The sequence below is a fragment of the Stegostoma tigrinum genome, chromosome 4, assembly GCF_030684315.1.
Source record: "Stegostoma tigrinum isolate sSteTig4 chromosome 4, sSteTig4.hap1, whole genome shotgun sequence".
In the NCBI taxonomy this organism is placed as follows: domain Eukaryota; kingdom Metazoa; phylum Chordata; class Chondrichthyes; order Orectolobiformes; family Stegostomatidae; genus Stegostoma; species Stegostoma tigrinum.
Window position 1 is genome coordinate 7,878,885 of NC_081357.1, and position 72,089 is coordinate 7,950,973.

The window sequence follows — 72,089 nt, forward strand, 5'->3', positions numbered from 1 at the left end:
CATTGTGACATGGGAGGAGGCCCAGAATGGACATGTCACCCGGGGGGGGGGGGGGGGGGGGGGGAGACCTGAAGTGGTTCACAACCAGAAGATTGTGACAACAAATGACAAACAGAGCACACAGTGCTCTACAAAACTGTCCAAGCCCCAACTTGGTCTCACTATGTATAAAAATAGACCACATTGACAGGTGTGCAGGTGAGCCTCTGATGTGAAAGGCTTGTTTGGTGCCTTGGAGGGAGGTGAGAAAGGTAGTGTCAGGGCAGATAGCAATTCCTGCAGCTGCAGGAATTGCTGTGAGTGCATGAGTGTTGCAGTCCTTGATGTAGGACATCTGGGATGTTCAGGAATGAAACGCTCCATCCTGGGAGCAGATGTGGAGGAATTGAGAGAGAGAGCAGGTGTAGTCTAGGTAGCTGGGCTTGAAATAAGTATCAATTCTGAGGCAGACACCAGAAATGGAGACAGAGGTCCAGGAAGGAGGGGTATCAGATGGTTCAGGTGATATTGAAGGTTGGGTTGATAGATGTTAGTAAAGTTGACAAACTGTTCAAGCTCATAGGAGGATGAGGCAACACCAATACAGGTGTTAATGTAGCAGAAGAAGAGTTGAAAGCTAATGCCAGGTGTAGCTGTGGAAGAGGGACTGTTCCACATATCCTATAAAGAAGCAGGCAAAGCTCTAGTTCAAATTCAAAACCTGATGGGATTTAAACACATACTTAAAGAGGTTGGACTGCTACTCCAAGATAATAAAATGTGAGGCTGGATGAACACAGCAGGCCAAGCAGCATCTCAGGAGCACAAAAGCTGACGTTTCGGGCCTAGACCCTTCATCAGAGAGCTCTGATGAAGGGTCTAGGCCCGAAACGTCAGCTTTTGTGCTCCTGAGATGCTGCTTGGCCTGCTGTGTTCATCCAGCCTCACATTTTATTATCTTGGAATCTCCAGCATCTGCAGTTCCCATTATCTCTGGACTGCTACTCCAATGACATTGCATTTGTCACGATAGTATTTGAATCTGACTGGAGATGCCTATCCCTGGTCAAGACCATAGCTTACCTCCAATAGGGCTTAATACTTCAGGTTAATAAGACAAACTACAAACTTCTCATCTATACTATAAATTTTACTTGACCAGTTTTTAACATCAATTTGAAGTCACCATTATTGCTATCCCTTCAGCACTAACACTTCCTGAAGGATCTAGGCCCAAAATGTCAACTTTCTTGCTCGGCCTGCTGTGTTCATGCAGATCTACTGATTCTCCAGCACCTGCAGTTCCTATTATTGTTCTCCAATACTACTATGTTTGTTTCACATTGTGGTTGTTAGTCTGTAGACAATTCCCACCCCACATTTCTTTGGTTCAAGAGATTGGCATGTATAGGTGAACATATGTCATCTGTTACACAAATAACATCGTCAATTGATAATACCATTACTCCACTTTTACTTAAGCTTCCTAATCTCAGAATTCCTACAGTGTAGATGCATGCCATTCAGCCCGTTGAGGCTGCACCAACCCCCTTTACCCACCAACAAGAGCATCCCACCAAGAGCCATCCTATCCCTGTAACCTTCATTTCCCACAACTAATCCATCTAGCCTGCACACCCCCAGACACAATGGCAATTTAGCATGGCCAATCCACCTAACTTACACACCTTTGGATTTCCTGAAGTCAACATTCAGGGCCCTGTACTCATCATCCTACAGCTATGTCTCCATAATAGCCATCAGATCATATTTAGTTAATGCATGTTATTCCTTTGTTCACAAATCCTATTCTGATAGAAAAATAACCAAAGCTCAGGGCTCTTGAGATCTAGAATTGGCAGTTAGCATGTTAAGATTTTTTGCTTTATCCCTTCCTGCTATCCTCTAACCCTAATTTTTCCATATTACTATTTTCCTTTCACTGACTATGATATACCACATTCAATCCACCGCCTTCATCACTGAGGATAAAACCCTCTACATCCACTATTAAGCTGGAACATGGCCTCAGCATAGTTCAGGTGCAGACTGTCCCAACAGCACAGCCCCTGCTTGATGAAAAGAATGAGAGCTGTGTAGCACTTTGGTAATGACATACCGTGCATAAAAGGCACTGAATTCTTGACACAAGATTAATATTCTTTTAAAGTAGTTTCAAACCAAGTCTGACATGGATCAGTGACATTCACAATTACCAGCAAAAGAAAACAAACAGCCAGGATTCCTGTGATCAGAGATAATGGGAACTGCAGATGCTGGAGAATCCAAGATAACAAAATGTGAGGCTGATGAACACAGCAGGCCAAGCAGCATCTCAGGAGCACAAAAGCTGACATTTCAGGCCTAGACCCTTCAGAGAGGGGGATGGGGTGAGGGTTCTGAAATAAATAGAGAGCGAGGGGGATTGGACTGAGGAAGATAGAGGGGGATAGGTGAGGGAAGGAGAGCATAGGTGGGGAAGTAGGGAGGGGGTAGGTCAGTCTGGGGAGGATGGACAGGTCAAGGGGGTTAGGAAATGGAGGTGCAGCTTGGAGGTGGTGGGGGGGAGAAGATAGGTGAGGGGAAGAACAGGTTAGCAAGGCTGGGATGAGCTGGACTGGTTTTGGGATGTGGTGGGGGTGGGTTTTGAAGCTGGTGAAATCCACATTGATACCGTTGGGCTGCAGGGTTCCCAAGCAGAATGAGTTGCTGTTCCTGCAACCTACAGGTGGCACTGCAGGAGGCCCAGGATGGACATGTTGACTAAGGAATGCAAGGGGGAGTTGAAATGGTTTGCAACTGGGAAGTGAACTCCATCTACCATTTATCTGCCTAAATCTCTAGTCTATATTCTGCTGTAATCGAGTCCCCCTCACTATCCATTACGCCAATCATCATGTCATCTGCAAACCTGCTCAGACCACCTATACCTTCCTCCAAAATCATTTTCACATCACAAACAGGGGTCCCAGCACAGATGTGTGGACACCACAGACATCAGGCTCACTGGTCAGTAATTACCTTGATTATCCTTGCAACCCTTCTTAAACAAGGGACATTAGCCATTCTCCAGTCCTCCAGGACCTCAGCGTGACTGAGGATGCTGCAAACATCTGTTAAGGCCCCAGCTATTTCATCTCATGCTTCCCTCAACCTGGAATAGATCCCATCTGCACCTGGGGACTTGTCTACCTTAACACCATTTAGGATACCCAACACTTCTTCCTTCTGCCCACTTGACCTAGAGTAATCAAACACTTATCTATAGCCTCAACAGCCATCACATCCCTCTCCTTGATGAATACTGATGCAAAGTTGTCAAGAATGTCACCCATCTGACTCAACACATGCTTTCCTTTGTCCAAAAGTGGGCCAATCCTTGCTCTTTATATATAAAGACAAGACCATGTTCACTAAAGATCTCATGTTCCCTTTTAACCCTCAACTCCTTTCAGATTCAGCATACATTCGATATTCTTCTAGAGCTTTATCTGTCTTCAGTCACTTAAGCCTTACATATGCTTCCTTTTTCCTCTTGGAGTCTCAAATTCACCTGTCATCCATGGTTCCCTAATCTATCCCTCATTTCACAGGAAAATCTCTCCTGGACACTAATCAACCTCTTTAAAAGCCTCCCACATATCAAGTGTGGATTTACCTTCAGTTTCTCCCAATCTACATTCCCTAGATCCTGCCAATTTTTGGTACAGTTGGCCTTCCCCCGGTTTACAACTCTCCCTTCAGGACCACTCATCTTTATCCATAATATTCTAAAACTTAAGAAATTGTGGTCACTATTTCCAAAGTAGTCCCCTACAGTAATTTCAGCCACCTGGCCAGGCTCATTCCCAACACCAGGTCCAGTATGGCTCCATCCAGAGTTCAATGAAAAACATACTGCTCTAGAAAACCCTCCTGGATGCTCTGTATAAATTTGGCTCCATCTTGACCCCTAACACTAAGTGAATCCCAGTCAATGTTGGGAAAATTAAAGTCTCCATCACCACCACCTTGTTTCTCCTACACCTTTCCATTATCTGTTTACATATTTATACCTCTCTCTTATGCTTGCTGTTGGGAGGAATCATACAGTCCCAACATTTGAGTTCTGCCCATATTGCCTCACTAATCAAGTCCTCCATTGAGCCCTCCTTCAGTACAGCTATGATATTGTCTGACTAGTAATACAACTCTTCCACCCTTTTATCTCCCTCTATCCCACCTGAGGCATTGACATCCTGGAACATCTAGTTGCCAATTGTGCCCTTCCTTCAACCAAGTCTCAGTAATAGCAAATAACATTCTCCCAAGTACCAATCAAAGTTAGTTCCAGAAATTTGGATAGTTTTGATAAGTTGGGTAAAGCCTCTAGTTCCATGCATGACGACTATCAGGCTTTGAAAAAACTTTATACACTGCTTAAAAACAACTGGCATTTTATCAAAGCATGAAGAAATACATTCAATTTAATCACCTGCATCAGTATAGCAACATCTTATAACCACACCTTTGGCAAAAACAAATTCAGCAATAAATTCCCTCACTTGCCATCTCTAGTCCAGGAGAATGAACACCTGGATTGCTAGTCAATAATGCAAACTTTTGCTATAGCAAAATTATATCTAGCAACTTCAACTCCAAAAACCCCATTTAAAGAAATCAAAACTAAAACCCTAGGTCTGAGCTTGACTCCACCTACTCATGGAGTAGAAGTTAAAATGCAAAGTTGTTCATTGCTTTCCATGGAGCAGATGCTTTAGCACCACGTTTACAACAACCCCCTTCAGGTGGGCAAAATCCTTAAGGTGTTTATCTCATGCCCACCCCAACTTTAAAAAGGGCAATGAATTGGCAAAGAGCTTCACTTTCAAGTTAGTTTATTCTCATGTTGTTAATAGAATAACACATTTTATACATACATACAAAACCAAGCATGAAAACATTCTATTTTAGTGCATCACAATCTGTTTCTTCACCAAATACCTGTCAAGCATTTAAACTTTGTTCATTTGAAAGCAAAACATGGGAACATTGATTGTGGCCCCTGAATACTGCTCCAGTTGTACCAATGTTACAACAACAAGTCTCAATCTTAAAACCAGAGGGAAGCTGCAAAGAATAAATACTGAACACCTGGCCAAGCAGCAAATGTGCCCTGAGGAAGTGGGACAAGACAAAAGTTTTATCCAAACTGGGTGGCAAAATATTGGGGAAGTCAGTAAAGAGGGTATCTGAAAATTAATGCTACAAAGCATGGGAAACAACTTCACTGAAGAAACATTGGTCAAGGAGCAGGTAAGTAACATTTTAAAAAATCAAGCATTCAGTTCCTCAGTCCTGGTGAGGAAGATCATTCTGTATTCAGTTACCTTTTTGGTTCCATAACAAAAGTACAACAGCTCAGCCCATCAAATCTGTACACATTCGCTTGCACCTACACTAGCCCCACATCCCCACACTAGGTTCATAGCCTTGAAAGGAAACAAGCTGCTCATCCAAACAATTAAGTGTTTGCTGTTACCTCAACTCTAGATAGTACATTCTAAGTTTCCCACCATGGTCTGGGAGCAACAGGTTTTCTTTAAATCCCTTTTCATTGAGGTACAGCCCTTGTTATTGACAATTGAGGGGAACAGCTACTATTCAACCACCTTGCCCATGCCCTTCTCATATCTGTGGTCACTTCACCTACTCCAGCCCCTTTAAGAATAGGTTGCACTCCATGCTTAGATCCAACTTAGTAGACAGGCCTATTGACAAAGCATGGTGCTGTTGTGGGCACCACACCTCAGGAAGGACATACTAGCCCTGGACCATGAGCAGAGATTCACACAGATGATCCCTGGAATGGTAGGTTTAACATGAACAGCTAAGGATCCTGGGATTGTAGTCATTAGAGTTCAGAAGGTTATGGGGAGATCTAATAGAAACAAGATCATGTATGGCTTAGAAGGGGTGGATGCTAGGAAGTTGTTTCCATTAGGCAGGGAGACTAGGACCCATGGGCACAGCCTTAAAATTAGAGGGGGTAAATTTAAAACTGAAATGAGATGACATTTCAGCCAGAGAGTGGTGGGCTTGTGGAATTCATTGCCACAGAGCACAGGGAAGGCTGGGACATTAGATGCCTTCAGGCAGAGAAATTCTTGATCAAGGAATCAAGGACTATGGGGAGGGCACAGAAAAGTGGAGTTGAAAATGCCCAGTCATGATTTAAATGGCAGAGTGGACTTGATGGGCTGAATGGCCTTACTTCCATTCTTATGTCTTATGGTCTAACATACTGACCTCTATCATTGAGGCTGTGCCACTCAAGATACCAATTTGCCTGACCACAAAACATTAGGCCATTGTGTCCATAATGGTCACTAGTGTCATTTCATCCAGTGATCTGCCTGTGCACAATCCCTCAAACCTAGTCAGACCACTCTTGCCTCAGCACATTTCTGCCTCCCTTCAGCAGTTGTCTTCTGTTTTACATGGGGTTTAAGGATTTCCAGTTTACAGGCTCTAACTGCTGCATCTTTGCCATAGACACATCCATTGACATATCCATCCCCCATCATGATGTTCAGGGATTAGAATGGGAATTTGTAGTATGAAAGCAGGCCAGTCAGCCCATCAAGTCCACAACCTTTTGAATAGTATCCCACCCATAACCACCCCAAACTTCACTCCCTGTAGTATGCATTTCCCCCACAACTAATCCATCTGGGGCACTATGGAAAAAAATTAGCAAAGATATAAGTTAGGTAGTTTTGGTTATGTGGAAAGAAGCTAGCAAACACTGGGACAATGTTTAAACCACATGTCCAACTCAGTTTTCCCCTCACTCCTACCAGAGGTCATCCATCCTTGCCTTACTCCCTTGAGACAAGACAGAGCTATGCCTTGGCTCCACTTCCAAGTTATGCTGTGTCAATGAATTAACTGTCTCTTGCCCTAGACTACTTGACCTTCTGCAGATTTAACCCTCCAGAGACATTTAGCAATTCTTGCTTAGGTGGAGACAATCTTAAGTACTATTTCCCTAGAAGGAATCCTAATGATATCATTAGATTCCTAGTGTGGAAACAGGCCCTTCAGTCCAACAAGTCCACACTGCCCCTTGAAACATCCCACCCAGACCCATCCCCCTATAACCCACAACCCTGAACACTACAGGCAATTTAGCATGGCCAATCCACCTAGCCTGCACATCTTTGGACTGTGGGAGGAAACCAGAGTACCCAAAGGAAACCCACAGACATGGGGAGACCTAGTTCTTTAGATATCCATTATGCTTTAACACTTGTAAAATGTATTCCTCCTCTGGCATGCTTCTATGCTGCAGCAGTTTTGTTGCCCTGGTGTTCACATGCAGCTGTGTGCATGCTGGGATGGTTACTATTGAGCTTCAATACCTGGTCTGAAGGGCTTAGTGTTTGTTTACAGTTCCCCATTTGTCTTTCACTGACATCCAGGAATAAGTTTTGTTCTCAATTTTATTCTGAGGGTGTTGTTGGAGTTTGTCAAATGACAAAGGTGTCATCTCCATAGCATATCCAGTTTCGGTTGGATTTGTGGAAGGGCAGTCCTTTCCAGTCTTTGTATCACTGTTTGAGTCTGGAGATGGGTGATCCCATGTGTCCTGTTGATTTGCTCATATGTTTGAGCATTGAAGTTGAAGTGGAGATGGTTTCACTGGGGTTGTGTTCTTGTTCCAGTAGTGTTGTCATTCTTTCCCTTGCTAGTGGTATGCCTATTGATATCACTGCCTTATTCACAAATGAGAATAATGGTCTCTGTCATGTCTTTGGAGTTGAAGAATTCCTGGGTTGAGTGGATGGAGTGAGGCAATTTGACAACTAGGTGCTTCAGTCTTCCTTAAAGTTCTCTGGCTAATCTGTGTGATGAAGTGCCAGGTAGGGAGACCACAGGTCTAAGGGGGGCTTTTGGCTTGTGCACTAGAGAGGCCTACAAATTGTAGTGAGTTGGTTCCTTTGGCATTCATTAAGGCTGCTTTGTTGATCTGTCCTTAAGTCTTTGTAGCACAGTATTTTGTTGCCTAGTTAGTGTCAGGTGAGTTTGTATTGGCCAGTGTTCTTGTTGGCAAGCAGTGATTGTGCTTTAGAGATGTAGTCCTTTGTTATCACTGTGCCCTTTGTTTGCAGGTAGTGTAGTGATGTTCTTGCCTTTCTTCAATCTGTCCAGGGCTTCTCTAGTGTCGAGTTCCCTCTTTCTAGGAAGTGTCAGGACTGTCTGTCCTAGTTTGTTTTGTTGGTATTGTTGGTCTTGTGACTTCCTGTGTAGTTAGCCATTGTTTTGTTGGCATCCCTGTAGGTGTAGCTCAGTGCCCAGGTGAGAACAACTTTCCTGTACATCTGTCAGTTTCATGTCAGAGGCTTCTTATCCATGGTGTCAGTTCTGTTGTTTGTGGGTAAGTGTGGTTAGCTTGTCATGCAGGATCTGTCTTTGCTCTTGTAGTCTCAGCTGATGTTAATTGCTTGTTCCACATCAATTGTCCAAACAACTCCCATTCCTGGACATCATGGTAGAGTGCAAGACAAATGGGGAACTGCAAACAAAAAGCCACAGACCAGGTGTTGAACTTCAATTAGTAACCATCCCAGCACATAAAATGAAGCTGCATACAAACACTTAAGGGCAACAGCACACTGCAGCAACATGGAACTACACCAAGACAAGAAATAACTCAAGTGTTCAAGGATAATTGGTTTCCAAAGAACTGAGTCAGAAGATGCCCACATGAACAGCATGAGAAAGATTCTACATGTGCCAATACACTTCACACTACCCTACATCAAGAACATGTCAGAACTCACTATAAGACTATGACCAATGGGTAGAGTGACAAGCCCAAATCAACCCTATGACAAGTGCTCACCTGAACTAAAGACCCACTCCCGCCATGGACAGGACCAATATCATCTACAAGATCCCCTGCAGAAATTGCAAGAAACACAACAGACAGGAAGGAAAAATAAGAGTGAACACAACCAGCTACAAAACACCAACCAATACTCAATCCACATGGCCAAGGAGAACCATGACTTTGACTGGGACAACACCAAGATCCTAGGACAGGCTAGGCAGAGACAAGCACGAGAATTCCTGGAATCATGGCACTCTACAAAGCATGCTATTAATAAACACTGAACTCAACCCCATATACATTCCACGACAGAAGAAACCCAGAACTGAAGCAATCCATTGCAACAGACTGGGGTCGGGGGGGGGGGGGGGGGGGGGGGGGGGCGGGGGGCGGAGGCGGAGGCGGAGGGAGGAAACACACCAATGCTTCAGAGATGCATTAAGGATGTTACCAAACACAGTAACAAAACATCTGCAGAACAAGCTAGCTGGCAAGCCAACCAACCTCAACAGCTGACCGTGACACCAAACTAGTTTTGGGTGAAAGTTCAGAAGACTCCGTTGCCTAGTGGCAGGGTTCAGGCCATCACCTCTAGGCTGGAAAGAAACTTGGCAGGTGATGGTCTAGTTGTCATGGCAACATGGGCACATCACGGACAGGACTAGGAAACTAGTTACAAATGGGTAGCGAGCAGCAAGATTAAGAGGCAGAACTTCAATGGTAATTGGTTACTGTAGACAAGCAAATTTGAACAGGGTAAATTAGATCAAAAAATACAGCTCAATGTCAGTGGGTTTCAACATGCAAGTACATTACACCTAATCTAGCTTTTAACCTCATTCCCACTTCACTTTGGTAGGTCTTCCATCCCTTTTGACAGCTTTTAGCTTTTAAGCAAAGCCTGAAGCTTCTTCCATTCAAGGAAGAAAAAAGAGTTCTATTAAGCCCCCCCTTTTCTGAGGAAGGGTCTAAGCCCAAAGTGTCAGCTTTTGTGCTCATCAGCCTGCTGTGTTCATCCAGGGATGAAAGCAATTAGCCAGGTCTGCCAAAGCAGGGGTGGAGGCTACAAATGCTTTGACACTTGATAAAAGTTGGATGCTCCATTGCCATAAAGGACAATAATTGCCCTGTAGAAGAAAAGTTTAGGGTGGACAGGAAAGCAGTATCTTTAGACAGTTATGCCCTAAATGGAACAAAAAACTACCCTTAATGAGGCAACAAGCAGCAGACTTGCAGTACTTTTAACAAAACTTGAATCAATTATCTGGAGACAAATTTGTACAAACTGGATCTCTACTTTAGCAGCACTTGAGGAAAACACTGCAAAAGACTGAACCCTGGACACTTGAGACAGTTAGAACACAGTAGTACAGCACAGGCTGTCTGGCTCAATGTTGTGCTGAATGTTTACCTTAAATGTAAAATCTAACCTTCACCCCTACCTTATAGCTGCTTAATGCCCCAAATGAGTCCTACTCCACTACCCTCTCCAGCAATGCATTCCACACCCCTACCACTAAGTAAACAAACTAGCTCTGAATTCTCCCCCTATATCTACCTCCACTCACTCCAGAACTATGTCCCTTGTAATGACTACCCCCATCTTCAAAGTCTGGCTGTCCACTATCTATACCTGATCATTTTGTATGGCCTTATCAAGTCACCTCATCATTCCAAGGAGAAAGCCCTAGCTCAACTGTTGAGTTGGTGGGATCTTGGCCAAGTTCCATCATTAATTGGATACTGCAAGCAAGCTTGCCAAGCCAACTCAGCTTCAGTCTTATTTTGGTTGCTACAAACAAAGCTCAAAAATCACAGTAAGAAATCTCAACTGTTTCAGAATTTCACTAATTATAGAAATTAAAGGGGCAACTTGTATCTTATCCACACAAGGAAAGAAGTGCAATCATGGGCAGATTGGGCAAACTGGAGTGACTGAGCCTAGAAAACAGTGAAGCTGGATGAACACAGCAGCCCAAAAGCTTAAGTTTTGGACCTAGACCCTTCTCTGATGAGGAGCCTAGGCCCAAAACATCAGCTTTTGTGCTGAGATGCTGCTTGGCCTGCAGTGTTCATCCAGCTTCACACTTGTGTTATCTTGGATTCTCCAGCATCTGCAGTTCCCATTATCTGAGCCTAGATAGTTCTTGAACTTGGGTAATTTATGACAGTAGTATGTTCACAAGCCAACTATGGAGCACACTGTCCCAGGCTTGGCATGGAGATTAAAACCAAGCTTAGTGGATAACTGTCATCTTAACATAGCTTGAAAGGACAATGTAAAATTCCACACTGAGGTCTCAGACTAATATTTTAACTAAACACAAGAGGTTAAAATAGTCAGGCAGCACTAGCTGCAATAAACTAGGGAAACCAAGTTAAAACAATTATAGCAATGCAGGGACAGACTAAAGGTATTAAGCAAACACCAAATCCAGAGAGACTGAGGATGGCTAAAATCAGATTAAAGAAAACCAAACCAACAAGATTGTTTTCTTGGGTTCTTAATCTGAACATTTAGATTTTGCTCAAAGTTTTTAAATCAGTGCAAATTGAACAAATGGTAGGACATTTTGCCTTAGGTACATTGGGGAAATTAAGTACCAAGTTCCAAAACTTAAGCAAAGAGGAAAAAAAACTTAAGATAATCATTGGTAAAGTTGCTGGAACACTAAATGGAAAAAAGGTTGGCAAAGCCCAACACATGCATTTAAGGTCTTAAACAGTTGCAAGAACAGTCACAGTTGTTAGTTGAGATTTTTCTGCGAATGATTGCACAATCAGCCATTTAGCAGTGTCACAACTCCTTCCTAGATGAAAATATCCTATGGAAGGCAGGCTGGGTAGGTTGACCATGTTCAGAAAAAGCAAACCCTCTAAAGACATTCATAATCTTAATCTGGAGACCAAGCGGATACTTTGTCTTTAAGGAAAAACTGTGCAAGTGCTCCAGTGGCCCTATAATTGCTGTAGACAGAGCAAAAACCAAGTGCACTCTAAGCATGAAAAGGTGAAATTTAGATAAAGACTTAATATTGGGCTGTTAAATGTCAAATCAGTATGCTTCAAAAAACCTCAGGAAGACGACCAGAGTTACAGGGTAAATAGGAGACTGGAGCAAATTCAACGTGAAGGAGCCAGGGCATGAGGGATTTGAAGTTGGGTAGTTCAAGCTATGACCTTGCTTGAATGGGACTTAGTGGAGTGAATTGAGTCCAACTAAAGGGTGCAGCAGAAGGAGACACCAGCACCAATTTTCAATGATCACACCTAAAACACAAACAAGGCAAATTTCTAAGAGGAAAAACTTGCTGGAAAGAATCTCAACAGGAGGACACCAAGTAAATGCAGCTACACTACTAATGGGTAGATGGGGGGGGGGGGGGGGCAAAGGAGCCATTCTAGCCTTCAAGTCCCTATACTGGACAGGTTTTCAAAGTAATATTTGTACCAAATGATTCATGGCAGCACAAAACAGGTGAAAAATTGAGCACTAACAAGCTGGAGTTTGATTTATTACACAATTAATCCTAGTTCCTACAGTAAAATATCTAACAGCCTTGATCACTAGCTTAGACCAGTGATCAATCTCAATAATTTTAGTGTAGACCAATGACTGTGCATAGCATCAACTTGTGTAATTCAAAGTCAAAGCTGCCAACAATCTGCACACCAAATGTAATGCAAGCCCTGGGCACATGCGGTTGCACTGGGAACATTGCAAATGACCCACAAAAGTGACAATTCATTTTTCAATGAAACACTTTGTTCAAAACTGCCCAACTTGCTGTACTGTTCTATGTTCTATGCATATTCACCCACAAAGGGGAATACTACTCCTAGACTGAGATGCTGGAGTAGGATGCAGTAGGAATAAACAGGTCACTAACCAAGTAGTACATTGACTAGTTGTGGCCTGCAAAGATCAGTGCCCAGACTGCTAGCTATAAATAACATTAGCCATTTAGCATAGATTGGCTATCACCCAATTCAGACAAATGGATGAGAAGATGCAAAGATGTGTCAGTGGGATTTGAAGCAGGAGTGGGCAAATACATGGCAAGATCAAGTATAGTGTCAAGTGTGATGTTATCCACATGGATCAGCATCCTTGTTTTTGCTCCCAATGTTTGGACAGTGAGATTGGGGAAGAGAATGGGGCATCAAACCATTGTGCCCTTGAACACCAGTAAATACAAGCACATGGATGCATCAGGGAATGAAAGCACCAAAAGATTCACATAGGAACAGGGGTGTCCTGCCACCTTTGTACAGGCCTAGAGATGGCACCTGGAATATCATGCACTTGATATCCTTAACAGAATATGTTCTGGCTAAGCAGGACTGATGCAATGATCTTGGCACTAAATTAGACAGTATAGTTACAATTGTGACTTGAACCCCCAACAGGAAGGGACAGGGTATGTGCATATGTACATGAACAAGAGTTTTGTCTAGATTTGGAGAAACTACATCTACAGTAGTGTGTAGAATTTTGTTAAAGCAGTTGAGGCCAAATCAAGTTTAAGGGGCTGCAGATCCCAAGTCTTAAAGTTGAATAGGGTACTAAGGAGCACAAAAGCTGACATTTTGGGCCTAGACAGCTAGGCCTGAAACGTCAGCTTTTGTGCTCCTGAGATGCTGCTTGGTTGCTGTGTTCACCCAGCTCCAGTTATCTTGGATTCTCCAGCATCTGTAGTTCCCATTATCTCTGAACAGGATGCCAAGTTGGTCAACTTTAGCCATATTGAATATGAGAACAGGTTAAGGGCTCTGACCGATTCTGGTCTTGAGGGTTTTTACTAATAGAAAATTTGACTAGCAGTGTTGGCCCCTTCATCTGAGGGTTCACAGTATCAGTTGCAATCCTGTCAGTGATCTCCAACATTCCACTGATTGCATGTTGGCAACCAGAAAGAATTTATATCAAGTGCTTGTTAGTAGTTGTCATTACCACTCCACTCATCTTGTGGCTCCATAATCAAATGGATCTAGAAATACAAACATTTCATCCACCATGTCAACTAAACTTCGTCAAACTGAATATTTCAAAATCATTGATAATGGGAACTGCAGATGCTGGAGAATTCCAGGATAATAAAATGTGAGGCTGGATGAACACAGCAGGCCAAGCAGCATCTCAGGAGCACAAATGCTGACGTTTCGGGCCTAGACCCTTCATCAGAAAAGGGGGATGGGGAGAGGGAACTGGAATAAATAGGGAGAGGGGGAGGCGGACCGAAGATGGAGAGTAAAGAAGATAGGTGGAGAGAGTGTAGGTGGGGAGGTAGGGAGGGGATAGGTCAGTCCAGGGAAGGGGGAACAGGTCAAGGAGGCAGGATGAGGTGGTAGGTAGGAAATGGAGGTGTGGCTTGAGGTGGGAGGAGGGGATGGGAGAGAGGAAAACAGGTTAGGGAAGCAGATGCAGGCTGGGCTGGTTTTGGGATGCAGTGGGGGAGGGGGAGATTTTGAAGCTTGAGAAGTCCATGTTGATACCATTGGGCTACAGGGTTCCCAAGCAACATCATGTTGATTCTCAGGTCACTGATAGGCTAATATCCTCCTACTGGCAGATTGCACATTTTTAAGTCTGGAAATTAAACAGGCCTATTACTTCCTTGTCTTTATGCTTTCAATCCACTATTTCTAGAGCGGAGGGCATTCTGGAAGTTTGCCAAGAGATCAATCCTTGCAGCCATTTCACTTGGCCTTTAGTCCAATAATTCATATCAGTCCCTCCGCAGCTTGTCCCACACAAGAGTATGCCATGAGCCTGTTTCATCCATGAAGTAATGGCTCAGCTATGGCTTAACTCTACATACTGGCTTTTAGTTCCACAAAACCATATTATGTAGTGACCCAATATCCACTGCAATTTGTGCTCTAAACATGTACCACCCGCTAATCTTAGTACCTCCTGAATGGTCTGGCCTCAGTAAAGTACTTTCACTGTTAAAAGAACTATTGCCCTAGTTACAAACCCTCTATGTGGTATAGTGTCAGGCTACACTACTTACAGTCTCAACAAGAGGAAAGAGATTTATCTCCTCTTTTCCTGTTGGTAAACTTAAGGATTTGACCTTGAACCTCTAAGGGGAACAGTCCAACATCTGCCTTTTCTAGTGTCCCATTCACCCCCCCCACCACCAAGGGAGGGAACCACTAATACAGTGTATAGTTTGTGCTTTAGGATTTTTGGTCAAGTGTTTGCTCATTGCCAGCTTCCTCTGGCCAAGCCTCAACTTCTGTCCTACTTCTAATTATTGTAACATGTACCTCTAACTTCAAAGAAACTTGGGTTTGAGGGATACATTCTTTTGCATGATTCTATCCTCTACAAAAGATCTGTCACATTCTTCCATGTCTCCACAAGTCTGCCAATGTTTCTCCATCCTACATTTGAAATACTGCTAGACCAAATTAACCAAGTGCTTGCATTCAGTTCTCAGGAGCTAGGAGGAATAGGCAATTCAGCCCTTCAAACCTGCTCAAATTTAACTGATCATGGCTGACTTCTGCCTCAGTTGTATTCATGCACCTGTTCCCTGTAAAGGAAGACACCACTTCCTTAATCTTCATATTCCATAATACACACTTGGCTTTACAGTTTTAAAATCTGCAACTGCAGATACTAAAAGTGAGCTACTTTAGCATGTAGTATAATCATAGGACTAATGTTGATTCACAAAAAGCCTTAAGGCAGTTTAGAGATTAGAGTAGCATCAAGTAGACATGGCAGCTTCATATTCAACCCTGAAGAATTTGGGCAAGCTCAGGTTTATGCAAGACACCTGTGATATCATGGTTGCATTTGAAGGCAAATAGTTGGCTCAAGGTTTCAGCTGAACAATTGAGGCTGCACTTTAATCAGCACCCATGAGAAGCTACTGAAGAGTTTTGAATGTCACTATCACTACAGAGTACAGAACGAGGGCTTTAGTAAAATGGAAAGGAAGCAATCATTGGAATATTCCAGCATTGTAGCAAGTTATCAAATTTGAACAAAGCAATACAAGTGCTATTTAGTTAAGGGCAATCAGGGCAGAAATAGTCATGAAGGCACTGCAAGACAAACAGATTTTCACTTCCTTACTAAATGCTGGCTATTGAAGCCAACATTACTAATCAATAGGAAGCTGGTGCCCAGTGGGATTAAACAGTCCATTGAATGGTAGCCAAAAACTCAATGCTACAAGCTGGTACATTATCCATAAAGACAATTGTAAAAACTAAATGCTGAGACCTTACAAAAGCTGGGTATACAAAGTAAAATGAAAAAGGTCCACCTAAACATTAAACACACCCACCAGACAAACTCAAAATCTCACTAAGACAGATTTTAAAATGGTAGAGGAGCAAACAGTCAAGCAGTTAAGGAATGTATTAGAATGCAAAATGACAAGTTTACTTGTAAACATGAAGCTGTCTTACCCAGTAACTTTGGATTACTTCTACAGTCAAATTCAGACAAAGTTGACAAAATAATTTAATTAGGTCATGAATGAATGTGAATAGGCCAGGTAAACATGGTTTGTACAATAGTAAACAGATCAATTGTATTGAAATGTTACATTACAAACAACAGGCAGCTTCTGAACAAGTTAGTGTTCAAAAGTGAGCAGTCAATGGTGTACTTACTGTAAAGTTTATTATACCTGTAACTGATTCAATGCAGCCACTTTCTTCAGCACATTTGGTGGATTACCCATCTTATGGTTTCTGAATTATCAGTAGTAGTGCCTATATAGCCAGTGTGCTTTATGGCCAGCTGAGATTTCCAAGATTCCTGCTCCCATTGGAGCCAGCAGCTTACTGGCATTCAACTTGTACGTTCACCCATGAACTGAGCACATTTTATGCAGAATGCGCAATACTGCAGACCCTGGAAAGTCAGCAGTCCAGGCAGAATCTGTGGAGAGAACAGAAATGAACATATCCAATGGAGATGTTCCTTTGATGAACTCATGGCCTGCTTCATAGAAATTAAGTGTTCTCAAGTCTAAAAAAGAAAGCTTAAATCCAGACATCAACTGAATATTTCAACTTTATTTTTCCATTTGACATCAGTCTCCAAAGCGGCAAGTTTTTTTGTACAAAAACTGTCCATGCTAACTCAGATTCAATAGAAACAGCTTTCAACTTTCTACCAGTAGGCAATTAAAAAACTCAACATTTATTTAGAGAGGAGGATGTTGAATAGATTAGAAGAGATTGGCATAATACCTCACTGTAGGCTGATTTCTTACTGGATGGAGGCCAAAACCACCAGTGGTGTCCTGAACTAGGCTGGCACCAATCAACGTTATTATAGAAAGCAGTTCAGATTGCAAAATTCCACCCACAAAAAAGTACACAACTCAATCCGTGCTACCAGTGTCCCCACAGATTAATTGTCTGCAGTGGGTTGAAAGCATGGTCTTGTCTGTAATAACACAGTTAAACATTTCACGCGGACGGAATCTCAAATTGGTAGCGACATTGCAAGTTACTGTTTTACAAAAAAAAGTAAATTCGAGCAGATGTGTTTCCCCACTTCAAATTATAACTGGCGACGTAAAAACAAAAAATGATCCCAGTTCCAAAATCGGTCGAAGGTTGGCGCACATCTAACTTGCGATGTAGAACGCATCAAGCGACTCGCTCATGCACCCTGGCGGTGCCAAATCTTACTGAGGCCAGCGAGGAAGTTGGGGGGGTGGGGGGGGAAGGGACGGGGGTGGGTGGGGTGATGGAGCACGCTGCCAGAGTCTGCACAAGGTGGACGCGCCATTTTAAAACCCAAAAGGCACCTGAGGAACTAAAAACAAAATGGAATGTGGGGGCAGTACCATCGAGCAGCAAAAATACAAAATCCCCCAAGCCACTAGGAAAATACTAAATCGGAGGTCAAGCTGCAGTAATGTATGGATTAGCAACTTACCCTATTTTGTAAAAAATCGTTTTAAGCTGCAAAGTAACAAACATGCTACATGGAAAGTAGTCCTTGTGGACGGGGAAAACAAAGGGACTCGGGAACAAAACAGGAATGAGATTTCGGAACACATTCCCCAGCTGGGCTGGAAAATCTTTTTTAACTGCGACATAGCATATGCGATTGGGCGGGGGAGTTAGCGTCCCGAGGAAGAAGGATTGAATTCAAGAGATTAGACAGTGTTCGTCCCAAAAAAAGTCCCTTCAGAAACGGCAAGCGGTCTCTGATTGATCATGCCGGCCTGGAAAATGTTAGCTTTTCCGATCTCCTTCCTATCTGTTGGAGCCGTATCGATCGTAGCCGCTGCCGCCACGGGATCCGCCACCTCCCCTGCTCCCGAACTGCCTGTAACCGGAGCCTCCGGCGTAGCCGCCGCCACCACCGTAGCTGCTGTAGCCTCCGCCGCCGCCGCCGTAGCCGCCGCCACCACCACCACCGTAGCCGCCGCCGTAGCTGTTGTAGCCGCCGCCGCGACGGTAACCGCTACCCGCCCCACGGCCGCCTCCGTAGCCGCCATCGCCCGATTTCTTCTCGGCGTGATCCACCCGGATCTGGCGGCCGTCGATGGAGTGGCCGTTGAGGGCCTGCAGCGCATCGTTGGCGTCGTCCGGGTTCTCGAAGGTAACGAAGCCGAAGCCTCGGGACGTCATGGTGCTCTTGTCTTTAATCACTCGAGCGTCCACCACCTCCCCATACTTGGAGAAGACCGCCTCTAGAGCCTGCTCATCTGTATCAAAGCTAAGGCCGCCGACGAACAGCTTTCGGTCTTCGGTCATTTTTGGCGGGTTTTTAAACAACCCAGCACACCACCGCCAAGAGCACAACACCAAACAACTAACCTCGTCTCCGGCTGCAGCAGAAATGCGCAGGCAACGGAAAAGGCGCTGCTTTTATAGCGCAGGAGCTGTGCGCCGCCCGAGAGCTGTCTCCCAGCTGCCGCTGCCCGCATTTTGGTTCCGCTGTGCACGTGGTGCGGAGTTGGGGAGCGACGTGACTATTGTTCATGGAGGAGCCGCGCGGCTTGGAGTTAGCGGCCATTTTAACAGTATCTCCATCACTGAGCGCCCTGCCTCTACAGTTAGACAAATCAATACATTTACCGAAGCTTTCGCCGCAGGCGATTTCCATTTTGCTGTTGCCTCTTGCCAATGAACCTCCTGGTAAAGTGTAGGAAGCCGCTGACTTTTTTTTAAAAAAAATTATAGTTTGCATGAATGTTAATTTATATACTGTGTGTCCACGTTACAGCAAAATTTAAAACCACCCTCGGTGTCATCAGATCTGAATGCTGGAAAGTACGTCTGTTTGTCGGCAAAACAAAACCCAAACTGTACATCAAACATTCCACCTGGTCTCTAGATGTTAAAAGTATAGCATATATGTTAGATACTTCACAGACCTGCGCAGCCCTTTCGAATATTTGACAACAAAGCCTTCCATAAATCAACAAAAGTTCTTGTATGTGTACAGTTGTCATTACCACACTCCTGGACCACAGTGAGCCCGACATACAGGAGAGGGAACACCACCACCTTCCAAGTTTCCCCTCCAAGCCACTCACCACCCTGCATCGGAAATATATGGTGTTCCTTCACCATTGCTGGGTCAAAATCCTGGAACTCCCTCCCTAATGGCATTTTGGGTCAACCCACAACCAGTGGACGGCTCACTGCCACTTTCTGAAGGGCAACTGGGGATGGGCAAGAAATGCTGGCGGGCCAGCAATGCCCACATCCCACAAATAAATAAAAAGAAGCTCGAGAGAAATTCCAACAGCAGAGCCCGATTCAGTAGGAGATTGTTCAAACAAAAACAGCTACCTTTGCATGGACTGGATACTGTGTTCAGATAGCTGAGAAGCAGCTGACAGGAGGCCAGAATATTTTTCTCAAATCTCACTTTGGCCATCGTTTCGGGGAGGACATACAAAATGCTTCAAAAACACTCTGAAGCGCTTTGTGAAACATGGCAAATTGACATTAATGGCTGCTGTCGCTACAATTTTGTTAAAACGGTAACAGGTTGTTCCTCAATCGGCATCATGCCTTGAATAAAGAAATCTTAATAACAAGACAGACAACAGCAATGAGTAAGACAAGGAAACACATCCTACTGGAGGAGCCTCATGGCACATCCTGCTCCATGTCCCCAAGGATCTATTAGTCGAGAAATGGCCTGTCTGATCACATGAAGACTTATGTCAGCAACTCACAAACCTGAGTAAAAGTCATCCTGGAACCAACGTTCAGCTGCTAACAACACTTTTGCAATGGATACATCTTGTACCGGGCATGATTTCAGATAGGAAAGGTATGAATGGAAGGTACTTAGAGCCAATGTAATGAAAAGTAGCTGAAAGTTGATTCTAGTAATTAAAAGTGAGGAATTTGTGAATAAGTGCACAGCTGCTGCGGTCATCAAATCTCAGAACACTAGATGATTTCCTGGTAATGTTGTAGACGAGAAACTGGGCCATATGTAGTTGGATTAGACAGCATGGTATCATGGTAGAAAGAAGTAATTCAGATTACAAATTAAAGATGTACTCAGTTTAATGTTTCTCCATTTCTGCAAAGTGTCTGTACTGGCAAAGGAGAATGTCGTGAGTATAATTAGCTTCTCACAAATTCACATGGCAAAGTCCAATTAAACACATTTAGAATTGCACAAGTTGACAGAGAGAATATTCAAATTTGTGTGACTGCTGTCATTGGGAAGATGTTCGAATTGATCCTTAAAAGATCTATATCTGCCTATTTAGAAATATTCAAAACTATCCAGAAAAAGTCAGCATGGTTTCATCAAAGGGAAGTCTAGTTTAACAAATTTATTGGCATGCTTTGAAAGTATAATGTATGCTTTAATTGGCAGTCTTTGGAAGAGTAATGTGTGCTGTGGATCAATATACCATACTTGAATATCAAGAAGGCATTTGATAGGACACCATGTCAAAGGTTATTGCAGCAAATAAAAGTTGACTGATATAGTGGGTCAGACATTAGTGTGGATAGATGACTGGGTGCATGGCAGAAAATAGATGGCATGTAAAAATAGGTCTTTGTTTGACTGGCAGGGTATGACAAGTGGAGTCCTTAAGGTGTTTGTAAGGCCTCAAATTTTTACAATTTACCTCAATGACCGAAATGGGAAGACAGACATACGGCAACCATATTCACAGGCTGCAAAATCACATAGGAAATTACATGGTGAAGAAGATTTAAGGAGGATGCAGACAGATTGAGTGTGTGGCAAAAAACTCTGGCAGATGCAGTACAGCCATGCTGTGCTTTTCCAACTCCACATTTATTGACTCTAGCTTCCAACACCTGCAGTCCTTACTGCCTTCAGATAGGAAAATGTGAAGTTGTTCACTTTGGCAGGATGAGTGAAATAGCAGAGGATTATTTAAACATAGAACACGAGGGAGGAGATGGCCACTGTTGATTGGAAGGGAAGCCTAGCAGGGAAGAAAGAAAAAACATATTAAGGGAAAGATGAGGCAACTGTGGCTGATAAGCGAAGTCAGGTGTAGTGATTATAACAAAATCAGCCAGGTGGAGACCTCATAGAAAATGAGTTCCCTGATTGGAACTGTTAATTTAGTCAAATCCGGGAGCTCTCCCGCAAAAAAAACGGGAGAGTCAGTTCTTACTACCTCTAGGAGTGTCATGAGATGCGGTTCACTCCAAGAGCCGGTTCTGAAGAAGTTGGTCCAGCATCAAGTATGTGCTCATATAAATAAATGGTGACTTGATGATGGGATACCAGCTTGAAGAAATTTGCTCACAACAGTTGTCTTTCAGTTGGGGAAAGCATGTCTGGAATCATGCTATTATTTGAGAAGCTTGACTCATTCGATCCTGCTGTCATAGACTGGGCCCAGGTTGTGGCAAGAATATTTCAGATAGTAGGAACTGCAGATGCTGGAGAATCTGAGATAACAAAGTGCAGAGCTGGATGAAAACAGCAGGCCAAGCAGCATCAGAGGAGTAGGAAAGGTGACATTTTGGGTCTAGACCCTTCTTCAGAAATGGGCTGAAAGAAGGGTCTAGGCCCGAAACGTCAGCCTTCCTGCTCCTCTGATGCTGCTTGGCCAGCTGTGTTCATCTAGCTCTGTACCTTGTTAACTCTACGGCAAGAACGAGTTTTTTTTTTCCAGGCAAATGACGTTGAAGCAGATGAAAAGTAATGAGTAATTCTCCTGACAACTTGTGGACCCACAGCTTTTTAAGTTATTAGGACCCTAACTTTACCTGAGGCACCAGATACTAAACTTCTCAAGAGTTGACAGATTTAGTTAAGAAATATTACTATCCTAAGCCTCCTGTAGATGCTATAGAATTCTGAGATGCTATCGGTTTTACTTAGCAGTTTGAGAACAAGGGAAATTTGTGTCGGAATTTCTGACGGGTTTAGGACAATTGTCAGAAGCATCTGACTTTGATTTAACCCTTAATGAGATGCAAAGAAACTGTTTGGTATGTGGGATTAAAAATGTAGCCATGCAAAAGCACCTACCAGCTGAAACCCAACAGGACTTCAGACAGGCATGACACTGGCTTGGTCATGAGAAAATGCAGCCAGTGGAACGTATGATTGACAGGGTATTCCGACAGAAGTGGACACCCACCCAAGCTTGGGGAACACCACTTGGGTGAAGGCAATTGCACAGCCTCGCTCAGGAAATACCCTGAAGAGGGACTCTAAGTCAACCCATGGCAAAATCCCCAAACAAAGCCAAGCCTTGGCCAAATGGTTAAAATTTCCTTCAGGATCTGGGCCGGAAAGCCATTTTGGTTGTTGCTGGTATCCTGACTCGAGACAACAAGTGTCCCACTGGGCCTAAATTGAGTAAGAGAATTCATAGGCAGGTAACCAGGAGAATGCACACTCTGGTTTGTAACACTTAAATTGCTTAGCAACATCCAAATCAGAGCAAATCAAAATAAACATCTGGTTAAATGGTCACCCATTTCTAATGGAGTTTGGTACTAGTGCAGCAATCAGTGATTGTAGAACCAGTCTTTAACAAAATTTGTTCTGGACTTCAACCTTTAGGTTTGCACCAGAACTCGGCTAGATGGAGAACTTACACAGGGCAACCTTCACAGATTAAGGGTACAACTTCAGTTCTAGTCTCGTATGAGAAGCAGCTAGTTCAGTTACCATTGATTGTAGTCAAAGGTTTAGGTCCAAGCGTGATGAGGTGAAATTCTTTGAGAAAGATTTACCTAAATTGCCTCAACATTTTGCATTAAAAAATGGCTGCCTGAGTGAAGCCCTAGTTAAATACCCAGAAGTTTTTCAGGAAGGTCTAGGGACTATCAAAGGAGTTAAGTCCACTTTGCATGTTGACCAGGAAGCAATTCCATGATTTTGCATGGCCTACTCAGTGCCGTTGGCCTTACATGCAAACGTAGAGACAGAGATCACGGGGCTGGAAAGTGAAAGAATTATCAAACCAGATTGAGGAATGGGCAACACTAGTTGTACCAATTGGGAAGCCCAATGGGTCGATTCACTTTTGTTGCAATTTAAAAAAAACTGCTTCTTGCGGCTGGATAAATACCCAATCACTGACATAGAGGACTTGTACGCAAAGTTGGCGGGGCGCTGTCCTTCACGAAGCTAGACACAAGTCATGCATACCCACAAGTACAGTTTGCTGAGGACTCCCGGGTGTATGTTACAGTTAATACCCGTAAGGATTTGTACTCATGTATGAGACTACTGTGTGGGGTATTGTCAGTCTGTGTCATTTTTCAGCAGATGTTGGAGAACATTTTACAAGGTCTGTCCCAAAGCACCATTTATCTAGATGAGATGCGAATAACAAGGAAGACCAAGAAAGAGCACTTACAGAATTTGGACATAGCCCTTAGACATTTCTCAAAAGCAGGCATACACCGTAGAAGGGAAAAACGTGTGTTCCAGGCAGCCCAAGTGACCAATTGCACTACAGAGTCGACAAGACTGAGTTGCATCGTTTGGAAGATAAAGTGAGGGTGATCAAAGGTGCCCTGGCTCCCACTTCTGAGCTTAAGTCGTTCCTTGGGTTGGTGAATTATTACTGAAAGTTTATACATAATCAGACTTCCATCCTGGCACCCTTCTATCTGTGATTAGAAAAGGGTCAGCCTTGGAAAAAGTCTTGTAGCGAAGACATAACCTTACAGGAAGTGAAGAAGCAGGTATCATCAACTAAGGTGTCGGCACACTCTGATCCCAGGCAAGATCTGGTATCAATATTCAATACCTCCTTGTACAGTATCGGGATAATATTGGCTCGCAGATTGCCCAATGGAGAGAAGTGCCCCAAAGCCAAAGCTTCCCAGATTTTGGCTGATGCAGAGCGCAAATATGCCCAGAAAGAGAAAGAAGCTTTGGCAGTCATCTTTGACGTGAGAAAGTTCCACCAATACCTTTAAAATTGTAATAGTAACAGACCACAAACCTCTGCTCCAGGTACTCAAAGGATAAGGCCATGCTGCCCATAGGTTCAGGTTGAATTCAGTGGTGGTCTCTCACTTTAAGTGCATACAATTACAAGTCAGAACACTAAAAGGCCAAGTAGGAAATGAGGATTCCTGAGCCACCTCCCACTACTTCCTCAAAAGAATTGTTACAAATTTGTCAGGCATGACCTCCTTTGACAAAGCTGTATTTTTACCATGCACTCCTAAATACCCCACAATCTTATCTTTAATAACATACTCTAAAATCTTACCAATGACCAAGGTCAAAACTAACCACTTGTATTTCCCATCTTCTACCTACCTTCCTAACCAGGGATATTAAATTAACCATATTCCAATCCTCTGGGATCCTCCCAAACTCCAGTGACTCCTGAAAGATCACTGCAGTGTCTTCAGCTATCACCTTCACCACCCTGAGGTGTAGTCCATTTATCCAACTTCAGACCCTACAGGCTCCTCAGCACATTGTTTGCTGATGATCAATCCACACATCTTAGCCCCCAGCTCTCAAAGTTCTGCTCTGCTTTTGGTGTGTTCGACCATGAAAATTCATATCAAGGACTTATTCAGTTCCTCTACCATTTCCTTGTTCCCCATCACCTCTCCAGCCTTATTTTCCAGCAGTCCAGTGTCCATTCTTGTCTTTGTCATTTTTTTAATATATCTAAAAAGACTCTTGTAATCATCTTTTATATTCCTGAACATTATTAGTCCATCAGAGTTTGTAGTTCAGTTCACACATCCACACTATAAACAACAGCTCCATGAGACTTCAAACAAAGAAGCTTTAATTCACTGTTTCACAGGGAAGAAAAAAAGACAACTCATACCCTCAAATTATTTTTAATTTATTACAGTCATGGTTTGACATTAAAGAAATTAGCTGTGAATTAATAGGAATTAAGGTTCAATTTCACTTACTCTATGATCTGGCACATGTGACTACTCTCAAGAAGTGTAGCTAACAAGGTGCTTTCATTCACAAAGCTCAAAACAAAATACTGTTTATAACAAAAGGTAAGTACCAACAATGTCAGCAGCTTTTTATAAGCAGACAGACTAGTTAGTTAGATACCTGGACAGTCATGGTAGATGATAACCTATAACAGAACAAGTATACTAGGGATTAGATTGTCCAATTTTAATATGAAAACTTTTTTGGGGAAAAGCAACCTTCCTTAGTGCAAAAACTCTCAGTTGATAATTTCAGACAGTGGTGGTGCCCAATTTTGTTTTTACACATGATAAATCAGCTGAGCTCAACGCAAGTCCTTCAGAAGTCACTTTCCAAGATGTTAGAATAAACTGGAAGGATAGAGGAGAGTTGATTTTCCTCATCCCTTTTTGGAGGTATGACAGTAACAGCTGCAAAATAAAATTATCTTTAAAGAAGGTGGACATGTGGGTTTACAGTCCCAAAACAAATCGTCAACATGTTTTGTGTTCTGCGACAAAAATTTTGTCTTCCCCTAACTAATGGTTGCAATTGGGAGGTTGTGTACACGCAAGTTAGATTCTACAATATAGGAAGCCTTTTATACATTGTCAATTCTTTACATTCATGGAATATTCCAGCTGCAACCTTTCTCTGGGAGTGGTTAATGTGATTTCTGGTGCATGAGGAGGTTAACAGTGACTTCCAGAGATAACCAAAAGAAAGAAAAAAAAGAAAAAAGTCCCAGTCCACAAAATGTATATCAAATATCCAGATGTCACTGATGTAAATCTAATTGTTTCCAAGGCAAGCAACTTGAGTTACTGCTCACACCTCAAAACTAAGGAATTATGGTGAGCATTTGGTTTGGGCTGAGAATCTCTATCCAGTATCCATCTGGGTCCTGAATAAAAGCAAGCCCCTTCATTTTACCTGAAACAAGACAAAATAAAAATGTGAAACATTAGTATTGATTACATTTATACCATTCATCTCTTCCCCTACCCACCCTGCCAAAGTTTTACCTGCATATCACCCCAGAAGGCATCATTTATTAATTGTGAAATTTAAGCAGGGTACCCACTCACAATGAGCATTACAGTCCAACTAGATCTCGTCCTCACTCAATACATTTCAAGAGAGGTCGCACGTTAATGAGGAACAGGAATGCTGCCTGATGTTGGTGCCACTCAGATGCTATGTATTAGCACAATCGCTTGAGGAAATAGGATTGAAACAAGTAATGGAACTAAAAGCTGACAAGTTTGGGGACCTATTGCCGTATGTTTAGGATCTTAAAAGCAATGAATTTAGAGATATTGAACACACTTGATGTAGTCTTCCACAATTTCATGGTTTGTATAATCATCCCAATGGATTAGAAACCTGCAAATATCCCTCATATTCATGAAAGGAGGGAGAAAGAATCTGTTACAGGGATAATGCTAGAATACATTAAGGAAGTAGTAGTGGAAGACACACGAAAAATCACAATACAATCAGGCAGAAACAGCATTGTTTTGTGACAGGGAAACAATTTAGAATTCTTTGAAAATGTAACCAGCAGAGTGGATAAAGGGTAACCAACATAGAACATTACAGCACAGTGCAGGCCCTTCGGCCCTCTATGTTGTGCCGACCTGTCATACCGATCTGAAGCCCATCTAACCTACACTATTCCATGTACGTCCATATGCTCATCCAATGACGACTTAAATGTACCTAAAGTTGGCGAATCTACTACCGTTGCAGGCAAAGCGTTCCATTCCCTTTCTTCTCTCTGAGTAAAGAAACTACCTCTGAAATCTATCCGATATCTTTCACCCCTCAATTTAAAGCTATGCCCCCTTGTGCTTGCCGTCACCATCCTAGGAAAAAGGCTCTCCCTATCCACCCGATCTAACCCTCTGATTATTTTATATGTTTCAATTAAGTCACCTCTCAATCATCTTCTCTCCAATGAAAACAGCCTCAAGTCCCTCAGCTTTTCCTCGTAGACCTTCCCTCCATACCAGGCAACATCCTCTGCATCCTTACCAAAGCTTCCACATCCTTCTTATAATGCGGTGACCAGAACTGTACGCAATACTCCAAGTGCAGCCGCACCAGAGTTTTGTACAGCTTCACCATAACCTCTTGGTTCCGAACCCGATCCCTCTATTAATAAAAGCTAAAACACTGAATGCCTGCTTAACAACCCTGTCAACCTGGGTGGCAACTTTCAAGGATCTGTGTACATGGACACCGAGATCTCTCTGCTCATCTACACTACTAAGAATCTTACCATTAGCCCAGTACTTTGCCTTCCGGTTACTCCTACCAAAGTGCATCACCTCACACTTGTCTGCATTAAACTCCATTTGCCACCTCTCAGCCCAGCTCTGCAGCTTATCTACGTCTCTCTGCAACTTACAGCATCCTTCGTCACTGTCCACAACTCCGCCGACCTTAGTGTCGTCTGCAAATTTACTAACCCATCCTTCTACACCCTCATCCAGGTCATTTATAAAAATGACAAACAGCAGCGGACCCAACACTGACCCTTGCGGTACACCACTAGTAACTGGTCTCCAGGATGAACATTTCCCATCAACGACCCCCTCTGTCTTCTTTCAGCAAGCCAATTTCCGATCCAAATTGCTATATCTCCCACAATTCCATTCCTCCGCATTTTGTACAAAAGCCTATTTTTTAATATAATATTCCCTACAGTGTGGGAACAGACCCTTCGGCCCAACAAGTCCACACTGCCCCTTGGAGCATCCCACCAAGACCCATCCCCCTATAACCCACAAACCCCTGAACACTACGGGCAATTTAGCATGGCCAATCCACCTAGCTTGCACATGTTTGGACTGTGGGAGGAAACTGGAGTGCTTGGAGGAAACCCATGCAGACACAGGGAAAGTGTGCAAACTCCACAGATAGTTGCCCGAGGCTGGAATTGAACCTGGGTCCCTGGCGCTGTGAGGCTGCAGTGCTAACCAGTGAGCCACCATACTGCCCATCTAATGCCATTTGCCAGCATTTGTTCCATATCCTTCAACTCGTGCTGTTCATGTACCCATCCAGATACGTTTAGATGTTGTAACTGTACCGACCTCCAGCTTGTTCTACTTATATACCACCCTCTGCTGAAGTTGCCAGTCAGCTCCATTCTCATCTTCCTATGCCCTTTAGTTTTGGATCTTGGGAAAAAGACCTTGGCTTTTCATTTATCTACATCCCTCAACTTTTAAGCCTCCATAAAAAGGTCACCCCTCAGCCTTGATGAGAGACTTTACAATAATACATACATTTCTCCAATCACTTATTTGCTGCAAAGTAAAAAAAAAAGGTATGTTTGAGAAATTGGTTGAGCTAAGCTGAATTGCAAACAGATCACCATCATGAGGGACTTGAAAAATAGTGTTTGGATACAGACAAATATAGTGTCTAGACAAGCTGCTCCAGAACAGACAACTCTGGCATCTAACAAAGTGAAAACTGTTCAGGTGTACAAAGGAGAAATCAAATCTAACCAATTAACACCACTGTCTACCTAGTAATAAAAACATCCTCAATGTTATCAAGTGACATGTACATAGCATACAGTTTTTAATAACTTGGTGACGCTCAGCTTGGGTTTCATCAGGGACATCCAGTTCTAGATTTCATAGTCTAGGACCAAATGTGACTAAAGAGGGTGGTATTTAAGAGGTGAGGTCACATTAGGTGCAGTTGCCATCAAAGCAGCATTTGAAAGTGTGGCAAAGAAGCCTCATAAAGTCAATGAGGTCAGGGGGAAAAAAAATCTCCACAGTTTTCAGTCTAGCCTAATACGCACTTACGGATACTGAGGCCAAAGGTATGAGCCTTAAGACATCATTACAGGAATGAATCAGATGTGTCCTGGTCCCAATCATCAATTGCTTCAATGGCATCCTTACTTGACCTTGGGATGGAAGGATGATCACTAATGACTACTCAAACGCCTTGCTGAAATCCACATACACCACATCAACCGGTTTACTCTCATCTACCTTTTTGGTCTCCTTCTGAAAGAACTGAATAAGGTTTGTGAGGCACGATCTACCATTCCCAATAAGGTGCTGACTATCCCTAATCAATTTATTCTTTTCTAGATGATTATAAATCCTCTCCCGTATAACCTTTTCCAACACTTTATCAACAACTGAGGTAAGGCTCACTGGTCTATAATTACCAGGGTTGTCTCTACTCCCCTTCTTGAACAGGGGAACCACATTTGCTATCCTCCAGTCGTCTGGCACTGTTCCTGTAGACAATGACGAGTTAAAGATCAATGCCAAAGGCTCGGCAATCTCCTCCCTGGCTTCCCAGAGGATCCTAGGATAAATCCCATCCGGCCCAGGGGACTTATCTATCTTCACCCTCTGTAGGATTTCTAATACCTCTTCCTTGTGAAAATATGTAATGTATTTGGATTTCTAAAAGGCATTCAGAAGGCGCCACACAGTGGGGTGGCACGGTGGCTCAATGGTTAGCACTGCTGCCTCACAGCATCAGGGACCCGGGTTCAATTCCATCCTCGGGCAACTGTGTGGAGTTTGCACTTCTCCCAGTGTCTGTGTGGGTTTCCTTTGGGTCTCCCGGTTTCCTTCCACAGTCCAAAGATGTGCAGGATAAGTGGATTGGCCATAGTAAATTTCCCATAGTGTCCAGGGATGTGCAGGCTAGGCAGATTACAAATGCAGGGTTACAGGGTTGGTTCTGGGTGGGATGCTCTTCGGAGGGTTGGTGTGGACCCTATGGGCTGAATGGCTTGCTTCCACACTATAGGGATTCTATAACAAGTTTAATACATAAGACAAGAGATCATGATGTTATGAGTGATTTCAGTTTGGATGCAGGATTGGCTCATAGTAATAGTCAGGATAAATGCGGTATTTTCTGGTTGGGAGTCTGACATTATTGCAGCGTCAGAGACAGGAATCAGTGCTGGCATCTCTGAATTTAAAAGTAAGATCAAGGGATTTGGGTTGTGCTTGCCAGTTATCATTTAGTCCCCATCTCAATCTCCCTCGAGAAGCTGGTGGTGTGCGCCTTAGCGGGGGGATTCTAGGAGTTTGACCAGCATAAAGAATAACTTGTTAACTGGTAAAGTAGACTGAATGAGTATTAAATGAATACTTCACATCTGTCTTGACTTTGGAGGAGGATGTTAGCAAGAATTCAGGAAGAGAAATGAGGTTCACAAGCAATTTGAAATAAGGAGTGTGGTGATACTGGAGGTTTTGGTGGGTGTAGAGTTGTCAAATTACTAGGTCTAGATGAATTCTATCCCAGGCTGCAGGGGAGAGAAGGGAGAAAGTTACAGGGGCTCTTAGCCAATTTTTAAAAATCCATTTGGGTCTCAATGGTGCCAGACTGGACAAAGGCTGCATGTATGGAACGAGCTGCCAGAGGAAGTGGTGGGGGTACGTATAATTACAATACTTAAAAGGCATCTGGATGGGTATGTGAATAGGAAGGATTAAGAGAGATATGGGCCAAATGCTGGCAAACAGGACTGGTTCAGATTGGGATGTCTGGTCAGTGCAGATGAATTGGACCAAAGAGTCTGAATCCAGACTGAATGACTCTGACTGTAAGAACAGTGGTCGAGATAAATCAGGGAATTAAACACCAGTGAATCTCTCATCAGTGGCAGAGAAAATATTGGGAGAAAAATTATGGAGAGAATTAATCCTCACTTGGAAAAGCAAGGTTTAATCAGGGATAGTTGGCATGGCTTTGTCAAAGAGAGGTCATGCCAATCAAATGTAATTGAAATTTTAGGATGTGGCAAAATCTGTAAATGACAGCAGTGCAGTTGATGTAGTTTATGGATTCCTGCAAAGCCTTTGATGAGGTCCCAAATGGGACACCAATAAAGAAGGTAAAAGCTTTTTGAATCCAGGGTAACTTGACAAGTTGGATTCAATAATCGGCTTAGTGGCAGGTGACAGAGTGGTGGTTTGTTTATGTGACTGGAGGCCAATGTGGAGGGGGCACCATGGGGATCAGTACTGAGTCCCTTCCTGTTCATGATATGCATAAACAGTAAGAGAAGAGTATACGGAGGAGAAGGTGGAATGATACACAAGTTTGCAACAACACAGATTGGCTGGGTGATTGACAGTGAAGGTGGTGGTCTTGGGTAACAGGAGGATTAGTCAGACGGGCGGATAAGTGACAGATGGAAGTGGTAAGTGTGAGGTGAAGCTGTTTGGAAGAAGTAACAAGACAACGGAGTACTCAATGAAGGCCACAACACTAGCAAACTCAGGAACAAAGGGATCTTGGGGGTGCTGTTGCACAGATCTCTGAAGGCAGCAGAACACATTAATAGGGTAGTTAACAAAGCATATGGAGTACTTGCCTTTGTTAATTGTGGCATACATTACAAGAGCAGACAAATTATGATAGAACTGTACAAAATTTTGATGAGGCCACGGCTGAAGAACTGTGTGCAGTTCTGGTCACCAGAACATAGAAAGATAATGGTTGCACTAAAGGGAGTCCAAAGGAGATTCACCAGGATGTTGCCTAGAATGGAGCATCTCAGCGATGAAGAGAAGCTGGATAAGCTGTGGTTGTGTTCTTTATTCTGAAATATCTCCCTACATGTCTACCGTAGCTTCTGTAATGACACATCACCTATTCCCATTTACTTATTAGTTCAGCTGTCAGCCCCAGATGCTTTTATTTTTACGGCGTGAGAACATCATTAGCATCATTTATTACCCATCCCTAAATGCCCAGAGGGCAGAGAAGAATCATGACAATGCTCTGGTTCTGAAGTCACATGTAGGCAAGATCAGGTAAGGATGGCAGATTCCCTTCCCCAAAGGACATCAGTGAATCAGATGGATTTTTATATGCCATTACACCAGCATGTTTTTTTTTAAACCAGTTTTTTTTTAAATTGGATCTACCATGGTGTTACCTGAACCCATGTTCTCAGAACATTAGCCTAGGATTATTGGGATCACTAGTCCAGTGATATTACCGCTGTGCCACTATCTCCCCATCTTAAAACACTAGCCTTCAACCCAGGTCATCTTCATTTGAAATTGCATGTAAAATTTAATCACATGGTCATTTATTTCTATCCTTATTCTGAGGTTATTAATTAATCCTGTCATGACATTTACCAATTCTAACTACTATCTGGCTGGTTACAGAATGTGTGGCTCAAAAAGAACCTGCTCAAAAGCATTCTATGAAAACAAAAGAAATCAAATGATTGTCTGGAATATACAAGAGGAAGATGTCCGTGTGCAGATTTGCTGAATTACTCACCATCATCTGGCTTCTTTACAAATTTTACTCCAAGCTCCTCAAAACGTTTGCATGCAGCATAAACATCAGGGACAGCAATACCCAGGTGACCTGCAAGTAAGATTAGTCCAAGTAACATTGATGAGACTGATCATTGGAGTGTACATTTCCATAAGAACAGCACAATTCTTGACACGAACAACCCATCTTGTCTTCAAGTTCATGTGTAGCATCTAACACATATTTTCATTAGAAACCAGTGTTAGCTACCTCCAAGCATCTGGCTCACAGCAATTTAAATAAACTCAGGAGCAGCTCATCTGTGATGTGACATGAAACAGGTATAATATTCATAGAATCATGGAATAGTTACAGCAGATAAGGTGGCCATTTGACCTATCATGTGCCAACACTCTCCAAGAGAGATTGATTCCACGTAACCTTGAAAATCTTCCTTCGGATGCTTATCCAAATTCTTTAGTATTCATTCCTAAACCTCTCTGTAGTACATTCTGCCAGTGGTTAGAATCTGAAATCCACTGCAGTACAGCAAAGATCGCCCTCTAATTCTTCAGTTATCACCTTCAATTGGTCTCCTGTTTCTCCAAATTTCTACCAATGGGAACAGTTTCTCTGTCTGGAGACCTAATAATTTTAAATATGATCAAATCTGTCAATCTGTGTCTTCTCCCAAGACAGCAACCTCAGTTTCTACCATCCATCCATTTAACTGGGTCACATTGTTGGAACCATTTCTGTAATGTTCTCTGCACCCTCTCCAAAGCCTTCAGATTATTCTTAAAATGTGATGCCAAGAATTAGACAATATTGTGACAGAGGTGGATCTAGAGTTTTATGAACGTACTTCATAATTTCCTTAGTTTTGTACTCTGTACCTCTAATTATAATACCCAGGATCCTTCAAATATTTGTACATTTCCCGAGTCTGTTTCTAGAATCGTCCTTGTATTTAATCATTCATTTTCACATTCTTCCTGTCAAAATGTACACTTCCACATTTTATTATTGTGTTAAAATGTTAACCTCTTATGAATGCACCAATTCCTTCAGCCTGCCTGTCTTCTTGGAAGTCAATATCTATCTTTCACAGTACAAAGTTCTGTGTCACCTGCAAACAATGAAATTGAAGATTGACACAAAACACAGTGGAGGCAGGGAAGAGATATATCAAAATAAATATAAAAATTTATCCTGTAATTTCAAAGGTTTCTTCAACTTCTCATTTTCAGTTGTTTATTACACTGCTCAGTTTTCCAAGTTAAATCAGTCTCAGTTAAAATGACGCAATGGTGGCCAAGCATTCGTCTGAGTATTCTTTGTATATCAAAGAGACAGTTGGAGAAGTAGAAAGGAACAAATTATGCTGTCGCTGCTGATCACTGTCTAATATTAGTAGACAGAAACCACAGCAGTTAGCACAACACTCCTCTCTCAAAAGGAATCTGATATCCTCCCCTCCCCTCCCCTAAAACATACACTGCTTACTGCTTGCTTTCCTTGCTTGGAGTATTGAGACCATTTAACACATTAAAACCACATTATTCAGATGCTGTGAATCTGAAACAATAATGTTGGAGAAAGTCAGATCTAGTAGGATCTGTGGAGTGAGGAACACGGTCACATTTTGACTCCAATATGACTCATCAGAATTGAAAGATGTTGGAAATTTTTTTGTTTAATATACATTTCACAGGCTCCAGAAGTTCGAAGAGAAAAGATGGCATAGAGGCCCTGTGCTAAAGTAGAGCTGGAGTAGGCCATTCAGCCCCTCAAGTCTATTCCACCATTCAATGACATTATGGTTCATCGGAGGCTTAACTCCATGCCTTTTGCTCATATCCCTGAAAGCCTTTGCTCAACAAAAAATTATTTATCTCATATGTAGGATTAGCAACTGAAGCAGCTGCTACTGTTGTTTGTGGAAGACAGTTCCAAATATCTATAAAGCTTTTCGCATATAAGTGCTTTCTAATATCTCTCCTAAACAGTCTGTCCCTAATTTTCAGACTACGTCCCATTCTTCTGCAATCCCCAATCTCTGGAAATAGTTTATCTTTACCTATCCTGTCTTTTCCTGTTACTATCTTGGAGTCTTCAATCATATCACCCCTCTATCCTGCTAAATTCTAAAGAACACAGGCCTAATTTGTATGACCTATCTTCATAACTTAACCTCTAAAGTCCAGGTATCATTCTTATAAACCTGTGTACTCTCTCCGCGGTCAATATATCCTTCCTAAAATGTGGTGCACAGGTTTGCTCACACTACTCCAAGTGGGATCTAACCAGGGTTTTGCATAACTGCACACAACTTCTGCATCCCTTGTACTGCAGTCCTCTAGATATAAATACCAGTATTCTATCAGCTTTCTTGATTATTTTCTGTGACATATAATGTCTGTGACATTTTAAAGATCATGCATCTGAAACCACCTTTGGACATCCACTGTATTTAACATACATTTTGGGAAGTGCCCTAATCTATCCTTTTTCGGTCCAAAATAGATAACCTCAAACTTTCATACATTGAACGCCATCTGCCACATATTCCCCTGTTCAGTTAAGTCTATCAATATCCCTTTATAATTTAATGGCATCATCTGCACTGTCCACAATGCCACCTAACTTTGTGTCATCTCTACTGCCCTCCCCAAAAGCCTTGCCTTGTTTATTTTGCTACCTTCTCTCCCTTGATTTAGAACCATTTCACATATCTTTCACCACCATAAACACCACTTTGCATTTGCACTGGGTCTCCACACCAGCTGTTCCCCTAGTCCCTCCTCCACCTCTACAAACATTTTTCAGTACTCAAGAATCACTGCTCTGAACTTAAAACATTACCTCAGTTTCTCCCTCCACAGATGCTAACAGAGCTGCTGAGTTTCTCCCGCGTTCTTTGTGATTGATAGAGTCGTGGAATCTCACAGCATGGAAAACAGACCCTTCAGTCAAACTAATCCATGCTGACCATGTTCCCAAATCAAATTAGTCCCACTTGGCTGTGTTTGGCCCATATATCTCCAAACCTTTCCTATTCATATATTTATCCAAATGCCTTTTAAATGGTGTAACTGTACCTGCATCCACCTGTTCCTTTGGCAGTTCATTCCACACATGAATCACTATGCAAAAAGCTGCCTCTCATGTCCTTTTTACACCTTTTTTTCCTCTCACCTTAAAAATATGCCCTCTCCTAGTCTTGAAATCCCCACCCTAAGGAAAAGACCCTTGCTATTCACCTTCTCTATGCCCCTCATAATTTTGTAAACCTCCAAGAAGTTGCCCATCAACCTCCTACGATCCAGAAGAAAGATGTCCTAGCCTATCTTTATAACTCAAATCTTCCATTCCTGGCAACATCCTGGTAAATCTTTTCTGAACTCTCTCCAATTTACTGATATCCTTCCTATATTAGGGTGACCAGAACTGTACACAGTACTCTACGGAGGCCTCGCCAATGTCTGTACGACCCCAACGTGATGTCCCAACTCCTTTACTCAAAGGTCTGAGCAGTATACGCAAGCATGCTAAACACTTTCTTACTCATCCTGTCCATATGTCACTCTAGTTGTCTCTGTTCTACATTACCCAGGGCTGTACCATTAATTGTACAAAAATGGAATACCTTGCATTTATCCAAATTTAACTCCATCTACCATTCCTCAGCCCATTGACCCAATTGATCACAATCTCATTGTACTCTTGGATAACCTTCTTCGTTGTCAACTATACCACCAATTTTCATGTCATCTACAAACTTGCTAACCATGTCTTCTCTATTCTTATCCAAATTGTTTATATAAAACAACAAACAAGGTGATATTCCTTTCCTAGTTCTAAGTTCTATCCATATAGCTTCACTGAACAATCCTCCAGAAATATCACAGCAATGTTTTACTTAATCAAAAACACCACATCGCCTCTTCGCTTGCCTCTCTTTCTATACTTCTTTTCGTGTCTAAGACCGGGAACATTGAGCTGCCAGTCCTGTCCTTCCCTCAGCCAAATTTCTGTAATAGCTATGACCTCCCAGTCCCATCTTCCCATACATGCCCTGAGTTCATTAGCTTACCTGTAAGACAGCTTGCACTGAAATAAATGCAGTTCAGTTATTCAAAGTTACCTTGTTCTCTGACTTGCTCTTGTCTGCCTTTTCTAATTAACTTTTAGATCAGATTAGATTCCCTACAGTGTGGAAACAGGCCGTTCGGCCCAACAAGTCCACACCGCCCCTTGGTGCATCCCACCCAAAGCTATTCCCCTCGAACCCAGACGCCCCAAACACTATGGGCAATTTAGCCTGGCTGATCCACCTAGCCTGCGCATCTTTGGACTGTGGGAGGAAACTGGAGCACCCGGAGGAAACCCACGCAGACACGGGGAGAACGTGCAAACTCCGCACAGACAGTTACCCGAGGCTGGAATCGAACCCGGGTCCCTGGCACTGAGAGTCTGCAGTGCTGACCACTGAGCCACTGTGCCGCCCCAAACTTGTTCTTTTTTAATTCAAAGCCGTCCTGCATTTCTATTTTCACTGCTGTATTGAAACAACTAGTTTGAAGGCTCCTAAAACAGAACTAGAAAATTTCCATGCCACAATATTGGTCCCTTTCCACTTCAGGTGAAATCCATTCCTTTTGAACAGTTCTTTTCTGGCACAGAAGAGATCCCAATGATCCAAGAATTGTCAGTCATACTGAGAAATGTCATATCACCAATGCAGGACCTTGTTGATCTGTTGAGTACAATTATTTTTTTGCTGACAGACTCCTCAGCAAAGTTTTAAACAATGGAAACAAAATAAAACTAAACTTACCAAAGCCTCTAGGATCAGAGTTCCCATTATGATAGGCTTGGTTTTCATCACTCTCAGTACCCCAGTTGCTGCAAGACATAAAGGGGGCTTTGAGGGCTTTAGATAACATTATTACTTTTTGCAAATATACAGCATTTCATTGTACCATCAAATCTCTCATGGCCCAACCATAACCAGCTGTGCAGCCTTTTCCAGTACCATGTCCCAGCCAATGCACCCATTTCTTTCCGTGCTACTCCTCAGGTAGGTGCAGTGTTCAACCACTTGGATTCTTTCCTCTAGAATTCCTCCCCTAAAACTCTTAGCTTTGCGAATCTCTCTGCTTTTAAAAGACATATTGAAATCAAGTGTGCATTCATTAACAACTTGTAATGCCCCTTGAACACACAAAACTACCCTAATGCATAGAGAAAGTTTTAATACAAAAAATAAATTGCTATGTTGGTAATCAAAACCTTGGTCTCAGGCACATTTTAAGAAGCATCTGAAATGAGAGGGAATTCAGCTCTCATAAATCCTAACTTCTTTTGCCAACACCCTCGGAGCCCTGTGCGGACACCAAAGAGAATTTCTGTAGTCTTTGTGGCGTCGGCTCTCCCCCAGTACTATTAATTCTGGAATTTCAAGATATTATTAGAACAACAGTAAAGCCCTGACTGCACTAGAGGAATTAGGGGAGTTACAGGTGCAAGAAGAAGCCACAAGGGTAGTGGTAACAATGGAAGAGGAGTCATAATCCTGAGCAGAGAACATAGCGAAGCAACACTATGCCAGAATCAAAGCAGCAGAATGTGGGAGCAGGAACAGAAATCTCAAATGGGAGAAGCATTTGGGTGGCACGGTGGCTCAGTGGTTAGCAATGCAGCCTCACAGCGCCAGGGACCCGGGTTCGATTCCAGCCTCGGGTGTCTGTCTGTGCAGAGTTTGCACATTCTCTCCGTGTCTGCATGGGTTTTCTCCGGGTGCTCCGATTTACTCCCACAGTCCAGAGATGTGCAGGCTAGGTGGATCGGCCATACTAAATTGCCCGTAGTGTTCAGGGGTGTGTGGGTTATAGGGGGATGGGTCTGGGTGGGATGCTTCAAGGGGCAGTGTGGACTTGTTGGGCTGAAGGGCCTGTTTCACACTGTAGGGAATCTAGTCTAATCTAAATAATCACCGAACCTATCATAATACAAAATCTGGAAACACTGGCAACTTGAAACGGTCAAGTTAATGGGATGGGTAAATAGGTGGCAGGCGAAGTTCGGTGACGCAATGCAATTTAGTGGGAAGAACGTGGATAGACAATACAAAGTAAGGGGTACTTAAAGGGGAGCAGGAACAGGAGGAAGTTATGGGTTATTCACTGAAGGTGGCAGGATGGATGGGGAGAACAGTTCATATTGCATACAGCAGCCTGGGTTTTATAAATCGGGGCATAGCAGTACAACAATAAGAAGGCAGAGCTGAACTCAGACACGAAACTTTTTAGACCTCAATTCAAAGATTGTGTACAATTCTGAGTGCCAACTATGGAAAGAATGTGAAGCCATTGCAGAGTGTTTGGAGGAGATTTGTGAAATTGCTTACAGGGATCAGAATCTTTAGTTCCAAGGATAGATTGGAGACTTTGGGACTGTTCTGCTTGGAGAGAAGGAGGCCAAGAGTTGGGCTGATAGAAGTTTTCAGAATCATGTGAAGTATGGATAGAGAAGATAAGAAGAAACTGATCCTTGTGCAGGCAGGAACAAAAATGAGGGCACAGATTTAATCAGAGATAATGGGAACTGCAGATGCTGGAGAATCCAAGATAATAAAATGTGAAGCTGGATGAACACAGCAGGCCAAGCAGCATCTCAGGAGCACAAAAGCTGACGTTTCGGGCTTAGACCCTTCATCAGAGAGGCTCTCTGATGAAGGGTCTAGGCCCGAAATGTCAGCTTTTGTGCTCCTGAGATGCTGCTTTGCCTGCTGTGTTCATCCAGCTCCACACTTTGTTATCAGAGCACAGATTTAAAGTGATTTGGAAACAAAGCAAGTGTGACGTGAGAAAGAAACATCTCACGAGTGGTTCGGGTCTGGATTGCACTGCCTGGAAAATGTGGTGGAGGCAAAGTCAATTGAGGCATTTTATGTTTCTATTTAGAAAATCAATATGTAAGAGAATTGGGAGGGTGGGGGTGGGGCAGTGCAGGAGGCAGGAGAATGGCACCAACTCAATGCTCATTGGGAGACCTGATATAGTATGATTGTCCGAGTGTCTTCTGTGTATTGTAAAGATCCTGTGATCTATATCTGCCCGCAACTTCCTTACGTTGTCATCACAACATACTTTCTGACCTGAGATAACAAGGTGTAGAGCTGGATGAACACAGCAGGCCAAGCAGCATCAGAGGAGCAGGAAAGCTGATGTTTTGGGTCAAGACCCTTCTTCAGAAATGGGGGAGGGGAAGGGGGTTCTGAAATAAATAGGGACAGAAGGGGAGGCGGACAGAAGATTGATAGAGGAGAAGATAGGTGGAGAGGAGACAGACCGGTCAAAGAGGCAGGGATGGAGCCAGTAGAGGTGAGTGTAGGTGGGGAGGTAGGGAGGAGATAGGTCAGTCCAGGGAAGACGGACAGGTCAAGGGGGCAGGATGAGGTCAGTAGGTCGGAGAGGGGGGTGGGAGGAGGGGATAGGTGGGAGGAAGGACAGGTTAGGGAGGCGGGGACGAGCTAGGCTGGTTTTGGGATGCGGTGGTGGGAGGGGAGATTTTGAAGCTTACGAAGTCCACATTGATACCATTGGGCTGCAGGGTTCCCAAGCGGAATATGAGTTGCTGTTCCTGCAACCTTCGGGTGGCAACATTGTGGCACTGCAGGAAGCCCAGGATGGACATGTCATCTAAAGAATGGGAGGGGGAGTTAAAATGGTTCGTGACTGGGAGGTGCAGTTGTTTACTGCGAACCAAGCGGAGGTGTTCTGCAAAGCGGTCCCCAAGCCTCCGAGATAATAGGAACTGCAGATGCTAGAGAATCCGAGATAACAAGGTGTGGAGCTGGATGAACACAGCAAGCAAGCAGCATCAAGATGACTTTCCACATCAGCTAATGTGGTATACTGCATCCACTGTACCCGGTGTGGCTCCCTCTACAGTGGGGAAACCAAGCAGAGGCTTGGGGACCGCTTTGCAGAACACTTATGCTTGGTTCGCAATAAACAGCTGCACTTCCCAGTCGCAAACCATTTCAACTCCCTCTCCCATTCCTCAGACGACATGTCCATCCTGGACCTCCTGCAGTGCCACAACGATGCACCCGAAGGTTGCAGGAACAGCAACTCATATTTCGCTTGAGAACCCTGAAGCCCAACGTGGATTTCACCAGCTTCAAAATCTCCCCTCCCCACACCGCATTCCAAAACCAGCCAGCTTGTCCCCACCTCTCTAACCTGTACTTCCTCTCACCCATCCTCTCCTCCCACCTCAAGCCGCACTCCCATTTCCTACCTGCTAATCTCATCCCGCCCCCTTGACCTGTCCATCCTCCCCTGACTGACGTATCCCCTCCCTACCTCCCCAGCTACACTCACCTTTACTAGCTCCATCCCCACCTCTTTAACTTGCCTGTCTCCTTTCCACCTATCTTCTCCTCTACCTATCTTCTCCTCTACCCATCTTTAATCCGCCTCCCCCTCTCTCCCTACTTATTTCAGAACCCTCTTCCCCTCCCCCTTTTCTGATGAAGGGTCTAGGCCTGAAACGTCAGCTTTCCTGCTCCTAAGATGCTGCTTGGTCTACTGTGTTTATCCAGCTCCACACAATGGTGGATGCTCGACATCTGATACAAAAAAAACACAATTTTCTGGCAAATTTCTACTTTTAAACGAAGAGGCATAGGACCCCATGTTAAATCTGGTTTCTAATCACATTTGCTTACTTCCCTTTATTCACAGTGGATGTTACTCCTTCAAAGAACTCTCATAAATTGTTTAAACATGAGTTCCTTTTAATAAAGCCACAAAGACTCTTTTCATTTACATTTTTTTCAAGTATACAGCTATAACCTGTTTAACAATCGATTCGTCATACATCTTACTGGGCTATTGTTTCTTGTTTTATGCCTCCAGAACGTATTGAACAGAGGGTTATATTTGCTAATACTAAAGAATACAGAGGGGACAAACTAAATACCATCACTGTCACTATCACTGAAGAAGTTGTATTAGACAAACTAATGAGGCTGAAGATAGATAAGTTCCTGAAACAAAAAGAGAGGTTGCAGGAAAAGATCAGAGGATCTGGTAGCACCTGTGAAGAAAAATCAGAGGTAACGTTTTGGGTCCGGTGACCCTTCCTCAGTCCTTGGCTCTGGTGGCTTGATTCCAGGATCCTAAAAGAGGTAGCTGAAGAGATATTGAATGCATTGGTTCTAACTTTCCAAAAATTCTTGGATTCGAGCGAAGTACCAGAGGAATGAAAAGTTGTCATTGTGCCTATTCAAAAATTGAGGCAAAAAGTAAATAAATTATAGGTCAATGTTTTAAAAAATTCATTCATGGGATGAGGGCATCGCTGGCAAGGCAGCATTTATTGCCCATCCCTAATTGCCCAGGGGGCAGTTAAGAGTCAACCACATTGCTGTGGTCTCGAGTCACATGTAGGCCAGACCAGGTAAAGATGGCAGTTTCCTTCCCTAAAAGACATTAGTGAACCCAGATGGGTGTTTCTGACAATCGACAATGGATTCACAGTCACCAGTAGTTTCTTAATTCCAGATATTTATTGAATTCAAATTCCACCATCTGCTGTGGCGGGAATCGAACCTGTGTTCCCAGAATGTTATCTGGGTCTCCGGATTAACAGTCCAGCGATAACACCACTCGGCTATTGCCTCTCCTATTATCCTAACACCTACTGTTGGAAAAGTTTTGGAATCAATTAAGTAATAATGGAACATTTGGAAGATCATAATCTAATCAAGTGACTCAGCATGGCTTCATGAAAGAAAAATTTGTTGGATTAAATGGAGTTTTTTTTAAGGAAGTCTCAACCAGAGTGGAGAGGGGGAACCAATACATGTATTGTATTTGGACTTCTAATAAGGCATTGGCTTTCAATAACGCACCTCACAGAAGGTTAAGTCATAAGAGCCCACAAAGTTGGAGATAGTATATTGGCATAGATAGAGAATTGACTAATGGGCACAAAACATTGAGTGGGGATGAGGAGTTCTTCTCCAGATTGGAAAACTGGTGCCATTGTTGATTACTGAGGACGATGGTCTCAGGATATTAATCAGCTGGTGAATGCGTAAAACAATGGGAGATGAGATTTCATCCCAGTAAGTGTGAGAAAATGCATTTTGGGCGCTCTAATAAGAGAAGGATATATAGAATGAATGGTAGGTCCCAAGGGAGTACTGAAGAACTAAGGGACCTTAGTGTACAGTCCCAGATCCCTGAAGGTGTCAGCACGGACACAGAACAGTGAAGGCAGCTACAAGATATTTGCATTTATTAGCCAGGACATAAAATATGAGAAAGGAAGTCTAGTTAACTCTAACCTTATGTAACATTGGTTAGGCTACAACTGGAATACTATGTGCAGTTCTGGTCACCAAACTACTGGAAGGACGGAATCACACTGGACAGGGTGCACAGGAGATTGACCAGGATGTTTCCTGGGATGAAAATTCTTAGGTATAAGGAGAAACTAGATAGGGTGGATTTGTTTTCCTTGCAGCAGCAAGGCCAAGGGGCGATATGATTGAAGCAAACAAAATTGAGATGCATACACAGCAAATCTTGAGGATCTTTTCCCCATGCTAAACATGTCAAAGAGCAAAGGTGAGGAGTAAGAGGTGTAGGCAAGTTCACAATTTTTTTTAAAACCCAGAGTGTTACAAATATGGTACGTGTCAACAGAGAGTGGTTGCACCAGGTTCTCTTGCAACAGTTAAGCATCTGGATGAGCACTTCAGATGCCATGGCATAGCAGGCTACAGACCAAATGCAGTTAAATGGAATCAGAGTAGTTTGGTGTTTGTTGGTCAGCATAAACACAGTAGACTGAAAGGCCTGTTTCTATTTGCTATGATTCAGTGAGGTGCAGGAGGTAATCAGGAAGATTAATGGAATGGTTTCAGTTATTTCAGGGGGACTGGAGCATAACAGCAGGAAAGTTTATGTGCAAGAAATGTTATATTAATGTATAACGGCATTGTATACAATAGTATAAAATTACAAAGGGATATTTATAGACTAACTAAATGGACAAGCAGTGGCACAGTTCGACGTAAGCAAGTATGAGGTCATCCATTTTGGACAGAGGAAATAATCAAGAAAGATACAGGAATACTACCCTTTATATCAAGAGGACTGGAATAGAAGAGTGTAGAAATTATGCTGCAGTTATATCAAGAGCTTGATTAGACCACACTTGGAGTGGTGTGAGCACCACACCCTAATAAGGGTATGTTGGCCTGTAATCCCTTTCTCTGCTACAGCTAAAAGCTTGAGTTCTCTGTGCTGCAAGAATTGCATGTGAGACAGTCAATTTTACTGAATTTTCCTTTGCCAAGGCTGAGTTTATGGGATGTTACCTCTAGCAGAATTAAAGCACAATAATATTCAGCACTCAGGACCAGGACATTCATAGCTGAATTTTCACTCCCTTATTAAATGCTGTACTCACTGTGTCAACTCAATAGTAGCTCTTCTTGAGAAAGTCCAGGCTGTGTGCTCATTCTTATCATTTGGAATTTCCTTTTTGTCTTCATAACCCAAAAAGTAGAGTGTAAATTTCATTGAAGGGAAGTCAAATTTCTGCAGAAGTCTGTAAAAAGTTGAAAAACTTCAGAATAGCTTAAGTAAAAGGAAAATCAAGGTAATTAGTGAGACAGAGAATGTGAGAAAGGAACTCTGTCAACAGGCCAGGAAATGGAATGAAAATCCATTGTTTCATACACTGGACGGCAAATGAAAGATAAATGCATCAATTTGCATTTTTCTGCACCATCCTTATTTTGAAAGTGCATCTTCCCAGCTGCTGATACCTGAAAGTTCCAAGGACTTAAATAGTGTTCTGTTTATTCTAAAAGCAATATGGATTAAAGATGATATAAGACCATAAGACATAGGAGTGGAAGTAAGGCCATTCGGCCCATCAAGTCCACTCCGCCATTTAAATCATGGCTGATGGGCATTTCAACACCACTTCCCCGCACTCTCCCCGTAGCCCTTGATTCTTTTTGAGATCAAGAATTTGTCGATCTCTGCCATGAAGGCATCCAACGACCCGGCCTCCACTGCACTCTGTGGCAATGAATTTCACAAGCCCACCACTCTCTGGCTGAAGAAATGTCGTCTCATTTCAGTTTTAAATCTACCCCCTCTAATATAAACTAAATAAAAATACACAAAATTGCAAAGATTTCAGAATCTACCTGAATAACAGAAACAACATGTATAAATATAGCAACTTTAATGTGATGAAAATTCCAAGAGTGTCAGTGGTGGAAGGAGTGAGTGCTTGTGGATCTGGTGCCAATGAAGCAGGTTGCTTTGTCCTGGATGGTATCAAGCTTCTCGAGAGTTGTTGAAGCTGTACCCATGCAGGCAACAGGGAGCATTCGATCACACTGCTGACTTTTACCTTTAAGTTAATGGACAGGAATGGGATGTCAGGAAGTGAGTTACTCACCACAGTATTCATAGGCTGTGACCTGCTCTTGTATCCAGTGTTTATATGGCAAGTCCATTTGAGATTCTGGTCAGTGGTAAATACAGGATGCTAATAGTGAGGGATTCGGTGATGGTAACACAATTTGACATCAAGTGGGGTGGTTAGATTATTTCCTGTTGGAGAAAATCATTGCCTGGCATTTGTGTGACAAATGTTACTTGCCACTTGTGAGCCCACCTCTGGATATTGTCCAGATCTTGTTGCATTTGAACACTGACTCCTTCAGTACCTGAGGAGGTGAGAATGGTGCTGAATGTCGCATAATCATTAGCAAACATTACCACTTCTGACCTTACGATGGAAGGGAGGTTATTGATGAACAGCTGAAGATGATTGGGTCTAGGACACTACCCTGAGGAACTTCTGCAGAGATGTCCTGGGGCTGAGATAACTGACCCCCAACATTCCCAATCATCTTCCTAGGATTGTAGACAGACAGACAGGTTATCCGAGCTAAAAAGTAAAAGTCAAAGATACTGGAAATATAATTCAGTCCAGTTAATAATGTCAAGAGAAAATTAGGTGAATACAGTACTTCAGTTCTAAACTGGCTACACTGAATCCGATTAATGAAAGCGTGTCGCCCAAAAAGTGAGCTGACTTAGAAACAAGGGTTGATTTTCCTCATTGTTTTCAAATGTATGGACTATTCCATGCTTTCTGCTTCTATTCCCATTTCTACAATGACTCACTGTTTTACTCCATTTATTCAATTTCTTTCAATAATTTTCTTACGTCATTCCAATGATTCTGGTGTAAAAATCCAGAGATTTTTTCGGATCTTTCACTCTCAACATTGTCTGTTGCATGATAAAATCCTGAAAGAGAGGCGTTGTAAGAACATTAGAAAATATACATGCTTGTTTAAGAATATAGCATTGACGGGGAAAAAAGACCAAATTATTTGTTAACCTTTCCCCTTCACCTTAAAGTAGCAACCTATTCAGAAAAGGCTCTGCCCTCAAAAATACACAGCAACAGTAGGCCAATCAGGTCCCTTCAAGCATATTCTATTATCATTCAGTCATGGCTGATTTGTAGCACAACTCCTTAATTATCATTCAAAGACTCCCTAAAGGCTTCCCTCAGAAATAAAACATAGATATCAACACATAGAATACCCCGATTCAGAAGAAATCAACTTGGAGGAAGCGCCTATGTTCAGGGACGCAATTCTTTGAGAATATCCGTTGGCAAGAAGAAATACGGAAGAGGAACCAGAGAAAGGAATGCCAGTGATCAAGGCCAAAAACCAAATCCACCTCCGAGAAACACCGACCAAACATGTGGTCAGACATGCAGCTCGACGACAGAGTTCACCAGCCACATAAGGACCCCACAACCCATGACAGATTTTCCTAGGTGTAAAATTATACCCGTTAGCAAGTGACTGCTGACAATATGGCTGTTCTGTACCTCAAATCATAGATCATCGAATCCCTACAGTGTGGAAATAGGCCCTTTGGCGCAACAAGTCCACACTCACCCTCTCAGCATCCCACCCAGACCCATCCCCCTATAACCCACTTAATCTACACATTCCTGAACACCTCAGGCAATTTAGTATAGCCAATCTACCTAGCCTGCAAGGTTTTGGTCTGTGGAAGGAAGCCAGAGAAAACACACGCAGACACGGGGAGAACGTGCAAACTCCACACAGACAGTCGCCCGAGGGTGAATTGGATCCCAGGCTCTCACTGTGAGGCAGTAGAGGTAACCACTGAACCACCGTGTCACCCAGTTATCAGTGTTGCAGAGGTTGCCATAGCAGGGTCATATGGTTGATATTGTCCTCAGTTATCTTTTGCTCCAAATCCCTCAATACATTTGCTCTTTCCGAATCCCGGAATTCACTCCTGAAAGGCACTGCACCCGAGGACTGCAGTGATTTAAGAAGGCAGCTCGTCACCATCTTCTGATGTCTCTGATCGTGTTTTAGGGATCCTTAAGGGGGAGGGGGAGCAGCCCCAAGTTGTGGTCCACATAGGCACCAACGACATAAGTAGGAAGAGAGACAGGGATTTAAGGCAGAAATTCAGGGAGCTAGGATGGAAGCTGAGAGCTAGGACGAACAGAGTTGTTGTCTCTGGTTTGTTGCCCGTGCCACGTGCTAGTGAGGCGAGGAATAGGGAGAGGAGTTGAACACGTGGCTACAGGGATGGTGCAGGAGGGAGGGTTTTGGATTCTTGGATAATTGGGGCTCTTTCTGGGGTAGGTGGGACCTCTACAAGCAAGATGGCCTTCACCTGAACCAGAGGGGTACCAATATCCTGGGGGGGAAATTTGCGAAGGCTATTCAGGTGGGTTTAAACTAATTCAGCAGGGGGATGGGCACCAAAATTGTACTTCGACTGTAGAAAAGGTTGAGAGTAGGGTGGTCCAAAATAAAGTTTCGGGGAAGCAAGACGGCACCGGCAAGCAAGAAGTTGGTTTGAAGTGTGTCTACTTCAATGCCAGGAGCGTCCGGAATAAGGTGGGAGAACTTGCAGCATGGGTTAGTACCTGGGACTTCGATATTGTGGCCATTTCGAAGACATGGATAGAGCAGGGACAGAAATGGTTGTTGCAGGTTCCGGGATTTAGATGTTTCAGTAAGAACAGAGAAGATAGTAAAAGGGGCGGAGGTGTGGCATTGTTGGTCAAGGACAGTATTACAGTTGCAGAAAGGATGTTTGGGGACTCGTCAACTGAGGTAGTATGGGCTGAGGTTAGAAACAAGAAAGGAGAGGTCACCCTGTTGGGAGTTTTCTATAGGCCTCCGAATAGTTCCAGAGATGTAGAGGAAAGGATAGCAAAGATGATTCTTGATAGGAGTGAGAGAGACAGGGTAGTTGTCATGGGGGACTTCAACTTTCCATATATTGACTGGGAACACTATAGTTAGAGTACTATAGATGGGTCAGTTTTTGTCCAGAGTGTGCAGGAGGGCTTCCTGACACAGTATGTAGATAGGCCAATAAGGAGCAAAGCCACATTAGATTTGGTACTGGGTAATGGGCCTGGCCAGGTGTTAGATTTGGAAGTAGGTGAGCACTTTGGTGATAGCGATCACAATTCTGTTATGTTTACTTTAGTGATGGAAAGGAATAGGTGTATACCACTGGGCAAGAGTTATAGCTGAGGGAAAGGCATTTACAATGAGATTAGGCAAGATTTAGGGAGCATAGAACGGGGAAAGAAACTGCAGGGGATGGGCACATTAGAATTGTGGAGCTTATTCAAGGAAAAGCTCCTGTGTGTCCTAGATAAACATGTACCTGTCAGGCAGGGAGGAAGCTGTAGAGCGCGGGAGCCGTGGTTTACGAAGGAGGTGGAATCTCTGGTCAAGAGGAAGAAGGCGGCTTATGTTAGGATGAGATGTGAAGGCTCAGTAAGGGCACTTGAGGGCTACGAGGTAGCCAGGAAAGACCTAAAGAGAGAGCTCAGAAGAGCCAGGAGGAGACATGAGAAGTTGTTGGTGGATAGGATCAGGGTAAACCCTAAGGCTTTCTATAGGTATTTAAGGAATAAAAGAATGACAAAAGTAAGATTAGGCCCAATCAAGGATAGTAGTGGTAAGTTGTGTGTGGAGTCAGATGAGATAGGGGAAGCGCTAAATGAATATTTTTCAACAGTATTCACTCTAGAAAACGACAATGTTTTCGAGGAGAATACTGAGATACAGGCTACTAGACTAGGTGGGATTGAGGTTCACAAGAGGTATTAGAAATCCTTCAGAGGGTGAAGATAGATAAGTCCCCTGGGCCGGATGGGATTTATCCTAGGATCCTCTGGGAAGCCAGGGAGGAGATTGCCGAGCCTTTGGCATTGATCTTTAACTCGTCATTGTCTACAGGAATAGTGCCAGACGACTGGAGGATAGCACATGTGGTTCCCCTGTTCAAGAAGGGGAGTAGAGACAACCCTGGTAATTATAGACCAGTGAGCCTTACCTCAGTTGTTGGTAAAGTGTTGGAAAAGGTTATAAGGGATAGGATTTGTAATCATCTAGAAAATAATAAATTGATTAGGGATAGTCAGCACGGTTTTGTGAAGGGAAGGTCGTGCCTCACAAACCTGATTGAGTTCTTTGAGAAGGTGACCAAACAGGTAGATGAGAGTAAACCGGTTGATGTGGTGTATATGGATTTCAGCAAGGCGTTCAATAAGGTTCCCCACAATAGGCTATTGTACAAAATGCGGAGGAATGGAATTGTGGGAGACATAGCAGTTTGGATCGGAAATTGGCTTGCTGAAAGAAGACACAGGGTGGTAGTTGATGGGAAATGTTCATCCTGGAGACCAGTTACTAGTGGTGTACCACAAGGGTCGGCGTTGGGTCCACTGCTGTCTGTCATTTTTATAAATGACCTGGATGAGGGTGTAGAAGAATGGGTTAGTAAATTTGCAGACAACACTAAGGTCAGTGGAGTTGTGGATAGTGACGAAGGATGCTATAGGTTGCAGAGAGACATAGATAACCTGCAGAGCTAGGCTGAGAGGTGGCAGATGGAGTTTAATGCAGACAAGTGTGAGGAGATGCACTTTGGTAGGAGTAACCAGAAGGCAAAGTACAGGGCTAATGTTAAGATTCTTAGTAGTGTAGATGAGCAGAGAGATCTCGGTGTCCATGTACACAGATCCTTGAAAGTTGCCACCCAGGTTGACACGGCTGTTAAGAAGGCATACAGTGTTTTAGCTTTTATTAATAGAGGGATCGAGTTCCGGAACCAAGAGGTTATGCTGCAGCTGTACAAAACTCTGGTGCGGCCGCATTTGGAGTATTGTGTACAGTTCTGGTCACCGCATTATAAGAAGGATGTGGAAGCTTTGGAAAGGGTGCAGAGGAGATTTACTAGGATGTTGCCTGGTATGGAGGGAAGGTCTTACGAGGAAAGGCTGAGGGACTTGAGGCTGTTTTCATTAGAGAGAAGAAGGTGGAGAGGTGACTTAATTGAAACATATAAAATAATCTGAGGGTTAGATAGGGTGGATAGGGAGAGCCTTTTTCCTAGGATGGTGACGGCGAGCACGAGGGGGCATAGCTTTAAATTGAGGGGTGAAAGATATAGGACAGATGTCAGAGGTAGTTTCTTTACTCAGAGAGAAGTAAGGGAATGGAACGCTTTGCCTGCAACGGTAGTAGATTCGCCAACTTTGGGTACATTTAAGTCGTCATTGGATAAGCGTACGGACGTACATGGAATAGTGTAGGTTAGATGGGCTTCAGATCGGTATGACAGGTCGGCACAACATCGAGGGCCGAAGGGCCTGTACTGTGCTGTAATGTTCTATGTTCGTCAGGACAATTAAGGATGAGCATTAAAGACTGGCCTCGCCAGCTATGATGTGGACGTACCTGTGGTGGAGTGCGTGGACAAAGTCAGAAGTCACACAACACCAGATTATAGTCCAACAGGTTTATTTGGAATCACAAAACTTTCAGAGCGCAGCCCTTCATGAGGTGCAGAGAGAACAGGGCACACAGACACAGAGTTTACAGCCTGAGAGATCAAGGGCAGGGAGATCAAAAGATTATACAACTGGTGTAGGTGGATTGTCAGACAGCAAGTCAATATCAGAGCTGTGCTGTCATGATAATCAGGCAGAGCGATCAGAATATACATAGGTGTGAGGCTTTGTTCAGAATCTGTCTCAGAGTTTTAACCTGGAATCAAGGTGGTTTTAGTCTGAAAGGCAGACTTTACAAAATGCCACTGACTGACTGTGACTGGAAATTGTGTGCTTTTTTGAAAACAGAATGTGTCCGCAAATAAACAAACATCTTGGATGAATGATTCACCCGAGGGGAGAAAGTGAAAGAGCACGTGCTTGTGTGCGCGTGAGGGCATGACAAATAATTCAAAACTGTACAAACTAATTAAGGTGGAGCGATCACGACAGCATCACCATGAGAAATTGTTAAAAGAGGAAAGGAAGATCTTACAGATCCAGAACAATATGGTGAGGTCACCTGCAGCGCGATATGGACCAAAGATCACAGTTGAGGCTGTGTTCATAGGTATGGAATTTGGCTATCAGTCTCTGCTTGGCGATTCTGCATTGTTGCTCATCTCAAAGTCTGCTTTAGAGGACACTTACCCGAAGATAGGGGGCTGAATACCCTTGACTTGCAGTTTTCCTGACTGGGAGGGAGCATTCCTGTTTCGCGATTGTTGCACGGTGTCCATTCATCCATCATCGTAGCATCTGTACAGTCTCGCCAATATACCACGCCTCGGGGCATCCTTCCCTGCAGCATATAAGATTGGCCACATCAAGAGTATCTGCCGTGAACATGGTGATTGGTGTTCCCACATGCCATGGTACTATTTAAGTCGATAATCTGACATATGTTACAGAGGTTGCCATGGCAGGGTTGTGTGGTGTTGTGATTGATGTTGTCCTGAAGGCTGGGTAATTTGCTGCGAACAATGGTCTATTAAAGGTTTGGCGGTTGTTTGAAGGCAGGAAATGAAGGCGTGGGGAAGATTATGGTGAGATGCTCATCATCAATGACATGTTGAAGGCTTCAAAGAACATGGCAAAATTTCTCTGCTCCGGGGAAGTTGTGGACAACAAAGGGCACTCTATTGGCCTTGTCCTGTGTCCGTCATCTGAGGAAATCATTGTGGTTTTTTGCTGTGGCACAAGAGAATTGGCAATTGATGAGTCAAGTATTGGATCCCATTCTTATGAGGGCATCTTTCAAAACCTTCCAGATATCCATCACATTCTTTCTCATCTGAGCAGATCCTGTGTATGCACAGGGCCTGTTGGTAGGGGGTAGCTGTTTTAATGTATTTAGGGAGGGATCTAGAGAAGTGGGGCATTGTGGGGTTCTCTGGTAGGGTGAGGTATTGAGGTGTGGAGACGTGTGTGTTCAAGATTGAGACTAATTCTCAAGAGTAGTCCATGGTAAGTCTGATGGTGGGATGAAACCTGTTGATATCACAATGTAGTTGTTTGAGTGATTCCTCGCCATGAGGCCACAAGAAGAAAACATTGGTGTAGCTGGTGTACATGTTGGTTGGAGGGAGTTCTGCACAGTGAAGAACTCTTGCTCAAACATGTGCATGAAAATCTTGGCAAATTGGGGAGCACATTTGGTCCCTATGGCTGTTCCGTCTGCCTGGGTGAAGAACTGTGTGTCGAAGGTGAAGACATTGTGGTTGAGGATGAAGCAGATGACTTGTAGGATGGCATCTAGAAATTGGCAGTTGTTGGTATTGAGTTCTGAGGCTTTTGCAGCGATGTCATCCTCACAGAGGATGCTGGTGTACAGTGCCAAAACATCCATTGTGACAAGAAGTGTTCCTGGTTCAACTGTTCTGTTCTCACAGTCAGTGTGGCAGCTTATAAATTCCAGCTTTCAGAATAAAATCAGCCTGATTCCAGGTTAAAATTCTTGAGACAGATTCTGAACAAAGCCTCACACTTACAATTCAACATCTGACCTGAGATGTCACCTTTCGTATATTCCTATCACTCTGCCTGATTTGTCATGACAGCAGAGCACTGACATCGACTTTATAAACACTTTACATATCGTCTAACGCTCTTGGTCACCTGCAGAGACTTATCATCCGACACTCCAGTCTCACCAGTTATATGATCTTTTGATCTCTTTGCCCTTGATCTCTCTGCCCGTATACTCTGTCTGTGTGCTGTGCTTTCATTCCACCTGATGAACAGCTACATTCCAAAAGCTTGTCTGATTCCAAAAAAACCTGTTGGACTATAATCTGGTGTTGTGTGACTTCTGACTTTGACGTAGCTAACTTGCATCTCATAAACAAAAAAAAACTCAGTATTCACAGCCCTTCAGGGAATAGTTCCACAATCTACTGCTCGTCGTGCTTCTCGATCTCACTCCCAAATGTCCTACCTGTGATTGTGGCCTGTTGCTCCAGATACCTCTACCAGAGAAAGCAGCCACTCCAAAGATCAGCCCCGAAGTCAATTAGAGCACCTCTATCTAATCGTCAATCGTCTACACTTGAGAGACCAGAACCTGTTTCTGCAGCTTGTCCACACATTTTAACCTAGAAGCAGACAATAGGAGCAGGTATAGGCCATTCAGCCCTTTGAGCCTACTCCACCATTCACTATGAACATGGCTGACCATCCAACTCAGTACCCTGTTTCTTCTTTCTCTCTGTTAGCCTTAAGAACATCTTTAAAATATCAATGTTTTGGCCTCAACCACTTCCTGTGGCAAAGAATTCCACAGGCTCTCCATCCTCAGTCAAGAAATGTATCATGCCAGTCCTAAGTGGCATATACCATATCCTTAGACTCTGACCCCAGCTGTGACTCCCCAGTCTCGGGAACATCCTTCCTGTGTTTACCCTGTCTACTCCTGTTTAGAAATTTGTCCCCCATCCTTTTCTTCTAAACTCATGTGAATCAATTAGGATTATATTTAGTCTGTCTTCATACATCAGTCCTGCCATTTCAAGTATTTACAGTCGAATAACCAATATTGCACTCCCTCAATAGCCAGATCATCGTTCTTCAGATAACGGTATATAATACTCCAGGTGTGGTTTCACCAAGATCCTGTACATTTGGAGCCAGACATGCTTTTAGTCCTTGTATGATTCTGGTGAATATACACTTTGTCGTCCAAGGCTATTGGGTGCGGTTTCAACAAATTAACATTAAAGTTCAGATAAGGAACGACCAAAGTTTTGGACAACGAGGCCTAATTTGCTCATGTCTTGATTTCAACCTAACTTAAGTGATCGGTTTAGTTTCTCCACAACTCCTAATCCCACAAATAAAGAAAATATTTGAATATCATGTCTATGTCATTTGGTAATTTAGCTATGCAATTAGCTGTGCATCACGTGTCATTTGCAAACTTGAATATGTAACTCTACTCATTCAAAATCATTTCCATTCTTGTAGTTTTTCTTCATTATTAAGTAACTGTCCCTCATATATAATCCTGAAGATGCACTGTCAGCATCCTCTAATTGTAATGGTTGCACAGCCAGTCTGAACTTGTGTTCACATGCACTTTCCAGCAGGCAGCTTACTGGAGTTTTCAGGAGTAAACATCTGGGTGTGTTTTTAATCCCCCAAATAGTTTGGGCATGTAGTCATTGGAATTTAGAAGAATGAGGCATAATCTTACAGGGAACTTGATAGGGTAAATGCAGAGAGGTTGTTTCCCCTCATGGGAGAGTCCACAACCAGAGGGCATGATATCTGAACAGGAGGCCACTATTTAAGAAAGAGATCAAGAGGAATTTTTTCGTTCAGAGGATGGTGAATCTGTTGACTTCTCAACTGTAGAGGGTTGTTGACGCTTGATCATTAAGTATATTTAAGGCTGAGATAAACACGTTTTAATCAGCAAGTTAATCAAGGGCTATGGGAAAAAGGCAGGAAAGTGGATTTGGGGATCATCAGATCAACTACAATCTAATTAAATGGCAAAGCAGACTGGATGGGCCAAAAGGCGTATTTCTATTCCAATGTCTTAAGCACAGTGGTACTGAGGCTAAACTGAAGCTTCACTGTCAGACAGCAACAGAGTTTGGGGTTCAATGATATAACCTTTCTGGTCAGACTGTCTAAGCCACAACCTAGAAACAACGTTTAACCAGAACTAAAAAGAAACCAAAGAACCTTGGTAAGTTAAAAACCAATGTTTATCCTTCACACGAGGAATCAACCTCAGCCATGTGCTTGTCCTGTTCCCATTTCTGTTCACATCAATCACCATGGAACTACTTCTCATTTTTATCTGCAAACACTTGCTTTGTTCCAATACCCAAAGTGCGGAGGAGGCCATCGTGGTCTTATGAGGAAAGGTTGACAGGCTTTTCTCTTTAGAACGACGAAGGATGAGACATGACTTGATAGAGGTGTACAAAATGATCAGAGGTATAGATGGAGTGGACAGCCAGAGATTTCTTCCTAGGGTGGAGGTAGCTATTACGAGGGGGCATAGTTTTAAAGTGAGTGGAGGTAGATATAGGGGAGTCGTCACAGGTAGGTTCATTACTCAGAGAGTGGTCGGGGCATGGAATGCATTGCCGGAGACGGTAGTGGAGTCGGCCTCATTCAGGGCATTTAAGCACCTTCGAGATAGGTATGTGGACGCTAGTATAAGGTCAGGGTGGAAGTTAGATAGACCTTAGGATGAGGGTAAAAGTTCTGCACAACACCATGGGCTGAAGGGCATGTACTGTGCTATACTGTTCCATGTTCTATGTCTGCACTCCTTGTAGGTCTGGTTAGTAAGTTGGCAGATGACACCTCATACAACAATGGATCCTTGATCAAATGGACTAACGGTTACGGAATGGCAGATGGAGTTTAATTTCAATAAATGTGAGGTGATGCATGAGGCAAACCAGGGTAGGATTTGTCTAGATAATGGTCGAGCTCTGGGGAATGTGGCTGAACAAACAGACATAAGGGTGCAGGTACACAGTTCCTTGAAAATGGAGTTGCACATGGACAGGGTGGTGAACAAGGCATTTGGCACACATGCCTTCATTGGTCAGTGAATAGAGTTTAGGACTTAGGATGTCATGTTGTAACCATACAGGATATTGATTAGCCCCCGAATGGAATGCTGTGTTCAACTGTGGTCTTCCTGCCAACAGGAGGGATGTTGTAAAACTTGGAAGGGTTCAGAAAAGATTTACAAGAATTTTGCCAGAAGTGGAGGGTTTGAGCCACAGAAAGAGGCTGAGTAGGCTGGGCTTATTTTCCCTGAAGCACTGGGGGCTGAGTGATGACCTTATAGAGGTTTATAAAATCATGAGGGTCATGGATAGGGTGAGTAGCCAGGGTCTTTTTCCCAGGGTAGGGGAGTCCAAAACTAGAGGACATATTTTTAGGGTGAGAGGAGAACAATTTGAAAGGGACTTAAGTGGCAACTTTTTGCACAGAGTGTTGGGTCTATGCAATGAGCTGCCAGTGGCGGATGCTGGTACAATTACAAAATTTAAAGGCACCTGGATAGAAATGTGCATAGGAAAGGTTGAGGGAAATGAGCCAAATAAGATTAGATTAATTTAGGATATCTGGTTGGCATGGATGAGTTGGACCAAAAGGTCTGTTCTCATGCTGTGCATCTCTGTGACTCTAACTTATCACCTCCCATGTCCTTACCCCAACCCCTGCACACCAGGCCTTGTCATTATGTGGGCTGCCACCACAACCATCCCATCGTCAGCTACTAATGGTCCCAGTTAGCAGCTCTTGATCCCGAGGCAAACTTTTACCTATTCATTTATCTATCTAACTGGTGTTCTCTCTATCTCACTCTCTCTGTCTGTCTGGGGTCCATCTTCACCTATCGTTGACTCCTCACGCCCTTCCCTAAACCATGTTAAGCGTATACACCAGCCGTATCCCAGCTGCAAACAAGGTGTAGAGCTGGATAAACACAACAGGCCAAGCAAGCAGCTTAGGAGCAGGATTCCGAAGAGGTCTCGGAAATCGTTCTCCTCTGATGCTGCTTAGCCTGCTGTGTTCATCCAGCTCTACACCTTGTTAATAAGATGTGAGGCTGGATGAACACAGCAGGCCAAGCAGCATCTCAGGAGCACAAAAGCTGACATTTCGGGCCTAGACCCTTCATCAGAGAGGGGGATGGGGAGAGGGAACTGGAATAAATAGGGAGAGAGGGGGAGCCAGACCGAAGATGGAGAGTAAAGAAGATAGGTGGAGAAAGTATAGGTGGGGAGGTAGGGAGGGGATAGGTCAGTCCAGGGAAGACGAGCAGGTCAAGGAGGTGGGATGAGGTTAGTAGGTAGCTGGGGGTGCGGCTTGGGGTGGGAGGAAGGGATGGGTGAGAGGAAGAGCCGGTTAGGGAGGCAGAGACAGGTTGGACTGGTTTTGGGATGCAGTGGGTGGGGGGGGGGAAGAGCTGGGCTGGTTGTGTGGTGCAGTGGGGGGAGGGGACGAACTAGGCTGGTTTAGGGATGCAGTAGGGGAAGGGGAGATTTTGAAACTGGTGAAGTCCACATTGATACCATATGGCTGCAGGGTTCCCAGGCGGAATATGAGTTGCTGTTCCTGCAACCTTCGGGTGGCATCATTGTGGCAGTGCAGGAGGCCCATGATGGACATGTCATCTAGAGAATGGGAGGGGGAGTGGAAATGGTTTGCAACTGGGAGGTGCAGTTGTTTGTTGCGAACTGAGCGGAGGTGTTCTGCAAAGCGGTCCCCAAGCCTCCGCTTGGTTTCCCCAATGTAGAGGAAGCCGCACCGGGTACAGTGGATGCAGTATACCACATTGGCAGATGTGCAGGTGAACCTCTGCTTAATGTGGAATGTCATCTTGGGGCCTGGGATAGGGGTGAGGGAGGAGGTGTGGGGACAAGTGTAGCATTTCCTGCGGTTGCAGGGGAAGGTGCCGGGTGTGGTGGGGTTGGAGGGCAGTGTGGAGCGAACAAGGGAGTCACGGAGAGAGTGGTCTCTCCGAAAAGCAGACAGGGGAGGGGATGGAAAAATGTCTTGGGTGGTGGGGTCGGATTGTAAATGGCGGAAGTGTCGGAGGATGATGCGTTGTATCCGGAGGTTGGTAGGGTGGTGTGTGAGAACGAGGGGGATCCTCTTAGGGCGGTTGTGGCGGGGGCGGGGTGTGAGGGATGTGTTGCGGGAAATACGGGAGACGCGGTCAAGGGCGTTCTCGATCACTGTGGGGGGAAAGTTGCGGTCCTTAAAGAACTTGGACATCTGGGATGTGCGGGAGTGGAATGTCTTATCGTGGGAGCAGATGCAGCGGAGGCAGAGGAATTGGGAATAGGGGATGGAATTTTTGCAGGAGGGTGGGTGGGAGGAGGTGTATTCTAGGTAGCTGTGGGAGTCGGTGGGCTTGAAATGGACATCAGTTACAAGCTGGTTGCCTGAGATGGAGACTGAGGGGTCCAGGAAGGTGAGGGATGTGCTGGAGATGGCCCAGGTGAACTGAAGGTTGGGGTGGAAGGTGTTGGTGAAGTGGATGAACTGTTCGAGCTCCTCTGGGGAGCTCTTCCCTCACCCCTATCCCAGGCCCCAAGATGACATTCCACATTAGGCAGAGGTTCACCTGCACATCTGCCAATGTGGTATACTGCATCCACTGTACCCGGTGTGGCTTCCTCGACATTGGGGAAACCAAGCGGAGGCTTGGGGACCGCTTTGCAGAACACCTCCGCTCGGTTCGCAATAAACAACTGCACCTCCCAGTCGCGAACCATTTCAACTCCCCCTCGCATTCCTTAGATGACATGTCCATCATGGGCCTCCTGCAGTGCCACAATGATGCCACCCGAAGGTTTCAGGAACAGTAACTCATATTCCGCTTGGGAACCCTGCGGCCCAATGGTATCAATGTAGACCTCACCAGCTTCAAAATCTCCCCTTCCCCCACCATTCTCCAAAACCAGCCCAGTTCATCCCCTCCCCCCACTGCATCCCAAAACCAGTCCAACCTGTCTCTGCCTCCCTAACCTGTTCTTCCTCTCACCCATCCCTTCCTCCCACCCAAAGCCGCACCTCCATCTCCTACCTACTAACCTCATCCCATCTCCTTGACCTGTCCGTCTTCCCTGGACTGACCTATCGCCTCCCCACCTATACTCTCCTCTCCAACTATCTTGTTTTCTCTCCATCTTCGGTCCGCCTCCCCCTCTCTCCCTATTTATTCCAGTTCCCTCACCCCATTCCCCTCTCTGATGAAGGGTCTAGGCCCGAAACGTCAGCTTTTGTGCTCCTGAGATGCTGCTTGGCCTGCTGTGTTCATCCAGCTCCACACTTTGTTATCTTGGATTCTCCAGCATCTGCAGTTCCCATTATCACGGAGTTAACGGGATCTCAGCTGCTCGGCTCTGTCTCAAACCTGCACCATTCATGTCAATCAATCAAGCAGTCGACAGACAAACCACATGCACACGCTCTCCCAAAAGATCAACTTTCACTCGAGTCGGCCTGCCGCTCACAGCTCGTTTGCAAACCCCGGCGAACCTTCGTTTCTGGGTCCGGCTCGGAGCAGGCGCTAGAGACCTGCTCATCGGTCAGTCCCCGAAGCTCCTGCGCCATGACTGTGACCGAGTTCACTGGCAGCGACTTTCCCCGGACACGGAGACACCACAGGCAGGCAACGCCCCTCCGGTCCGCTGGCCAATCACATCACCCGAGGGGCACAATATGGGCGTGCTCTTCATGGGGACCACTCAGAGAGGGAGGTTTCGGCCAATCACAAACGGTCGGTATTCTCATGGTCCGAACTGCAAGGAACAAAATGTCTCACTCCCCGAGATAATAAAGTGTGGAGCTGGATGAACACAGCAGGCCCAGCAGCATCTCAGGAGCACAAAAGCTGACATTTCGGGCCTAGACCCTTCATCACAGAGGGGGATGGAGAGAGGGAACTGGAATAAATAGAGAGAGAGGGGGAGGCGGACCGAAGATGGAGAGAAAAGAAGATAGGTGGAGAGGGTGTAGGTGGGGAGGTAGGGAGGGGATAGGTCAGTCCAGGGAAGACGGACAGGTCAAGGAGGTGGGATGAGGTTAGTAGGTAGATGGGGGTGCGGCTTGGGGTGGGAGGAAGGGATGGGTGAGAGGAAGAACAGGTTAGGGAGGCAGAGACAGGTTGGACTGGTTTTGGGATGCAGTGGGTGGAGGGGAAGAGCTGGGCTGGTTTTGGGATGCGGTGGGGAAGGGGAGATTTTGAAGCTTGTGAAGTCCACGTTGATACCATTGGGCTGCAGGGTTCCCAAGCGGAATGTGAGTTGCTGTTCCTGCAACCTTCGGGTGGCATCATTGTGGCACTGCAGGAGGCTCATGATGGACATGTCATCTAAAGAATGGGAGGGGGAGTTAAAATGGTTCGCGACTGGGAGGTGCAGTTGTGTGCAAACCAAGCGGAGGTGTTCTGCAAAGCGGTCCCCAATGTAGAGGAAGCCACACCGGTTACAGTGGGTATCCAATAAACAACTGCACCTCCCAGTTGCGAACCATTTCAACACCCCTCCCATTCTTTAGATGACATGTCCATCATGGGCCTCCTGCAGTGCCACAATGATGCCACCCGAAGGTTGCAGGAACAGCAACTCACGTTCCGCTTGGGAACCCTGCAGCCCAATGGTATCAACGTGGACTTCACAAGCTTCAAAATCTCCCCTTCCCCCACCGCACCCCTAAACCAGCCCAGTTCGTCCCCTCCGCCGACTGCATCCCAAAACCAGCCCAGCCTGTCCCTGCCTGCCTAACCTTTTCTTGCTCTCACCCATCCCCTCCTCCCACCTCAAGCCGCACCTCCATTTCCTGCCTACTAACCTCATCCCACCTCCTTGACCTGTCCGTCTACCCTGGACTGACCTATCCCCTCCCTACCTCTCCACCTATCTTCTTTTCTCTCCATCTTCAGTCCACCTCCCCCTCTCTCCCTATTTATTCCAGAACCCTCACCCCATCCCCCTCTCTGATGAAGGGTCTAGGCCCGAAACGTCAGCTTTTGTGCTCCTGAGATGCTGCTTGGCCTGCTGTGTTCATCCAGCTCCACGCTTTGTTGTCTCACTCCCCGATTGCATGTGGACTTTCATACAAAATGTCTCACTCCCCGATTGCACGTGGACTTTCATACAAAATGTCTCACTCCCCGATTGCACGTGGACTTTCATACAAAATGTCCCTGCCCTGCAGAACCCATCTCTTCCTACCTTGACTCAGTCTTTTTCTCCATTTAACCAGTCACTCCCCACTTAAACGACTCTTCTGAAGCTTTATGTCATTTTCAGAATTTCTAGTTTGTGGACTGTAGCTGTCTCCTCCTTACCATACATGTGCGAACCCTTTTCCATGATGGCTTCAGGGCTCCCCAATTCTGGAAAAAAAGCCTGAACTGTCCCCATCCTGAGGAAGGGTCACCAGACCTGAAACATTAACTCTGTTCCTTTCCTTCTCAAATGTTGCCAGACCTGCTGAGCTTTTCCAGCAACTTTGTTTTTTTTCTCCATCCTGCATCACCCTCTTTGACTGGCTGGGCTCTTCCACACTTTGAACAACTTTTTCCTTTAAATCTTCTCACTTCCTTCAGGTCAAAAGTTATCCGCATGGTCTCCAGTTATGCCTCTCTCTTCAGGAGGTTCCTGGAACATTTTTGTTCAAGTTGTATTCAGGCCTCCTCCTACCTTTCTCGTGCATTGATGACATCATCAATGTTGATTCCCTTACTTGTCTGGAATTGGAAAAGTTAATCAATTTCTCTTCCAATTCCCACCCTGCTCTTATTTTCACCTGGTTCATGTCTGAATCCTCCCCTTCCTCGACATCTTTGTTTCTATTGTATGGCCACTAATATCCAATACAAACCCACCAACTCCAATAGTTACCTTGATTATACATCCTCACATCCTGTTTCCTGTAAAGACTATTCTATTCTCCCTGTTTCTCTGTCTCTGTCATATCTGTTTCTATGATGCCAGCTTCTACAATGGTCCTCCAAAATGTCCACCTTCTTCCTCAAGCCAGAATCACTCATGAGCATGCTTAATGGCCTCAGTTGTGTCCAACCCTAGCTCAGTTCTCACCCTTTCTCTTCTGTCCCACCACAGTGATACAGTCCCCCTAATTCCCACCTAGCATCCCTCCACTTGTGGAACACCTATGTTCTGTCCACAAAAATAACCATGAGCTTCCCATTGCCTGCCACTGTGTTCCTTGGCGAATATCTCTGTCTCAGGCTTGCTACAGTGTTCCAGCAAATCTCATCAGAACAACAGCATCTCATTTTCCACTTGGGGAGCCTAGAGCCTTCAGGACTTAATATCCAGTTAAATAATTTCAGGGCCTAAGCACCTTCTCCCACGTCCTCACTCCAGCTCCCAAATGCTAGATCATCACATGGGCGACATCCGTAAACAATCCATTGTCATACTGATGGACCCCTTTCATTCTCCCAGGCTGACATTTACCCAGTCCTTGGTCTGCCCACCAGTTGTTATCGCTCTGTCTCTGGACTCCATCTTCACCTATCGTTTACTCTTGACCCCTTGCCCTACCCCAACTTTAGCATGTATAACAACTCCTTCCTAGCTACACTCAGTTCTAAACGAGGGTCCGGACCCAAACGTTAACTCTGCTTTTTCTCCACAAATGCTACCAGACCTGCTGCAACCTTCATACAAAATGTCCCACACTCTGATCACATGCGGACTTACATACAAAATGTGTCACTTCATGAACATATATGTATGAAAGCCCATGTGGGTGAAAGAAGTTTTCCTCATATCTGTGTAAACTTCCAGCACTTTACCTTAAATCTATTTCCTCAAGCAACTGATTTTTTCATGAAGGGGACAAGTTTCTTCTTGTCTACACTCCCCAGGCATCATAAATTTATATATTTCAATCGTGCCCCCTGCCTTAGTCTTCCATGCTCCAAGGAAAACAACCCCAGTCTATCCAAGCTCTCTTCCCATCATTTATATAACAAATTTGTATGAAAATATAGGAGGTATAGTTAGTATGTTTGCAGATGGCACCAAAAGTGGTGATATAATTGTCAGTGAAGAAGGTTATCTGAGATTACAAAGAGATCTTGACTAATTGGATCAGTGGGCTGAGAAGTGGAAAATTGAGTGTAAGTTGGATAAATGCAATGTATTAGGCATTTTGATATTGCAAACAAGGACAGGACTTATACAGTTGATGGTAGGACCCTGGATAATGTTGTAGAACAAAGAGACCTAGGGGTTTGGGTACATAATTCTTTGAAATTTGTGTAATTGGTAGAAAGAGTGGTTAAGGAGGCATGTAGCATGCTTGCCTTCATAGCTCAGACCTTTGAGTAAAGGTGCTGGCACATCACGTTGACATTGTACAGGACATCGGTAAGGCCTCTTCTGGAATACTGTGTGTATTTCTGGTTGCCCTGTTATGGAAAGGATATTATTAAACTGGAGAGGGTTCATAAAACATCTACGAGCATGTTGCAGGGAATGAGGGGTTTGAGATATAAGAATCGACTGGATAGGCTGGGACTTATTTCACTGGAGCATAGGAGGTTGAGGGGGTACCTTACTGAGGTTTACAAAAATTATGATGGGCATAGATAAGGTAAATGACAATGGCCTTTTCCCTTGGGATAGGGGAATTCAAAACTAGGAGGTATATTTTTAAGGCGAGTGGACAGTGTTCGTGTGTGAAATGATCTGCCAGAGGAAACGGTTGATGCAGGTACAATTAGAATGTTTTAAAGACATTTGGATAAGTTCACGAATAGATGAGCTTGGCGGGATATGGGCCAAGTACAGGCAGGTGGGACTAGTTTTGTTTGGGAATATGGTCAGTGTGGACTGGTTGTACAGAAGGTGTTGTTTCCATGCTGTACGACTCTATGACTTGGGAGACCAGCGGTGCATGTTCATAGTTCCTTTAAAGTGAAGGTGCAGATAGATATGATAATGAAGAAGGTGTTTGGTTTGCTTGCCTTTATTGGTCAGTGCATTGAGTATAGGAATTGGGAGATCATGTTGTGGCAGTACAGCTGCAGAATTGCACACAGTATTCCAAAAGTGGCCTCACCAATTCTGGTGTCCATGCTATAGGAAGGATGTCGTGAAACTTGAAATCTGAAAAGATTTACAAGGACATTGCCAAGGTTGAGGATTTGAGATATAGGGAGAGGCTGAATAGTCTGGGGCTATTTTCCCTGGAGCATCAGAGGCTGAGGGGTGACCCTACAGAGGTTTATAAAATCATGAGGAGCATGGGTAGAGTAAATAGACAAGGTCTTTTCCCCAGGATGGGGGAGTCCAAAACTAGAGGGCACAGATTTAAGGTGAGAGGGGAAAGGTTTAAAAGGGATCTAAGGGACAATGTTTTAATGCAGAGGGTGGTGCGTGTATGAGCTGCTAAAGGAGATGGTGGAGCTGGTACAACTACAACATTTAAAAGGCATCTGGATGAGTATATGAATAGTAAGGATTTAGTGGGGATCTAGGCCAAATGCTGGCAAATGGGACTAGATTAATTTAGGATATCTGGTCAGCATGGACGAGTTGGACCGAGAGGTCTGTTTCCATGCTATACATCTCTATGACTCTAAACTCTTTACCCTCTGAGAAAAGAAATTCCCCTCATCTCTGTTTTAACTGATTAACTCTGAGATTATGGCCTCTGGGACTCTCCCACAAGTGACAATAATATTACTTGCATCTTCCCTGTCAACCCGTAAAAATCATTTATGTTTCAATGACTTCACCTCTCATCCTTCTAAACTCCAAAGAATGTAGTTTGCCTGTGTTGAGTGGGTGGATAGAGAAGCACATAGGATCACAGACTTCAGGTTTAAAGTTCTGGGGAGGAGAGGAAGGGGAACGAGAGGATGAACTTTTTTTTGCAGAGAGATGTCATGACCTGGAATTTGCTGCCCATGCATGAGCAACAGCAATAGGACAATAATTTTTGTGACATTGATTGAGGGTAAATATTGCCTAGAATACAGGGAGAAATCCCTGCTCTTCTTTGAAGTATAACCATGGAATTGTTTTTATCTGCGGGATGCCCCATTGAAAGGCAGCACCTTTAATGGTGTGTCATTCCCTCAGTAGAGTTCTGCACCAGGGAGTCGAACTTCGTCTTTGATCTCACATTCTAGAATAAACCCACAATCCTGTCTCAGATAGCAGACAGGGAAAATGTGTTGGCCGAAAGGTGAGATTGAAACTATGCGGTTTCAAGACTTCCCCTCCCCAGCACACTCTGAGCAAATGTCCAAAGTATTGAAAACAAAATGGATGAACTTAGATATAATGGGAACTGCAGATGCTGGAGAATCCAAGATAATAAAGTGTGAAGCTGGATGAACACAGCAGGCCAAGCAGCATCTTAGGAGCACAAATGATGATTTGATGAAGGGTCTCGGCCCAAAACGTCAGCTTTTGTGCTCCTGAGATGCTGCTTGGCCTGCTGTGTTCATCCAGCTTCACACTTTATTATCTTGGATGAACTTAGATCTAGGCTTACCTACCAGAGGCAATTGAGAGACTGTTGTGTGCTCTGCTTCACAGAGACTTGGTTCACCCTTGCCATTCCCAACTGTGCCCCACAAGCTCCATACACCACATGGGCTGCACAGCATCCTCGGTAACAAGCCTGCAAGCCACTGCTTCCCAGACCTAGAATACCTAACAGAAAAATGCCGGCCCTACAACATACCATAAGAGTTCACTTCTGCTAACCTGACAGCAGTCTACATACCAACCCATGTGGATGTGAAGAATGCCCTGGATGAGATTTACCACAGTCTAGAGACAAAATTCCCCGAGGCTCTATTCAATGTGGCCGGCAACTTCAACCAAGCCAACCTCAAGTAGATGATGCCAAAATACCACAAACACATCACCTGCCCCATCAGAGGACCAATCGTTCAGGACCACGGCAACTCAATCCTCATCCACACTTCGGAAAATCAGACCACAGCACTGTGTTCCTCCTCCCAGCTTACAAGCAGAAGCTGAAACAGGAGAATCCCTCATGAAATGAAATACAGTGCTGGTCCGAGGCAGCAGAAGACGGTCTCCGGGAGTGCTTGGACTCGGTGGACTAGACTGTATTCAAGTGTTCAGTGGAACCGTCGTGGACTTCATTAGCAAATGCATGGAGGACTGTGTACTAAAGAAGTCAATCCGAGTGTGCCCCAACTGTAAAACCTGGATGAACCAGGAAATCCACTCCCTCCTGAAGACCAGACATGCAGCATTCAAGTTGGGTGACCCAGACCAATACAGAAAATCCAGATATGACACCCACAAAGCTATCAGAGAGACCAAGGGACAGTATCAGACCAAGTTAGAGGCCCAGACCTACCGGACTCCAGCCAACTATGGCAAAGCCTAAATGACATTACGGAATATGAAATGAAACAGAGTAAGATAGTGGATAATGACACATCCCTCCCTGACACACTCAATGCTTTCTGTTCTTGGTTTGAGCAGAAAACCACTGGCATGGCGACACCTGCTCCGACAGCCCCTGACACACCTGTTCCCTCTGTCAATGCTTCAGAAGCCAGATCGATCTTCCTGGGAGTCAACCCAAGGAAAGTGACAGGTCCGGACAGTGTCCCTGGCTGAGCATTTCGATCCTGTGCGGACCAACTGGCAGAGGTATTCACTGACATCTTCAACCTCTCCCTCCTACAAACCAAAGTCCCCACCTGCTTCAAGAAGACGACCGTCACCCCATACCCAAGAAAACACATGCAGTGTGTCTTAGTGACCACACCCAGTGGCTCTGACTTCCAGAATCATGAAGTACTTTGAAAGGCTTGTCATGGCCCACACCAACTCCAGTCTCCCAACCTGTCTCAATCCCCTACTGTTTGCTACCAACATAACAGATCCACAAAGGATGACATATCCCTAGCCCTGTACTCATCCCTGGAACATCTGGACAAGAAAGACACCAGCATCAAACTCCTGCTTGTTGTCTGCAGCTCCACCTTCAACACCATATCCCCTCCAGACAGATCTCAAAAATGCTTGATAACAAAGTGTGGAGCTGGATGAACACAGCAGGCCAAGCAGCATCTTAGGAGCACAAAAGCTGATGTTTCAGGCCTAGACTTTGTTATCTTGGATTCTCCAGAATCTGCAGTTCCCATTATCTCTGATCAAAACTGCGTGACTTTGGTCTCGGCTCCATCCTCTGCAATTGGATCGTCAGCTTTCTGACCCATAGGCCGCAATCAGTGAGGATAGATAACTGCACCTCCTCCACACTTACACCCTACACTGGAGCCCCTAAAGAATGCATCGAGCCCCCTACTGTACTCCCTGTACACCAATGACTGTGTTGCCAAATTCCGAACGGCCGCCATCCACAAGTTCACTGATGACAGCACCATGTGGGATGGATATCTAACAATGACGAGTCAAAACACAGCAGGGAGAAAGAGGGCCTCGTGACGTGTTAAAATTAAAGAACTGATCATCAACTTCAGAAAGAAAGGAGGAGAATGTGTCCCCATCTACAACAACGGAACTGAGGTCGAGAGAGTGGAGAGCATCAAGTTCCTCAGAGTGACAATAACCAACGACCTGTCCTGGACTTCCCACATAGATGTGACAGTCAACAGGGCACAACAGCTCCTCTTTTTCCTTTGGCAGCTCAGGAAATTTGGCATGTCCATAAGGTCCCTCACCAACTCCTGCAAACGCACCATTGAAAGCATACTGCCCGGGTGCATAATGGCCTGGTACTGTAACTGCTCTGCCCAGGACTGTAAGAAACTACAGAAGGCCGTGCACAGCCCAGACCATCATGGAAGCCAACCTGCCATCCACGGACTCTATTTACACGGCTCACTACTGTGGAAAGGCGGCCAACATCATCAAAGACCCACCACACCCCGGTAATGATCTCCTACAGCCTCTTCCATCAGGCAGAAGATACAGAAGCCTGGACACACACACACACAAGCAGGTTCAGGAACAGCTTCTTTCCGGCCGGTGTCAACCTGTTGAATGGACTCTAGCCTCAAATAATGTAACCTGCAATGTAACCTGTATGCCTCTTCAGTCTTTTTGATCGTACATCCTTTGCTTGCTGTGATCTGCCAATACTGCTTGGAAACAAAGCTTTTCACTGTATTTCGGTACATGTGACAGTAAAACCAATCAATCAATCACTAAATCAAACAATCAATCAATAAATCAATCAGATGCAAAACTGTTACTCCAGATAGCTGTTCCATCTTACTTAATCAGAACAATTCCTTGTCATTTTTATCAATGACCTGGATGAGGGCATAGAAGGATGGGTTAGTAAATTTGCAGACGACACTAAGGTCGGTGGAGTTGTGGATAGTGACGAAGGATGTTGTAGGTTGCAGAGAGACATAGATAAGCTGCAGAGCTGGGCTGAGAGGTGGCAAATGGAGTTTAATGCGAACAAGTGTGAGGTGATGCACTTTGGTAGGAGTAACCGGAAGGCAAAGTACTGGGCTAATGGTGAGATTTTTAGTAGTGTAGATGAGCAGAGAGATCTCGGTGTCCATGTACACAGATCCTTGAAAGTTGCCACCCAGGTTGACAGGGCTGTTAAGAAGGCAGACAGTGTTTTAGCTTTTATTAATAGAGGGATGGAGTTCCGGAGCCAAGAGGTTATGGTGAAGCTGTACAAAACTCTGGTGCGGCTGCACTTGGAGTATTGTGTACAGTTCTGGTCACCGCATTATAAGAAGGATGTGGAAGCTTTGGAAAGGGTGCAGAGGAGATTTACTAGGATGTTGCCTGGTATGGAGGGAAGGTCTTACGAGAAAAGGCTGAGGGACTTGAGGCTGTTTTTCATTAGAGAGAAGAAGGTTGAGAGGTGACTTAATTGAAACATATAAAATAATCAGAGGGTTAGACAGGGTGGATAGGGAGAGCCTTTTTCCCAGGATGGTGACGGCGAGCACAAGGGGGCATAGCTTTAAATTGAGGGATGAAAGATATAGGATATATGTCAGAGGTAGTTTCTTTACTCAGAGAGTAGTAAGGCAATGGAACGCTTTGCCTGCAACAGTAGGAGATCCACCAACTTTAGGTACATTTGAGTCGTCATTGGATAAGCATATGGACGTACATGGAATAGTGTAGCTTAGATGGGCTTGAGATCGGTATGGCAGGTCGGCACAACATTGAGGGCCGAAGGGCCTGTACTGTGCTGTAATGTTCTATGTTCTATGTTCTAATTCCATTCCCCAGAAACATTAAGATGAACATTGTTGGCATGGTGGTCAGCTGTTCTTGCTGTGTTAAACAATTTAACATTGAATAAAAAATAAATCAGATATTTAATTAATATTTCACTCCCCACCAGCCAATCTTATTGTACATAGTTGTGTAGTTGGTTTTAATACAAGTTGGAATTGCCTTCCTTCCCAGTGGAATTTAGGGGCAATGTTCCCTTATTTTTTAATTATAGCAAGAAAGACTGATGTTTATCCAGCACATTTCATGATCACATGAGATATCAAAGCATATTACAAACAATGGCATATTTTTGTATTCTGGAATCCATTGAAAATAATCAGCTAAAGAGCACTGGATTGAGGTGGGTGTAAACCCTTTCCATATACAGCTGTAAGACCCATTGCCGTTATGTTCATTTGCTTAGACTGGAGTAGAGGAGAGAGACCAGCACTGAACCACCGCTGTTTAACTGCATGCAGAGAAACCCACCACTCCCACTCCAGAGGAAAATTCTTTGGTTCTGTCTTTGTGAAAGTTCATGTAACTTGAACACAGGCTCCCAAGGTGTACCTCCCAGTGCTTCAACATTTTCCATTGAATAGGCAGGGGCTGATGAATATGCATCATTACCACAAAGGGTGGCCTCCCAAACAATTGCAAATATATTCTCTTCCCTCCACCTCCCCCACCACAGCAAAGTCTGTCAGCATTTCTGAAAAAACAACTTAACATCTTAATTGTGGTTCCTCAATGAGAACTGGTAAACCTTTAAATGGGACTGAACAAAAGATGATGGGTGGAGGGGAGAAACAGAACAGATGACTGAGATTTCAGCATTCCTGCTTTGGAACTGAGTGATTGTTCTTTCCTCCATAAGCCTTCCCTCATATATTCTGATCAGCTTCATTTTGGCCTTACTTTTCAGTCATGAGCTATGGTACAGCCTCAATCATTTGGCTGTGGCATAGTTTCTACCTTTAAATATACACAACCCTGCTGCATATTTACAATATATACTTAAATTTCCATTATTTTTCTTTACAATCATTCCCAGAGATATTTTCTGCTGCTTCTGACAGCTTGGAATTGTCACTTGCAGCTGCCACAGCAAACAGTAGGGAAACAGAGATAACAGAGTGTGGAGCTGGATGAACACAGCAGGCCCAGCAGCATCTCAGGAGCACAAAAGCTGACGTTTCGGGCCTAGACCCTTCATCAGAGAGGGGGATGGGGAGAGGGAACTGGAATAAATAGGGAGAGAGGGGGAGGCAGACCGAAGATGGATAGAGGAGAAGATAGGTGGAGAGGAGAGTATAGGTGGGGAGGTAGGGAGAGGATAGGTCAGTCCAGGGAAGACGGACAGGTCAAGGAGGTGGGATGAGGTTAGTAGGTAGTAGATGGAGGTGCGGCTTGGGGTGGGAGGAAGGGATGGGTGAGAGGAACAACAGGTTAGGGAGGCAGAGACAGGTTGGACTGGTTTTGGGATGCAGTGGGTGGAGGGGAAGAGCTGGGCTGGTTGTGTGGTGCAGTGGGGGGAGGGGACAAACTGGGCTGGTTTTGGGATGCGGTGGGGGGAGGGGACGAACTGGGCTGGTTTTGGGATGCGGTGGGGGAAGGGGAGATTTTGAAGCTGGTGAAGTCCCAGGCCCCAAGATGACTTTCCACATTAAGCAGAGGTTCACCTGCACATCTGCCAATGTGGTATACTGCATCCACTGTACCCGGTGTGGCTTCCTCTACATTGGGGAAACCAAGCGGAGGCTTGGGGACCGCTTTGCAGAACACCTCCGCTCGGTTCACAATAAACAACTGCACCTCCCAGTCGCGAACCATTTCAACTCCCCCTCGCATTCCTTAGATGACATGTCCATCATGGGCCTCCTGCAGTGCCACAATGATGCCACCCGAAGGTTTCAGGAACAGTAACTCATATTCCGCTTGGGAACCCTGCGGCCCAATGGTATCAATGTAGACCTCACCAGCTTCAAAATCTCCCCTTCCCCCACCATTCCCCAAAACCAGCCCAGTTCGTCCCCTCCCCCCACTGCATCCCAAAACCAGTCCAGCCTGTCTCTGCCTCCCTAACCTGTTCTTCCTCTCACCCATCCCTTCCTCCCACCCCAAGCCGCACCTCCATCTCCTACCTACTAACCTCATCCCATCTCCTTGACCTGTCCGTCTTCCCTGGACTGACCTATCGCCTCCCCACCTCCCCACCTATACTCTCCTCTCCAACTATCTTCCTTTCTCTCCATCTTCGGTCCGCCTCCCCCTCTCTCCCTATTTATTCCAGAACCCTCACCCCATCCCCCTCTCTGATGAAGGGTCTAGGCCCGAAACGTCAGCTTTTGTGTTCCTGAGATGCTACTTGGCCTGCTGTGTTCATCCAGCTCCACACTTTGTTATCCTGGATTCTCCAGCATCTGCAGTTCCCATTATCTCAGAAGTAGGTTCAGCTCCTTGTGATGGATCATTCACCATGGCTGCTTTGTAACACACCACCAGTAATGGAGGAGAGATAATGGGAGCTGCAGATGCTGGAGAATCCAAGATAACAAAGTGTGAAGCTGGATGAACTAGTAATGGAGTTTCACTTTGCATCCAGAATCATAGAATTGTTACATGTGGAAAGATGTCATTTGGCCCATCATGTTCATACTGGCTCTTCATGGAACAATCCAGACAGTCACATTCCCCTGCTTTATCCCTGTTGCCCTGCAGTTTCATTTCTTTCAAGTACCCTCCCAATGTCAGCCTAACGTATGATGAATGGCAAAGGATCCTGGGATTGTATTCATTAGAGTTTAGAAGGTTGAGGGGAGATCTAATAGAAACTTACAAGGTAATGTATGGCTTAGAAAGGGTGGACGCTGTTTCCGCTAAGCGGGGAGTCTAGGACCCGTGGGCACAGCCTTAGAATTAAAGGGGGTAAATTTAAAACTGAAATGAGATGACATTTCTTCAGCCAGAGAGTGGTTGGCTTGTGGAATTCATTGCCACGGAGTGCAGTGGAGGCCGGGATGTTGGATGCCTTCAAGGCAGAGATCGACAAATTCTTGATCTCACAAGGGCTACAGGGAGAGGGCAGGGAAGTGGAATTGAAATGCCCATCAGCTATGATTTAAATGGCGGGGTGGACCTGATGGGCTAAATGGCCTTACTTCCACTCCTATGTCTTATGGTCTTATTCAGCCCATCATGTCCTCTCCTATTCCTGTAACCCACATTTATCATAGTTAACCCACCTAGCGTGCACTTCCCTGGACACCACAGGGCAATTTAATATAGCCAAGCCAATTAACCTGCACATCTTTGGACTGTGGGATGAAACCAGAACACTTGGAAGAAA

At 44.4% G+C, this 72,089-nt stretch overlaps 2 protein-coding genes across 2 annotated transcripts; both read right to left on the bottom strand.

The window, feature by feature from the left end:
• Positions 1-16,880: 16,880 nt before the first annotated feature.
• On the bottom strand, positions 16,881-18,703 carry LOC125452433 (uncharacterized). Its single transcript, XM_048530824.2, has one exon. The coding sequence runs from the start codon at positions 18,599-18,601 to the stop codon at positions 18,098-18,100; it is 504 nt and encodes a 167-aa protein (XP_048386781.1). The 5' UTR covers positions 18,602-18,703; the 3' UTR covers positions 16,881-18,097.
• A 6,363-nt stretch (positions 18,704-25,066) lies between these two features.
• On the bottom strand, positions 25,067-59,179 carry glo1 (glyoxalase 1). Its single transcript, XM_059645127.1, has 6 exons — positions 59,022-59,179; positions 45,801-45,883; positions 44,016-44,156; positions 37,360-37,427; positions 32,541-32,630; positions 25,067-26,168 (listed from the first exon to the last, which is right to left on the bottom strand). Exons 1-6 carry the CDS (start codon positions 59,094-59,096, stop codon positions 26,077-26,079), a joined length of 549 nt encoding a protein of 182 aa, XP_059501110.1. The 5' UTR covers positions 59,097-59,179; the 3' UTR covers positions 25,067-26,076.
• Positions 59,180-72,089: the final 12,910 nt, after the last annotated feature.

What these genes read in the sequence shown, in the direction of transcription:
- LOC125452433 (XM_048530824.2), bottom strand. Translation starts at nt 18,601, where the DNA reads ATGACCGAAGACCGAAAGCTGTTCGTCGGCGGCCTTAGCTTTGATACA.
- glo1 (XM_059645127.1), bottom strand. Translation starts at nt 59,096, where the DNA reads ATGGCGCAGGAGCTTCGGGGACTGACCGATGAGCAGGTCTCTAGCGCC. An exon ending in AGCCGGACCCAGAAACGAAG is followed by an intron (nt 45,884 to 59,021) that starts GTTCGCCGGGGT and finishes CCTCTCTTTCAG; the next exon opens with GATTTTATCATGCAACAGAC. An exon ending in ACCAGAATCATTGGAATGAC is followed by an intron (nt 44,157 to 45,800) that starts GTAAGAAAATTA and finishes AACTTTTTACAG; the next exon opens with ACTTCTGCAGAAATTTGACT.